The 70,327-nt window shown below is 50.5% G+C and overlaps 2 protein-coding genes across 2 annotated transcripts; both read right to left on the bottom strand.

Moving 5' to 3' along the window:
- Positions 1-54,075: 54,075 nt before the first annotated feature.
- Positions 54,076-63,420, bottom strand: TSPAN17 (tetraspanin 17). The gene is made up of 8 exons (XM_065873889.1): positions 63,229-63,420; positions 59,004-59,054; positions 58,767-58,913; positions 57,803-57,973; positions 55,965-56,090; positions 55,366-55,413; positions 54,772-54,888; positions 54,076-54,683 (listed from the first exon to the last, which is right to left on the bottom strand). Exons 1-8 carry the CDS (start codon positions 63,313-63,315, stop codon positions 54,618-54,620), a joined length of 813 nt encoding a protein of 270 aa, XP_065729961.1. The 5' UTR covers positions 63,316-63,420; the 3' UTR covers positions 54,076-54,617.
- Positions 63,421-65,601: 2,181 nt separating this feature from the next.
- Positions 65,602-69,583, bottom strand: EIF4E1B (eukaryotic translation initiation factor 4E family member 1B). Its single transcript, XM_065873751.1, has 7 exons — positions 69,521-69,583; positions 68,515-68,684; positions 68,122-68,217; positions 67,441-67,504; positions 66,355-66,468; positions 66,081-66,220; positions 65,602-65,716 (listed from the first exon to the last, which is right to left on the bottom strand). The coding sequence occupies exons 1-7, from the start codon at positions 69,581-69,583 to the stop codon at positions 65,602-65,604; spliced, it is 762 nt and encodes a 253-aa protein (XP_065729823.1).
- Between the last annotated feature and the right edge of the window lie 744 nt (positions 69,584-70,327).

Here is a 70,327-nt window from a genome sequence, read left to right as displayed (position 1 = left end):
AAAGGAGCACATGACCCATGTCAACATGATCAGGGCCAATGAGATTCAGTTCTGGGACTCTTTCCCACCAGACATGAATAAGGAAGCAGGTGGCCTTGGAAGCTTCTGTTAACCATCTTGCAATCATGAGGAGAGAGCCTGCTGAGAATGGAGCCTGTTCCAAGGCAGATCCAAAACATGGAAGGACTGGTGATGCTGTTGGAGTCCTGGATCAAGACACACCTGAAGAAGGAGCTACCCCTGGACTACTCAGTTACATGAGCCAATGAAGTCCTTTGGACTTAAGCCAATTTGGTTCAGTTTTCCGTCATGAGTAAAAAGAATCCTTTCTGCCTTCAATGGGACTCAAGGTGGGGCTCCCATTTCTTGTCATTCTACCTCCCAGAGACCTATGCTAGCATCAAGTGCTCCATCCTCCCCATCTGCACCTTGTAGCCCCCAGGAAAGTATCTTGTTTCTCTCAATTTCTCAGAAGCAGGGGTCTCTCTGGGACCTTGAAACTGAGATTCCTGAAGGGGGCAGGGGGCAGTGGAAGCCTGACTTCCATGTGGGCCGGAGTGAGCCTGAGACCCAGACTCTCTGGGAAAGGTAATAACTCATGCTGGGCCCTCTTCTGCCCTTCCCCCAGCCCAGTGTGGGCAAGGACAGCTATCCATCCCACTTATCAGGCCCCTTGTTTCATCCTTTATCCAGCTGTCTCAAGTGTCACTTCACATCCTTAACACAGAGTTATGAGAGATTGAGCGCTCAGGCCTGGACTGGCTGAAGGATTCTTGGGTCTGAGGCTGCCCATTCATCAGGGATAAGTCTCAATGGCTTTGGGAGTGGGGTGGAATATGATTGACTGGACTTGGGGGTGAAGGCTTTGCTATCAGCAACCAGAGATATCAAAGGCATGGAGAAGAGGGTGGTGGCAACAGTGGTGATACCGGGTGAGGAGAAGACCCCCAGGTACCTGGGAAGACAGTCTGAGGCCTACAGGGGTAAGAGAAAGACCAGCTCTGGGAAGCTGTAATTATATTTCTCAGCCAAACTCACAGTTTACTTAGTAACTGTGGTGCTTACCAGGCAGGGGAACTCTGGACGGTAAGGAGCCCAAAGCAATCCAAAATATCTTTATAAACTCGAATCAGGGGACTCCTCTGGTGGCGCAGTGATTAAGAATCCACCTGCCAATGCAGGGGGTACGGGTTCGAGCCCTGGTCTGGGAAGATTCCACATGCTGCGGAGCAACTAAGCCCGTTTGCCACAACTACTGAGCCTGCACTCTAGAGCCCGCAAGCCACAACTACTGAGCCCGTGTGCCACAGCTACTGAAGCCTGCATGCCTAGAGCCCGTGATCCACAACAAGAGAAGCCACCGCAATGAGAAGCCCACGCACCACAACGAAGAGTAGCCCCTGCTTGTCGCAAGTAGAGAAAAGACTGTGCACAGAAACGAAGACTCAATGCAGCCATAAATAAATAAATAAATAAACTCATATCAGATCCTGTCTCTATCCTGCTTAAAACCCCCCCAAATGGCTGCCCATTACAGTTAAAATAAAATCCCAACTCCTGACCCCAGCTCACAAAGCCATCCTTGAGAGAGCCCCCTGCCCACCTTGCCCACTGCACTCCAGCCCCTTCAGTCTCTACCTGTTCTTCAAACACTCGAGCTCACTCCTGCCTCAGGACCTTTGCACTCACTGCCTCCTCTGCCTGGACGCACTCCCCCCAGTGTCTTGTGGTTGCTGGGTTCCCCTCTGCATTCAGGGCTCAGCGAAGACAACATCTCCTGAGGGGGCTTCCCCGATCCCCTCCTCAGTCTCCTCTGCCATATGGCCCTGTTTCATTCCCTTCATAGCACTTAGCACTGGCTGAAGTTGTCTTGTTCCTTTTCCTTTTTCTTGAATAGATGACAACCAGAATTCTAGCCTCTGAGGCCAGGACTCTGTCTATCTTCCCCATTGCTGGGTCCCCAGCCAGCACTTGGTGCATTACTGGACATCATAGGCGCTCAATATATATACAGTTGGCTCTCTGTATCCACAGGTTCCGCATCTGCGGATTCAACCAACTACAGATTCGATAGGATGTGGAAGCCGGGATAGAGAGGGCCGACTGTACTGTGCCACTTTACATAAGGAACTTGAGCTCTGCAGATTTTGGTATCCATGGGCAACCCCCACGGCTCCTGAGGGATGACTGTATGTCAAAACTGTTGTCCAGCTGCATCCTCCGGAGGCAGCCCTAGGACTAGGTGAATTAGGAAAGGGGCTGCTGGCAGGACTGTGGTCTTCTGTCCAGGGTGCTGAGGGCTCAGTGGGGCATAACTGCTGTGGCTTCTCCAGGAGACAGGGAAGAAGGCTGCCCATTCTGGGAGGAATAGCCGTTCTGTGTCGCCAGGAGGTTGCCATGGGAACACCTAGCTGTGCAGCAAAGGCTCCCCTTAAAGTTAGAGATGTGGAGATACGAAGTGATTGAGGAGTTGATGAAGTATTGACCAGCCGCTACGGAGCCCTTGCCGTGGGCAAGGAAGGACTTTGGGTCACCCCCAACTGCCCTCAGCTATCTTGTGACTCCTTTTCTGTCCCTCCACTGCCGACTTCGTCCCTCCCCAGCATGCTTCCATCTGGGTGGCTAGAGCACTCACCCAGGAGGCATGAGAGGGAAGCGAAGAGCAGAAGGCGGCCAAGGGTCATGCCGAGGTCATCCCAGGCATCTGTGCCGACAGGGTGATGGCCGCAGAAGTCATAGATGACGTATGACAATACGCATGCATGCAGCACTTACTGTATGCACGTTGGACACAGGACTTAGATGGAGACAAGACATGAGACCCGTGAATTAACAGACCGAATCCTTACACAACCCAACAGGGAATGGTTTTTCTGATCTCTATTTCACAGACGAAAAAATTAAGGCTCAGAAAGGTTACATGAAATTTTTGGAAATTCCCCCCTAGTAAGAGGAAGCTCCAGGATTTTAACCCAGGGAGTCCGAATCCAGAATTCAAGGTTTTAAGCACACTGTCATCTTGGCAACTCTGAACACAAACAAATGTAGTAACTCCTACTTGTTGAATGGTTACTGTGGGCCAGGCGTTTTGTTCAGTGCATACTTCTGTTATTTCAGACTGGGAAACTAAGGATTGTAGGGGTAAGTGATTCATCCTAGTGGGAGAGTTTGGATTTGCACTCTTGTTCAGAGCCCAGGTTCACTTTCCAACTTCAGTGAAGGCCTGGACCTGACCCACAGGGCCAGAGAAGATCCTCCAGTCTGGCCACACTGGACTCCAGGAGGGGCTACTGCTACCTGTACCATCTTGGTCAATCCCAAGACTCAAGGGAAGGCAATGACCCCTTTCTTCAAAGCTCACCATGACTCGGGCCTGGGGAGGACACCAAAGATGCCGGACAACCTGACCATAATAGATGTCCCTGGTGGGCTGCAAGGTGCCAGGGGACCAGAGCCTGGAGGAGGACGGCACCCATCACTGCTTACTTACTTTCTCTTACCTTCTCTGAGCCTGGCTTTCCTTGTCAGATCTATGGAGTAACTATCCTCCCCCGACTCAAACTCATTGAGGCTGGATGTGACACTGCTTCCTAACCTGTCACGGTGAACGTGACTGCTATGGCGTAGGTGAGCCCACTGTTAGGAAATCAGATACACTAGAGTCAGTACTTACGTTGTGAAGCTTCCTCACCCTCCAACTGGATTCTCTTAAAGGCATTTCCAACAGAGATTAAACTATAAAACTTTAATCTAAATGCTGTTTTCTAGGGATGTGCCAACTGTACCCGGAGGCTTAGAGCCAGGCAGCTATGTTAGGGCCAAAACCAGCCCAGACAAGTGGTTGTTCCACACTTGCTGTGAGGACATGCTCCCAGGGAGTCTCCCTGGCTCTTTCACCCTCTGTCTCCTGGTTCTGCCTTCACCCATCACCAGGGAACAGTCAGCAGAGCTCAGGGCTGGGGTGGGGTCTCATTGTTCTTTTAGGTCATATTCTGGCATCTTTTCCGCAAAAAAGAAACCTCTTTCTCCCAGGCCCCCTGGCAAGCAAGGGCATGAGACATCCTGACAGAGGGGAGGTCAGACATCCTTCTAGATTCCAGAGAGCAAAAGTGGCTTTTGGGGGGAAATCATCCTATTTCCTCTCTGAAATTGCAACCCTCACCCTGCACATCCGGAATGTCAAAGCTCTAACTAATCTAGCATCCTCTTTGTATTGGCATTAGTCAGCTATTGCTGTGATAATGCTGTGTAACAAACAACCCTAAAATCTCAGTCACTTAAATCCACAAACATCAGTTTTTCTTGTCCGTAGTCTGAGGGTTAGCTGGTTGGCTCTGTTTTAGGCCACAGTTTGGGTTCAGCTCAGTTCCACATGTCTTAAATTCTGAGACCAGTGGCTACCCAGGGCACGTTCTTCTCATGGTGGCTGGAAGAAGTGCGAGAGGCCAATCTAAACCACACAAACAGATTTAAAGCCTCTGCTCACATCATATCCCCTAACATTCCACCGGCCAAAGTGAGTCACATGGCCAAGCCCAACATCAATGGCATTGGGGAGTGTCTTCAGCCCACCGAGTAGGAGCCACTGCTAAGTCACATAGCACCTGAAAGTCTCATCCCTTATGTCAAATAAACAGCAAACTCATAATAATAATAAGCCACATGGCAGACGGTGTGGCTGTACAATTGCATTCCAGGGAGGGGGTGGTTACAAATAGGATGGAGTGGGCTTACATCCGTCACTGCCTTCAAGATCATTTTCCTTAGGGAGGATTCATCCCACCCCCTTTGGAGCAGACTTGCTTGTGGTTAAAGCAAGACTGACCCCACTACCAGCTCTAGAGGTGGGCCTGGACTGGCTTCAGACAATCTGACAGCCCATCACATAGCCACAGTCGTTGAGTCAAAGATAGTCATGTGACCTAATTCAGGCCAATGAGAGATGCTGAATTCCAGAAAAGAATCCAGAAAGTGCCTCTTTTTCTCACTGGAAAGAACAAAGAAACATGGAGTCAGACAAGTTTCTGGCAACCAACTTGTGATCCTGAGGGGACCCAGCCTTAGAATGAAGCTGTGGAGAAGAGCAGAGAGCCAGGAAGAAATCAGATTTTAGGGCGATATAATTCAGTTGGATCAAGCATTACCTGAAACCCGACCTACCACTTGACTTTTCACTTACAGGAGCAAATACATTCCCTTTTTTGTTTAAGACAGTTCAAGTTTTATCTTCTATCGTTTGCAACCTAAAGATTCCTAAGTGATAGAGATGATATCAGGGAAGAGACAGGAAGCTGAGGTTCCTAGCTGCTGTCAGCCCCCTATGGCACAAGCATGAAACACTGGGCCTAAGAGCATCATGGGATTTGGTCAGCTCTGCTTGGACCATTAAGAGCCCCTCAGTCCCCAGGTACCTCGCTGCACCCATCGTGGGCCTCCAGTGCCCCCCAAATTGACCTCCTCATCCAGACCTGCTCACTTTCTTGATGCAGCCTCAAGTCTCCGACTGGCCCCAAAGCCCTGGGAGTCAGGAGCTACTGTCTCATACATCAAAGATGCTTTTACATGGAGGGAAAAATGTAGGTCATTTTTCAATGTGTGGCTATCTTCGAGCAACCCTGAATGCCAGGGCTGTGAGGCAGGGCTAGATAAATGGGATTTGTCTCAGAGGGAGCCGCCTGTACGGCCTGCTCTCCCACCAAGGTGGGTGGGTGTAGGGGCATCGGGGAAAGGAGCTGTGAGGTGTGTTTCAACCCCTTACACACTCACAGCTTGAGCTCGTGTCTTTCTGGACCCCAACACATTGTCCCCAGCCCTTAGCCACTGAGGGAAGAGAGAACTTTCTTTGTTATTGTTGTCATTTTAAAATCTTGTTTTGTGAACTAGAGGAAGAAAAACGGCAAGTCCATCAAGGCATTTGGTCCTAAAACTCCAGCCAACACAGGCTGCTGGAGCTTGAAGAATAATCAAGAAAAATGAGTGCTTGTGGAAAGGAAAGAGTGACAGCCCTGGCCTGGGACAGGCACAGCTGGGGATCCACACGGCCTCCCTCCCCACTCAACCACTCCCTGAAGCCCTCTCTCTGCCAAACGTTCAATGCTCTTCCTCTCCCGGTCCTTTCCCCATTCCCCACCCAACTCCTCCTTGCCAGCCGCTGCACAGCCCACCCGCTACCAGAGTCAGGCCTGTCCTCTCCTGTCTTCGCCCATCCTCCCTTCCTCTTGTCTCCCCTCCCCTCCCCTCCCTTCCCTCCCTCCCTTCCTCTCGTCTCCCCTCCCCTCCCCTCCCTTCCCTCCCTCCCTTCCTCTCGTCTCCCCTCCCCTCCCTTCCCTCCCTCCTTTCCTCTCCTCTCCCCTCCCCTTCCCTCCCCACTCCAAATCGGTGCTCTGCCCGCTGAGCTGCTCTGCAGCCTGGACAGACAGTGCCCCCCTCAGGCCACACTCAGCCCTGGGCTATGGCGACCCACATGACAAAGACAAACAACCCGTGGGGGCTTAGTAGGAGGACACACGCAAACCTCACTTGGTGACCCCAATTCCAGATCCAAACCCGGGTCTCCAGAGGTGAGTGTGAAGTAAATGCCTAAATTAAAATGCTAATTACCGTCTTCAGCAATTCGTTACCAGACAGTCACTTGTATCTATTATTAACAGCTTCCCGCCACAGCCCCGGCTCGCCAAGAGACATAGATGATTTAAAGATTCAGGTGCAAGAGGAGATAACAGAAAGCCGTGTCTGTGCTGTGAAGCTCAACCTGCAGAGGTGTCACCCCCGCTCTGTCCACCCCGCAGAAAGAAGCCCCGTTGAGGGCAGGCAGATGGCGCTGCCCCTGGAAGCCCCTGAGGGCTCCCCCAGGTGGGAACTTGGGAAGTGGTTAGATCAGCCAACACACAGGATAACCTAAACCCTCGTGCTTAAAGAGATTACAGAGCCCTTTATGGCTCACAAAGCTACTTTTTCTTAATTAAACACCAGGGTTTGGTGAGGGCTGGAGTTTGAGCTCCGATACCTCCCTTGGCATTAAGGCCGACCCTGCGTGCTGCTGGAAACTGGGAGGGTTTGCTGCTGGGGAAGAGCTGGCGCAGGGGCCGTCAGTGCCCAGGAGAAGCACACGACGGCTCTTTGAGAGCCACAGTACCCATGCCTCAACCCCTTTGTCACACTGACCGCTAGGAATAAGACAGAGCAGGGCTCAGGGGAATGCCTTGGGGCCTTGGCAATGGCCATGAAGGGTCTGCCCAAGCTGAGGGCTTAGGTGGCAGGGAGAGAGGAGGCAAGAGATAAAAGAGCAGTGTGTGATACAGAGTAGAGAATTGCAGAATGACGGAACCAGAAAAGCCGAGCATTCACCCTCCTTTGTTCTCTCCAGGCAGAGAGGGACTGAGCCACCCAAGGTCACGAGGAGATGCCCAGGCAGGGCAGAGGCGGATTCAAATCGCCTTCCTAGACTCACAGTCTAGACATCAGAGGGACAACATACAGAGGCCTCAAGGCCACGTTCCCCCCACAGCACCCTGTTATGTTGCAATCACAGCAACTCCATCCCACTCTGAGATGGTCCTGTTCTGTACCTGCGTGCTCTCAGAAGCAGGCACTGGGTCTGCCTTGTGTTCCAGGAACATGGCTCCGGACACAGAGAGGGTGCCATGTGATTTCTAATGAACAATGAATAAATAAATTCCATCCTGTACATGAACAGCTTCATACACAGGGCATTCTGGGGCTGGCTTCTAGGATCCAATTGTTAAATATTCAAGATTTGTGAGCTGGTTACTAAAAAATTGGTAGCTTGAAGTCAGCCTTGGTGAGAGTATTTACACCACAGCAATCAGCTAATGTGACAAATCAGGGTTGTTTTCTATACCCCACCCCTACCCCCAGCAAAACACCTATAGCCATAATCTGGGTTAATCTTCTTAATCTCCAAATCTTCCAAATACAGGAAAAGTTGAAATGCCTCCTGCCTTTTTTTCCCTCATTCTGTTTCCTTTGGTGCACGAGTGCCCTACATTTTGAGCCACCCCCTGTCAAACCCCAGCACCTCTTCTCTCTGTCACAAGGCCAGGCTCCCTTCTGGAGACAGTGCGAGAAGGGTTAATTCCATATCACCTCCCACCCCCTCTCAGTGCATCACCTGTTCGGCCCAGTTCAGTCCCAGGTGGGGTATAAACATGCCCAGTGATGAATGGCCCTGCAAGCCGCAGGCTGGAGCCCTCTGCTCCCTCTACCACCTGTTCTGTCCCAGCTGGAGGGAGGGGAGAGGAGGAGGGGGCCTCCATTTGAGTTAGAATCATCCATCCTAAGTAATTCACTGCCAAAGAAAACACAAACCCGCCAAAGGGGAGCAGAGGTCCCCTCACCAGCTTCTCCAAATTCCTCCTGCCCCAGGTTTTCGTCCGAGGCTGCTGGGAGAACCAGAAACCTGAGGAGTCCAGGAAACCATCTGCCAGGGCACAGGGTCTCTCCCCAGATCAAAAGCTAAGACATTCTTTTCAAGACCTCGCTGTCAGGTCCTGCCAAAGCCCAGCCCCCAAGGCTGGTGCTCTGGCTTCTCAATCACCGTCTCCTAATCCGGACCTCTAATCTGGACTGGACCTCTGATTCCCATGCCCCGAGGCACTCCTCCTCTAGACCTCCTGCAATGTGAGATAAGAAAGGGCCTAATCCATTCCAAGTTGGATTGGTTACCTGAAGTCAAAAGCATCCCAACTCAGGGAAAACAAACCTGGGGCCATCTCAGTCGCCAAGGTAGGAGATGCTGGCTCCTGGAGCTCCCCGTGTTCTCTACAGGTGAATCATCCATTTGCAAACCTGCCTCTCTCCTCTCTCTGCCTAGGAGCAGACCCTGGCCTGTGTATGCCATTCCCCCATTCCTTCACCAGGCTGGAGGTGACCTCTAGCCTAAGGCCAGTGCCTGAATCCTTGTTGCCCCTGGACACTTCATTGTGCCAATCGTTACTGCCCGCCCACCTGCAGGTGGACATTCTGGATCTCTGTGCTTGGGCATCTTCAGGGGCCTCCCAGCCCTACCCCCACATCCTCCTGCTCCCTAAGTGAGTAGATATCACTCCAGACCACAGCACCACCCCCACTCCCACCCCAGACTGAATGGGCAATGTGAACGGCTCCCTTGCTGGGACTGGAGGCCCCCTCTCAGGGCCCAAGGCAATTATCATTTAGTGGCAATGAGGGCTCAGGCAGCGGCTTTCCCTGAATTTCTCAGAACACATTACCCACATTATTTTTCACTTGATACCCGTCAAGAAACCCTTGAGAGAGCTGAAGGATGTAGCATAGTCCTAGTTTACGAACGGGCCGTGCAAAAGGAAAGGGATGCACATTTTTCAGGAGCCCAGAGTGACAAGAGCTCATGTTTGTTGGAGCCTAAACCAGCATCAATAACAAATGGGTACAGTTAGGGGAAGACTTGTAAGCCTTGTACAGTGACAAGTCTGCAGGTTTGGGCTGCACTGCTTGCCTCTGCTGGAAAGAGGTACCACAGACCCACAGGTGGCCCAGATTGCCAGTGACCAAACCCACGGATCAGTCTGAAAAGACCCTGCTCCTTGAAAAGTAGCTCTCAAGAGGAACTGAGAGCTATGTTCGGATCCAGGGCAAGAGCAAGGAGCAAGGAAGTTAGCAAAGGAAGGAAAGAAAGAGAACAGAAAACATGTTGGGCAAATCTTTCAGTCTCTCTCTGACTCAACTTCCTCATCTGTAACAAAGGAAATACAACTTCCCTCTCCCAGGGTGGTGGTAAAATCATGAACACATTTAATGAGTCCGAGCTACAGGCTGCCAGTTATCCTCCAATGTCCATTGTCCCCTCACTCTGATCTTTAGCTGGGCCCATGGCTACCTGGTATCAAGACTCTCTTCTCAACCTCCCTTGTTGCCATCTTTGCCCATCTGACTAAATTCTGACCCTAACACTGTACACACAGGTATGGTGTGCAGTCCTGGGGAGTGTTCATAAGGGAGGACGTGCACTTCTTTGTCCCTTTCTCCTCCTGGGGGCTGGAACCAAGCAGCCATCTTGGATCATGAAGTGGAAGTCATGGAAGGAGACGGCTGAGCAGCAAGAAAGAATGATTGATGCCGACTTTGAGAAACCTCTTCCAGACTCTAGGCTCTTGAATGTTTGAGAGAGAAATAAATTTCTGTCATTTTGGCACTGCTTTTCTCTTTGGGGTGGTGTCTGTCACTCACAGCTGAATCTAATCCTGGTCCCTACAGACTAGAACCTAGACCTGTCTGTCCCCAAGCCCAGCGAACCACCCGCTGCAGAGCCCACCACTCCATCATAAGTCCTATGGAAGCCTCTAGTGCTCAGACTGGGTGGGTACCGCTCAGTATGTGCCAACGGGCGACCCGATAGAGTGGGTGGGCCCTGGCTGGGGCTGACCCTCCGACGCTAAATTCCAGCTCGAAGGTGCCGGTGGCCAGCCCCGCAGGTTTTCCAGAATGGCTGGAGAGTTGGTTTTTGAGAAGGGCAGGAAAAGAGCTTGAAGAATGGGGAGGCTAAGAACAGAAGGGCAAATTACTTGCTGGCTGGCTCAAATCAAGCATCCGGGAAAGCAGACAGTTCCTTTTCAGCCAGCCTGCAAATGGTTAGAAGAACATGGTAGCAAGAAGGGTTCAGGTGCCCGACCCCCTCCCCCTCCCCCCAGAGTGGCTGGTGAGCGAGTCCCTGTACCCACTGTGCAGATAGGACCCATGTGGCTCCCCTTTCCACCACCTGGGAGGACAGAGAGCCACACCACATTGTGGCCACAGGGTGGCCATCTGTGACTCAGCAGCCAGGCACCTGTTCACTGTTTTCAGTGCTAACAGCACCCAGGTTTCCCTTAGGAGTCCCTACTCCCCTCTTTCAACCCACTGGCTTCAAACAGAGCTGACTCCAGGCCAGGGTCTGGAAACCATGTGATTCAGGCCTGGCCAGTCAGAGTGTCTATATTCCCCCAACCACCCTGATTGGTCAGGGATGAGCATATGACCCAGTAAGACTCTTGAGATTTACTGTGTCTGTTAAGAGAAGAGTAGTCTTTTTCCCGTGGATTTGACCTTGGGAGGCTGTAACCCTTGGGCTGCTGGCAGCCACCTTGTTATCACATGGAGCTTCCAGATGAAGCAGAAATGGGCAGAGCCAAGAGATAGGGAGGCATCCAGGTCCTAGTTGGATCCCGGCCTGACGCTCATTACCCCTCACACTTGTAGATATCAATAAGTTTCTTCTCCCATCACCACCCAAAACTACTTGCCTGTGCAAATTCTGGTCTAACTGGAACACCATTTCTTCTCCAGCTGGCAAAATCCCCCTCCAGCATCTCAAAGACCAGCTGAAGCTGCTCCTTCCCTGAGGAGACCAGCTCTCCAGCTTTCAGTCCCCTGCATAGGTGAGCATGGATACTGAATGAACCATTTCCACGTCTGCTCCACCACCAGCATAGGGGTCTCTCAAGGACAGGACCTCTATCTCCTTTAACTCTGCATCCAGTGCCCAGCATTCAGTAGGTGCTTACTAAATGCTGGTTGAATAAGTAAATGAATGACTGCAGAGAAGCAAGCTAATCGTTCAACAAGTTTATGGATAACATGAAATTGGGAGCAGTGTCTAGCCAGAGGTTAGAATTGTATAGCAGACTGGCTTTCACAAATGAGAGTATGGCAAGGCTGAATCGTAATCAGATGATGTCCATTAAGTAACTAGTTTGAAGAAGTCGTTGCTGGGAGTCTGTGAGAGCTGGGAATGTAATGGTTTCTGTGCACATTCCAAGACAAGCTGTGGGTGGCAGGCTGGATTTGGAGTGAAAGAAGCCAGCCACAGAGGGCCACTCTCCCCATTGAGGTCAATTCATGGGTTTGCGACAAAAAAGACCCAGGCAAGTCCTTCTGCCTCCAGGAAAGCACTCCTAGCTTTGTATTTTGGGAAACGTAGAAGATTCAGGGAAGCAAGAAAAAAGCATTTAAAATAGTGAAAGGTAAGCCAAATTGGATTTCTCAAGTCAGGTTAAAGAGGCTTGGGTTGCTGCATCTGGAAGGAAAAGAGAGAGAAAACCATTTCTCCAATGGGCTTTTTTTTTTTTTTTTTTGCGGTATGCGGGCCTCTCACTGTTGTGGCCTCTCCCGTTGCGGAGCACAGGCTCCGGACATGCAGGCTCAGCGGCCATGGCTCACGGGCCCAGCCGCTCCGCGGCATGTGGGATCTTCCCGGACCGGGGCACGAAGCCGTGTCCCCTGCATCAGCAGGCGGACTCTCAACCACTGCACCACCAGGGAAGCCCTCCAATAGGCTTTAATGAGGGGACTCATCCCCCAGAGTGGAGAATGTGTCCCAGAATGGGAGTGATGGGTAGGGAGGTGGTGGCAGCCTGCCCTGCCCCCACTGGATCCTCCTGAGCTGCTGCCACCCCTGCTGTTTACGCTTTTATCATTTGAAATGAAAGACGATGATGTGGGTGCATGTTGTATTGATTGTGACTCTTAGATTTTTATGTCATTGTGGAAAGCGGTAATTATGCTTGCCTACTCTGGAGGAAGCAAATGGCCCTGGGGGAGGATGACGCAGGGCCTGGAAACCTCAGAAGGCAGCCAGAGGGAGTCCAGCTCAGGAGCTGGGGTAATGAGACAGGCAGTAAGGGGAAGGGGCTGGTTGAGCCTGAGAAGGGACAGGAATCCCACCAAGTGGATGCACTGTCTACCCTAGGCTATAGACATTTATTAAGCACCTATGGTGTTCAAGGTACTCAAGTCATTGTCCCACACTCCTCTGAAAGCCCTCCAGTGGCTTCCTTTCTGTGTTTAGAATAAATCCATTCTACCTACTGGGACATATGTCATCTGACCCCACCTACCTCTCTGGTCTCACCTCCATTCTCTGCCTTCCTCACTCACTAGCCACTTGGCCTTCTTCCTGGTCTGCCCACTCGCTAAGCTTGGCCCTGCCTCAAGGTTTTTGCCCTTTGCCCTTGCTGTTCCCTCTGCCTGGAATGCTGTTTCCCATGCTCTGTCCTGCCATTATCTTCACATTCAGGTCTCAGCTCAAGTATCACCTCCTCATATAGTCCCATGTCATGTCCACACCAGTCTCTCTCTGACACATTACCTTATTTTCTTTTCCTCATAGCACTTCTCACTCTCACATATATTCTTGCCTATTTATGGGTTCATTATCTGTCTTGCCCACCAAAATGTAAATGCAGAAAGAATAGGAACCTTATCTCTTGTTCAGTGCTTTGCCACCAGCACCTGGAGGAATTCCTAGTACATGACACAAGTGTAATGAATATTGACAAATATTATTCCCTCTAGTTAATAGTAGAGGAAATGGAGGCTTAGAGAGTGTATGAATTAGGACTATGTTTGACTAAAAGTAACAGAACATCCAACTAATACGCAGAAGTGGGTGACTGCTGACACTGGTCCAATTGCTCAGTGATGGCCTCATAAGCTGAGGAACTCTCCATCATTCTGCCCAGTTTTTCTTAGGCCATTACTCTTAGCTTGCTCCTCATGGTCATAGAGTGGCTGCTGACATAATTTGACATTCAAAGCAGGAAGGAGAGGAGAAGGCAAAATTCTGATCTAGTCGAGTATGTTTTCTTTTTTCTTTTTTAATTAATTAATTTATTTATTTATTTTTGGCTGTGTTGGGTCTTCGTTTCTGTGAGAGGGCTTTCTCAAGTTGCAGCGAGCGGGGGCCACTCTTCATTGTGGTGCGCAGGCCTCTCACTATCGCGGCCTCTCTTGTTGCGGAGCACAGGTTCCAGATGCGCAGGCTCAGTAGTTGTGGCTCACGGGTACAGTTGCTCCACGGCATGTGGGATCTTCCCAGACCAGGCCTCGAACCCGTGTCCCTTGCATTGGCAGGCAGATTCTCAACCACTGCGCCACCAGGGAAGCCCTGTTTTCCTTTTTATTGGGCCTTTTCCATTTCCAGAACACCCCTCACCAGGATTCTACTTCCAGCTCATTGGCTGGATCCATGTCATTTGCTGCAAGAGATACTGGGAGGCTTTCTGGGCTCCAAACAGAGGAAGGCAGAGGAGAGGTGGGTTATCCAGGAATGCTGAGGGAGCCAACTTCAGTGACGACCATGGAGAGGTGGCCTATGAACAGCAGAACTGAGATCTGAGCCTACATATGTCTGACCCCAGGGTCCATGCCCTATTTACCACACCCGGCTTCCCTCCTGGCCTCTGGGTGAGAGAGCAAAGGCACTAGAGCAGATACCAGGGTGCCATCAGGTCTGTAGCCTAGCATGTGCCATTCTGTGATACCTGGCCTTTCTCCATCCCAACACCTCCCCTCCCTCCACAACACACCCCAGTGCCCAAGCCAAGACAATCCACTCAGGGCTCCTAAACCCACCGAACCTTCCCTCCTCTGTCCCTTTGCAAAGATGCTCAGAGTCCCTGCTACCCCTACACCACTCTACTTATCCTTCAAAGACCAAGCTCGAGTGTCACCTGCTCTAATTCTTCCCCTTTCTTGCTTAGTCATGTGCTAGGGACCTTCCCTCACTGGAGAGGGAAAAACAGACAATAAACAAACAAACAAAATAAATAAGACCATTTTATAGAGAGTTAGGTGTAATGATGAAAACAAAAGAGGGTGACATGTTAGAAAGCAACTGAGAGGCTGTGATAGATGGAATAGTGCCCTCAGAGATGTTCACGTCCTAGTCCCTGGAACCCGTGAATATGGTAGGTTATGTAGCAAAGGGGAATTAAGGTTGCAGATGGAATTAAGGTTGTGTATAATAAAGACTTGGCTGGCCTCTGTCCCTGGTTCCTGGGAGGCAACCTCTATATCCTTGGAATTTCTGGAGTGATAGGACTGTATTTGTTATTCATGGTGGCCCCTTGGACCACACCTGATAGTTTATACTAATGAGGTGGCAGGATGGAGGCCAATCGTGCCAGAAAGACAAGCCATGTGATTAGAAGAATTGGAACTTTGAGCCACGTGATATCAGCCTGATGAGGAGAAGGGAGCTGGACATCGAGTTCAGCCCCTTGACCAATGATTCAGTCACGTTGGTCAGTCATGCCTACGCAATGAAACCTCAACAAAAACTCTGCACACTGAAGGTTCAGTGAGCTTCGTGGTTGGCAATACTCTGTGCTGTTGCACGCTGATGTGTTAGGAGGGTAAGGCATTCCTGACAACATGGGGAGAGGACACAGAAATTTCATGTTTGGGGCCCCTAGACCTCATCCTCTGTATCTCTCTCCTTGACTGGTTCTGAATTGTATCCTTTTATAATCATAAATATCATGCTTTTGTGAGTTCTCTGAGCCACTCCAGCAAATTACAGAAACTAAAGGGTAGTGAGAACCCCTGAATTTGTAGCCAGCTGGTCAGAATTGAGGGCAGCCTGGGGACCCCTGAACTTGTGGCTGGTGTCTGTGGAGGACTGTGGCCTTAACTTGTGAAGTTTGGTCTAATTCCAGGTAGTTGATGTCATCGTAGGTCGCTAGTCAGCTGACCTTGAGTTGGGAGATTATAGGTGTAACCTTAGAGATAGTTCAGGTTCAGTTCCAAACCACCACAATAGAGCCAACACTGCAATAAAGTGAGTCCCATGAATTTTTTGGTTTCCCAGTGCATATAAAAGTTATGTTTACACTATACTGTAGTTCATTAAGTGTGCAATGGCATTATGTCTAACAAAATGTACATACCTTAATTTAAAAACACTATATTGCTAAAAAATACTAAACATCATCTGACCCTTCAGTGAGTCATGATCTCTCTGTTGGTGGGGGCTCTTGCCTTGATGTTGATGGCTACTGACTGATCAGGGTGGTGGCTACTGAAGGTTGGGATGGCTGTGGCAACTTCTTAAAATAAGACAACAATAAAGTTTGTGACATCGATTGACTTTTTTCATGAACAATTTCTCTATAGCATGCAATACTGTTTGATGGCATTTTACCCATGGTAGAACTTCCTTCAAAATTGGAGTCAATTTTCTCAAACCCTGCCACTGCTTTATCAATTAAGTTTATGTAGTATTCTAAATGCTTTTTTGTCATTTCAACAATGACGTACGCTGTCTTATATGGGGCATGGTTCATAGTGCCCCAAAATTATTACAATTATTACAATCAAAGATCACCATAACAAAAATAATAATAATGAAAAAGTTTGAAATATTTTGAGAATTACCAAAATGTGATGCAGAGATATGAAGTGAGCAAATGCTGTTGGAACAATGGTGCCGATAGACTAGCTCAGTCCTGGGTTGCCACAAATCTTTGATTTGTAAGATTACAATATCTGCGAAGCCAAAAAAAAAAAAAAAAAAAGGTATGCTTGTATCCCGGATTATCCAGTGGACCTGATAACAAGGGCCCTTGGAAATGGAAGAGGAAGGCAGAAGAGAGAGAACCAGAGAGACGGCAGTGTGAGAGTGACTCAACACAACTTTGCTGGCTTTGAAGATGGAGAAGGGGCTGAGAGGATGGTGGAAGGAGGGTAGCCTCTAGAAGGTGGAAAAGGCAAGGAAACAGATTCTCCCCTATAGCTTCCAGAAGGAATGCAGTCCTGCTGACACCTTGGTTTTAGCCCCGAAAGACCCAGTTTGGACTTCTGACCTCTGGAACAGTAGAATAACAAAAGTATGTTGTTTTAAACCTCTAAATTCGTGGTCATTTGTTACAGCAGCAGTGGTGAACTAATACAGGGGTATTACTTTGTTTGTATTAGTGGGGGAGGGTCAGGGAAGGCCTCTCCGAGAAGGTGACAGTTAAGTTGAAATCTTCTGTCACATTGTTACTGGCTTTGCTTCTAAGAGCCTTAAAAATGTAAACCTTACCTGATTCAGCTTTGTACACCCACTACTTACTGGAGACCCAGCAGGGTCAAACTCCTCAGGAATTTTTTCCCTCACAGCACTTTCATTTTGTTCTGTTTTTAACAATTCAGTAAAATTGTCTTTGTGTGTGTGTGTGTGTGTGTGTGTGTGTGTGTGTGGTCTATGAATTTTAACACATTTATAGATTCATGTAACCACCACAATCAGGATACAGAAGAGTTCCATCACCCCCATGAAGCACATTCTCCCTTTATCATCACACACGTTCCACACCCCTACCCCCCAGCAATCACTGACGTATTCTCCATCACTATAGCTTTGCTTTTTTGAGAAGGTCACATAAATGGAATCACACAGTATGTAGCCTTTGAGACTGGCTTCTTTCACTCGTCATAATGCCTCTGAAATTCATTCAAGTCGTTGCATGAATCAATAATTAATTCTTTCTTATTGCAGAGTATTATTCCATTGAATGGATGTACTACAGTTTCTCCATTCACCTATTGGAGGACGCTTGGATTGCTTACCATTTAGGCAATCACCAATAGAGCTGCTATGAACATTTTTGTTCCAGTTTTCACATGAACATAAGTTTTCATTTCTCTAGGGTAAATAAATACCCAGGAGTGGGATTGCTGGGTCATATGTTTAAGTATATGTTTAACTTGATAAGAAACTGCCAAACTGGTTTCCAGAGGGACTGACCATTTTGCATTCCCGCCGGCAGTCTATGAGGGTTCCAGTTGCTCTGCATCCTCACCAGCACTTGGTTTTCTCAGTATGTTTTTTGCTTTGTCCATTCATAAAAGTGTGTAATTGTAACTTTGCCCTAATGATGTTGAACATCTTTTTGCATGCTTCTTGGCCATCCTTACATCCTCTTGGATGACGTTTCTGTTGAAATCTTTTGCCCAGCTTTTATTTGGGTTGTTTGTTTGCTTTTTGTTGAGTTTTGAGAGTTCTTCATATACTTGGGATACAAATCTTTTGCTGGACATGTGGTTTGTAAATATTCTCTCCAAGTTTGTAGCTTGTCTTTTCTTTCTCTTAAAGGTGCCCTTCTCATAGCAGAAGGTTTGATTTTGATGGTGCTCAATTTATCCTTTTATGGATTGTGCTTTTAATGTTATAACTATACCTACTCCCAGGTCATGAAGATTTGTCCCTTTTGTTATCTTCCAAAAGTTGTATCTATAATCTATTTAGAATTAAATTTTGGTTAAAGAGAAAGATTTAAGTTTAAAAAAATTTAAGTGGTTGCTTTAGGAATAGCCATGCTTAACTTTTCCAGTCCACTTAGAATTAATATTTTACCACTTCATGTGGAATGAAGAAACCTTACCACTATATAGGTCACTTTGCCTTCCTCCTTTTATGTTATATTTCTCTTCTATATGACATCTACATTCATTGAAATCCCATCAGGTAATGTTATATTTTTGTTTTCAATCATCAGACATATTTTAAAGAGCTCAACAGGAGAATCAACAGGAGAAATATAGTCTATAATATATTTTCAAATATTTACCATTTCTGCTACTCTTCCTTACTCCTATTTCAAGTTTCTTTCTGATGTTATCTTCCTTCTGTTGAAGAAATTCCTTTAGCAATCTCTTAGTCCAGGTCTTCTGGCAACAAATTTTCTTAGCCTTCCACCATCTGAAAATGTCTTTATTTTACCTTATTTCCTGAAATGTATTTCCTGTGAAGAATTCTGAGCTGAGAGTTCTTTTCTTTGAGAATTTTTAAAAATGTTGTTCCACTTCCTGCTGGCCTTTGTGGTTTCCAATGAGAAATCTACAGTCATTTGAATCACTGTTCCCCTGTAGGTAATATGTCATTTTCTCTGGTTGCTTTCAAGATTTTTTCTTTTGTCTTTAGTTTTCAAAAGTTTAATTATGATGTGTCTGGGCATAGATTTCTTCATATTTATTCCATTTTGGATTCACTGAACTTCTTAAATCTGTGTGTTTATATTTTTCACCAAATTTGGAAAATTTCCATCATTATTTCTTCAATTTTTTTTCTGGACCTCCCTCTTTCTCTTCTCCTTCCAAGACTCCAGTGATATCAATGTTAGATCTCTGAGGCTCTGTTCATTTTAATCCAATCTATTTTTCTCTGTGTTATTAAGATTAGATAACTTCTATTATTCTATCTTCAAGTTCACTGTTTCCTCTATCATCTCCATTATACTATTGAGCCCATGCAGCGAGTTTTTAAAATCTCAGTTATTGTATTTTTCACTTCTAAATTTCCATTTGGTTCTTCTTGACATCTTCTATTCCTAGGCTGAGACTTTTTGTCTTTCCATTCACTTCAAGAGTGTTTGCCCTTATATATTGGGCTATTTTTATAATAGCTGCTGTAAAATCTTTGATATCTCAGGAGAGTCATCTCAGCATTGGCATCTGTTGATTGTCTTTTCCCAAATAAGTTGAGATTTTCCTGGCTCTTCCCATGCAGAGTAGTTTTTTGTTTTGGGCTGCCCTGGGTCTTCGTTGCTGCGTGTGGGCTTTCTCTAGTTGCGGTGAGCAGGGGCTATTCTTCGGTGCAGCGTGTGGTCTTCTCATTGCGGTGGTTTCTCTTGTTGCGGAGCACAGGTTCGAGGCGCATGGGCTTCAGTAGTCGTGGCATGCAGGCTCAGTAGTCGCGGCACACAGGCTTAGTTGCTCCCTGGCATGTGGGATCCTCCTGGACCAGGGATTGAACCTGTGTCTCCTGCATTGGCAGGCAGATTCTTAACCACTGCGCCACCAGGGAAGTCCCAGAGAGTGTTTTATATTTTTCCTTTAGCAGGCAATTGACCTATTTGGGTTTAGATCACAGGTTCCCACAAGCCTCCTGTGGGTCATGGTTCCAGTGTCAGTGCAATTTTCAAAGCTTTTGCAGTGCTATTTGGATCTGTCCCGTATGTGCACCTCCCCATGGCCAATCTGGGATTTGGGCAGTAGTCTATCCTCAGATGTTCAGTTCTCTGGTCTCTGCAGGCTGTTTAGGGTCAGGCCATGCACAGTTTGGGGACGAGCCCAGGATTTCATAAACAACTTCAAGGGGCTGGTTTTCCCAACTCCTCCCTTTCTGTGATCTCCCCTGGACTTTCCAGTTCACTGAGGTTGCCCTTTGCTGGTCCCCAGACCAGAGGCTGAGTCTCTATTTACTTCCCCTACCATGTACTTCCTTAACTGCTATTGTGGAGCCCAAGGGGCTTGCCCACCATCATGGACCATGGCTCCTCCCACTGGAGTTCTAGGTTGCCACCAGCCCACACTGCTACTGCTGCAGCTGCCATCACATGATTTATTGGAGGCTGGGGTGCAAGACAATGGAAAAAAAGGGGGCAAAGAAAAAAGAAAAGAAAAACAGAAGGCTTCTGCATTCTCTCACCTTTCTTGGTCCTCAAGCCAGAATCAGAGGGCTTTTCCTGGAGCTCTCTTTGTAGGTTCCAATACCCACTTCAAGGTTTCGGGCTGCATTGAATTCAGCCCAGGAGATACTGGGTGGGGCAGGGGGGTGGGGAAATAGTAAACTTACCACTGATTTGGTGTTCCTTTGATATCTGAGACACCATAATATCTGTAAAGCCCTTTATCTTGGGACCCAGCACATAGTAAGTGCTCAAGAAGTGATAGCTACTCTTGATGTTATTATTACCACTTATTTGCTTGTAGGCAGAAGAGACTTCAAATCCATGCATTCCATCCAGGTTTTAAGCTACACTCAGTGGGAGAGACAGGACGAGTGTGTTTACCCCATCTTACCTGGAATTGGAAACTCCCAGTCATATTTTATTTTATTTTATTTTATTATTTTTTTTTCCCAGTCATATTTTAAAGGACATACTGCATGCAAGCATACAGAGGTGGTACGGTGCTAAAGTCATCATTTAGTGAGCACACGACAGAGCTTTAGGCTCGCAGCTTTATGCCCTTATGCTCAGGCAGCTCAGGGTTTGAACATAGCCATCCCTCTTTCTAGCTGTGTGATGCTGGGCAAGAATCCAAATGTATATGATCCTCAGGTTCCTTGCCTGTAAAACAGGGACAATTATAGGATTGTGCTGAGGACGATGCAATAATGTCTGTAAAGCCCTTTATCTTGGGACCCAGCACACAGTAAGTGCTCAAGGCATTGATGGCAACTCTTGGTGTTATCGTTACCACCTGGGGTTGCAAGTTACAGAGACGAACTCTGCCTATATTAAGCAAAAGGGAAGGTATATCTGGGGCTCCCAGAATCCACAGGAGCTGAGGGGACGAAGTCTAGGAGCACCAGCGACTGCAGGCTGGCTTGAGGTTCACAGCTGAGTTCATCCCTAGCCCCACAGCGTGGGACATACTGCCCAGGCTCCCACGGTGGGAGGCAGGTGCTATCACCGCCCTCCCATGAAGACCATGCTCACTGGGGACACTTCCAGAGAGGAATGGGGACTAACAAGCAAGGAGGGTGGCTTCTGGAAAGCTCTCCCCACCAAAAATCCTCTTCCCTTTTACTACTTATAAGACCATAGGCAAGTAACCTAACCTCTCTATACCTCAGTTTTCTCAGCTGTGAAATAAGCCTAATAATCATATGAACTGATGATTTCAACCAATAATGTCAGAAAAGGATTAGTCAGGCTTAGGCACTGAGCTAGTGCTCAGTTATAAAGTATTATTATTATTACTACATGTGGCTGCTCCTTCAGTCCTCACAACAATCTCTGTGTGTTACTGACCTCACTCTCCAGGTGGAGAAACTTATAGAGGTGCAGTGATTTGGCCCAGGACACAGGTGGACTTTAAAGCTGGTTTGAATCATACCTGTCGTCAGGGTGGAGGTGGTGTCACCAACGGTGGGGCAGGCCCCCAGTGAAAGGATGGCAGCCACAATGGGGGCGGCATTCGGGGAAGGGGGTCTTGAAATGAGGGGAGTGTGGGAGCCCCTCCATCTGAGGTCCTGCATATGTTCTCTGGAAGCAAGGTGCTGCCTGCAGCGTGGGTTCACTTGTGTGTGCAAAGTGTGTCTCCTCTCAGCACACATGTGTCCTGCTCTGTGCTTTTCTCATGAAAAACATCAGTGATGTGGATGGGGCATCAGGATGAGAAATCTGTTTGAGGACACACTCGTGGGCTGGGGGACAGGACAGGGTCCCCACAGGGCCTGGGGGTTGTAGGGATTGGCAGGAGAAGCCCTGAGCTGACCGGGCACGCTGGTCCCATCTGGAGGGTACAGCTGGGGCAGGGCAGGGGACCAGGTCCAGGCTGCCAGAAGGACAAGAAGGCTGGGGCGGGGAAACAGGGGGACCGATAGGGACTCATCGTGAGATGGGAGGTGATGGGGCTGCAGATGGTACCGCTTTTTCTTTGCATGTTATTTTTCCTCCACTTAAGAAAAAGCTGTAATGAGGCAGCCGATGGAATTGCAAGATTGATTGTGTCGTTCTGGGCTTTGAGGGAAAAAATATCAAATTATTGGACAGGGTCCTTTTAAGGAGCTGCTGTTTTAATTTTTTTTTATATTTTGTCAATAGTTGTTGTTTTTTCTTAAACAAGTGCTGCACTTTATAAATGGATTTTGCTTGGACAAAACAAACACAGTCATTTAATACTTCCTTCTAAAACTTGCTGAAAATGTGGTGAGTGACTATGATGGACACAGGGCCATACCACCAGTCAGAAGCGTGACAGGTGGCTTTAGAGAGACACCCAGCCCCAGGTAGGGTGGGAAGGGAATTGGACACAGCAGCAGACCTGTGGCACAGAAGACCACCTCCCGGCCACACGGCCAAGTTCCCACACCTGTTGAGGCTCCATGTCCCCCAGCTGGGGAGAACATTTTTAAAAACAGAGATTGCCTCCCACCTTGAAGAGTCTGATTCAGTGGGTCTGGAGTGGTCCCCAGATTGTGTTCTTTTTAAGCTCGGGGAATTGGACAGTAAATCTCAACTCCTCAGCTTGGCTTTGCAGCCACCCCTGGGAGACCTCCCTGCCCTCATCTCCACTCCATCCCAAGAGCCCTGGACTCCTCTGGATGCCCCCAGCCTCTGTCCCCCTGCTTCCTTCGCCTGCAGTTCAGACTCAGCTTTTCAAATGGCATTCAACCTCCTAACCCTGGGCAGGGGTCTCCCACTTGTTCACTCATTCATTCAGCTGCTCATTAAAAATGTGTTTATTCAGCTTCTCTATATGCCAGCCACTGGGCTGGGTATTACAGTGAGCAATATACAGAGATACAGGGAGAATAGAGAGTCCTTGCCCTCCAGAAACGCATAGTACAGAGGAGGGGGAGGGAGGGAGCTGGCCCTGAGCAGGGGTCTCTAAACCCAGACGTCCCCTGGGGTGGGGCAGGCCCCTAGGGGAGCAGAGGCAGGGCTGTGGTTAAGGCCCATGCAGGCCCTTTCCAAACTCCATTGCAGCCTGACTTGGCCTTGTGGAAAGCAGCTCAGTGTTGACCCGTTTTGCAGGAGAAGCTAAATCCAGGTATGTATATGAAATCTCCTGGTTTTTAAAAGCTGCTTGGTTTTCTTTAAATCCATCCTCCCTGGGAGCCACAGAAAACTGGCCTGCTTGCCCGGTGGCTGCTTGGCAGCTGGGTCTCTGCATCTCCAACCCTCTTGGAGCCTGACTTGGCAGGGCCTGGCGGGTGGAGTGAGGGCAGCGGAGGTAGAATGTCCTCCTTCAAAGGCCGCCCTGGGTGGGTGATGCTTGACCAGAGAGTCTGCCCTGGAACCAAGCTCACGCCCCTGGGCTCAGCCATCTCCCTGGGACATCCCCACCCTGGTCCCTGGCCCTGAGCTGGCCCCCTCCCACCAAGGCGGGTCTCTTTTCTCCAACGTAGCATCTCCCAGGAAGCAGCGCTTCACCCCAGTCACTCTGCGGACTTAAATAATAAATTGCAGAAGAGAGAGGGGAATTAAGCAATGCAGTGTGGGAGGTGGAGACTGGAGGCTGAGGCGGAGATGGAATATCTGAAGAGGAATCAGAAGTGAAAAGGGGCGGACGGGTGGGCTCCGGCCCTCCACCAGGGGCTGCAGGGGCACCGGGGATGCCCTGTCCTCGGAGCTTAGGCCTGGAGCAGAGCTGCATCACAGCCTCCATCTCATCGAAACCAGGAATCCAATTTGGTCCTGCGACTACTTAAAGCAAGATGAAGCCCACTGTCAGGCCTCTCACCCCTCAGCACCCCTGGCTCACTCAGGTTTGGCACCCAGGACCCCTCAGATGCCTCCCCGCTGGGAGTCCATCCTGACCAGTTGGAGTGAAGGTTCTGCCCAGCCCAGGCCTGGGGTAGGGGCAGGGGAGCCTTGTTCCTGGCACCCTTGCCCTCCCTTCCTCTCTGCATTTCCTTACTCTGAGGACCCCAGGGAGCCCTGGCAGGCTCAAGGCTAACACGCATGGCACAAGCAGCAGGCACAGAGACGTGTGTGGTGGTTAGAAAGACCCCAGGCTGAGGAGAGCCCTGGAGTGAGATGGGAGGGTTGGAGAAAGCTAGCCTGGGCCTGTGCGGAGTTGGGGGATCCCACGGCAGCGGGACCGTGCCTCACTTCTGAGGTGAGGCCTGGGGAGCATGGAGGCCCACAGAGACCTCCACCAACCCACTCGGCCCCCAGCCAGCAAGACAAGAAACTCCTTTTGGAGGGGTCGGTACAGACAGGCTTGGAGCAGAACAGAGGGTCCCCATGTGCTCCTGGAGGCAGAATGTTTCTCTTGGAATGAAAAGTTCACCAGGGTGGCCCTGAAACATGCTGGGGGGACCTCAGTGGCTGGGAAGGGACATGTGGCAGGGGATGGACCCAGGACCTGGCCGGACTGGGGACCACACGGGCAGCCAGTGTGGAGGAGCGGAGAGCTCTGGGAATGTGGACACAGCATGGATGTGGTGAGCTCGGCCACCATTCAAGGTCTCCACCCTTCATGGGCCCTGCTCCCACCTTAGGTTCGACTCCAACCCTAGTGAGAAGCGGGAACTTGCAAGTGACCTAGGAGACTGAGAATTGACCAAGAACACCTTGAAATGACTACATTTATCCTGAGTTTACTGTAGTGGGGGTTACGATAAGATTAAGTTTTACATGAACACACTACTATATTTAAAATAGATAAAACAACAAAAACCTACTGTACAGCACAGGGAACTCCACTCAATATTCTGTAATAACCTAAATGGGAAAAGAATCTGAAAAAGAATAGATACATGTATATGTATGACTGAATCACTTTGCTGTTCACCTGAAACTAACACAATATTGTTAATCAACTATGCTCCAATATAAAATAAAAATGGAAAAAAAAAGGTTAAGCTCAGTTTTTAAAAACCTGAGACTCTTTACACACCTGGGTTTCTAACCTGGAGACCCTGCCCAGTGCTCAGCTCAGAGCTCTCAAGAGGCACTTGGGGTCCGGGCAGGCCCTCGACTGAGTGTCTGAGCCGTGCCGGTTTCCATCCTGGGATGGGAGATGCAGCAGCGAGCACAGCTGAGGCGAGGTCCCAGCCCACGACACTGATGCTGGAGGAGGAGATGGGCGATACAAAAGTGGAAGTGATGTGGTGGTGGTCAGTGCTTGAGAGAACAATAGCACAGAACCCTGTGATGGAGCCTCAGGGCTGCTGTGGAGGACATCCAGGGGGACCTCTCTCAGGAGGGGACACTGGGCTGAGTCTCAAATGAGGAGAAGAACCTGAAGGCAAAGGTCGGTGGAGAAGGCTTTCCAGGGGAAGGGATGGCAGGTGCAAGGGGCCAGAGGTGGGATGGCTCACGGGAGCACAGCGGGCGGGGCCAGGGGGCTGCAGCATGGTATGCGCAGCGATGGGCCCAGGAAGGCACGGGGTAGAGGGTGTCTGCCCTTCATTCTATATGATGGGAAATCAGAGGCCAGAGGAGGTAAAGCAGGGAAGAGACCTGATCTGATTTATTACTTTTAAAGGATATCTCGGCGACAGGGGACAATCTGCCGTGCCCCCCACCACCCTGCCGTGACCCCCTTGGACGCCACCTGGCTCCACATCCACGCCAGCCTCGTGGCCTTGTGGACCCCCGCGACCCCTAGCCCACTCCACGGGCCTGCCTCCACAAAGACTCTTATCGCTCAACATCAAACAGCAAACAGGAACTCAATTTGCTGGGAACCAAACATTTCCAACAACAAGTCTTGGTTTGTTTTCTCTCTTCTCACTTTCCCTCCAAATAACATGTCCTGTGTCCTTTGCCATTCTGAATCCTTCCTTCCCTCCCATGATTTGCCTTTTCTTTGTCTTCTCCCCTTTCTCTCCTGACTGCTTCCCCCTCCCCACGTTAAACACTTGAGCCTTTTCCCCAGGGACCAAATGAATACTTCTTCCACACATGTCGTGTGCTGAGCACAGACACGTGTAACATCTATGACAATTGTCACAGGACTCTCACTTGCAAGTTGAGGAAACCCAGACCACATTGGTCTAGAATGGAACGGATTATGTAGCTGGAAAGTCTGTGGGAAGATCTCACTTCAGTCATAGCTGGACCTAGGGGTGCAAACCATGTTTTTAGGACTTTGTTATGGACTGAACGTTTGTGTCCCCTCCGACCCAAGATTCACATGTTGAAGCTGCAAACCCTAATGTGACTGTATTTGAAGATAGGGCCTTTATGGAGGTAATCAAGGTTAAGTGAGGTCATAAAGATGGGGTCCTGATCCCACAGGATTATTACCCTTATAAGAAGAAGCACAAGAGTGCTGGTTGTCCCTCTCTCTCTCTCTACTTGGTCAGCACCTTGATGGTGGATTCTCAGCCTCCAGCGCTATGAGAAATAAATGTCTGTTGTTCAAGCCGCAGTCTATGGCATTTTGTTATAGCAACTGAGCTGACTGAGACGGACTTCATTTGTTTCACCTTTCAGCTCTGCTTTCCTCTGCGTTGAAGTCATTCTCAGACAAACCTACCTCTTCATGGAGGCCCCGCAGCAGCTCCAAGCTGCATACTCACTGCTGACCACCCCAGGAGAGCTAGCTTCTCTTTGGCAATAGTTCCAACAAAGGTGCCAGGATATAGTCTTGTCGGCCAGGCCCAGATCACATACCCATGCCTGAAACTAGAGGCCAAGGTCAGCCCTGCCGGAACTACTGGGAGATGAGGTTTTCCCAGGTGAGAGTCACGCAGGGGAAAGATGTGGGTCAGGCGGGATTGGCAGGCCGCCCTATTTTGGGTGAGGACCTGGAGGCTCAGAGAGCTTGGGGACTTGCTCGGGACCCTGGAGCTGATTTGTGCTCCCAAGCCTGCTGACCCACCCCCCTTCCCCTGCCCCGACCCCTCCATAGCCCGCCCCGTGCCTACACAAGGATGCTTCCCTCTGTCCTGGCAGCCCCCTCCAGGCCTGTCCTCTCCTCTGACCAGCAGCTCGCCCAGCTCCCCTGTCTGCCTTCTTCCTTCCTCCTCAGCGCCAGCTCCTGTTGTGGCCCCAGTCCTGAGTTAAGCCATGGGTTGTGGGTATGACTATTCAGGCCACTAACCCAAGTGTGCCCAAACCGCAACCTTACATTCCTATTATCTGTATTCTTCTTTATTGCAAACCCCCATTTCCTGCCCAGCAGAAGAAAATAAGTGTTGGTCAGTTCAGCGACTGGTGTTTATACTCAGTTGATTCGGAGTTCCCCCTCCCTGTCTCCTGGTCCCCGGATTCCAGTGAATGTGGGTGGTATCACAACGTGGGTAGGGAGTTGGCAGATGGGTCATAGGTTGGTGTCTGCCCTGCTGACACCCCCAAGACATACACGGGCACATCTGGTTCTTGGCTGTCATCTCCCTTCAGTGCTGGCAGCCGATGAGGTGTCTGTGTCCTCATCTGGTCCCTGCTTGTAAGGGCCAAGACAGGGCACAGGGTACCTGGGGGCCTCGCTCAGCCAGGTGCCCCCTGCAATCAGATCTTCAGCTCCGCTGGGGGTATAATCCTCCCCAGCTGCCCTGCTTCAGGGATTCCCTCCCCTCCCTCCTCCAGACCTAGAACAGCCCCAGCAGGGCCCAGCTCACTCATTTCATTCCTTACACTCCCTCTCTTTCCCAGCCAGACAGAATTTTTAACCTCACGTATCTGTGGTGACCAAAAATGCGCTGGGCAGGCATTGTTCCAAATTTACTGTTTATGATGGGACCTGGGCCTTTGGGAGCTCAAAAGCTAAGATTTAGGTACTTTTGATTCTCTCTGCTCCTCCGCATAGCCTGCATCCCGCAGGTCGGGTCTGGCTGCTGTGCGTGGTGGGAGTGTGATACAGTAAAGAGGGCATTGCAGGCCTCGCTGGTCCTCGCTGGGGAAGATGTCACAGTGTCACCCACCTCAGGCTGGCTGGGGTGAAGCCACAACCCTGGGAGAGACAAGGCCATCTCTGGTGACACTGTGTGCTGAGAGCCACACATGGGGGTGGGGGCAGCTATAGAGGTGGGTCCCTCCCTGTGGGGCAGGCCTATCAAGGCAGCCAGACGCCCAGTGGGGAGCTCCTGGCAGAGGCCGGAAAAGCTGCCCTGCCTGCCACCTAGAGGCCAAGCGGACCAGGAACTTGAGAGCACCAGCCACAGTTGGTGACCAAGGCCCAGGGGCTGATATCGGAGCTGGAGGAGCCCATCTTGTTGGGCCGGGCCCAGGGCTTCTTGGCTTCTCTGTGTTTATACCTTTGTTAAGTCCCAGCAGTAACAAAACTGTGTGCAGGGGACCCAGCAAAAAGGTTATTCACACAGGAACCAGGACATAAAAAGGGGCAGCACTTGCCACTGATCCCTGAGGGGTGGGTGGCAGGAATCAGAGGGAGAGACCCCCAGGGAGAGAGGGAATCTGAAGAAGCAGTGGTCTAGGTTTAATTAATGGAAACAGGAGCCCCTCGTAGGGGCTCCCAACTCAGAGGAACAACTGCAGACTCCAGACAGCAGGCTCATCTGCTTACTCACATCAGGGAATATCACCTGGCCCCAGCAGTCTCCTGGACTCTGAACCTTTTGAAAGTACTGATGACCTCAGTCAGGTGTCTTTTGGTTCCAAGTGGCCAAAGCCCCACTGTGACTATCAGTCACAAGAGGAAATATGCTGACTCACAACTGAAAGTCAAGAGATGGCTGAGCTGGCCATTGAGAGCCTCTGTGAGAGTTAATTTTATGTCAACTTGGCTGGGCCATGGGACCAAGATATTCAGTCAAACATTATTCTGGGTGTTTCTGTGAGGGTGTCTCTGGATGAGATTCACTTTTTTTTTTTTTTTAACATCTTTATTGGGGTATAATTGCTTTACAATGGTGTGTTAGTTTCTGCTTTATAACAAAGTGAATCAGTTATACATATACATATGTTCCCATATCACTTCCCTCTTGCGTCTCCCTCCCTCCCACCCTCCCTATCCCACCCCTCCAGGCTGTCACTAAGCACCGAGCTAATATCCCTGTGCCTTGCGGCTGCTTCCCCCTAGCTATCTACCTTACTACGTTTGTTAGTGTGTATATGTCCATGACCCTCTCTTTCCCTGTCAAAGCTCACCCTTCCCCCTTCCCATATCCTCAAGTCCGTTCTCCAGTAGGTCTGCGTCTTTATTCCTGTCTTACCCCTAGGTTCTTCATGACATTTTTTTTCTTAAATTCCATATATATGTGTTAACATACGGTATTTGTCTCTCTCTTTCTGACTTACTTCACTCTGTATGACAGACTCTAGGTCTATCCACCTCATTATAAATAGCTCAATTTCGTTTCTTTTTATGGCTATTATTCCATTGTATATATGTGCCACATCTTCTTTATGCATTCATCCGATGATGGGCGCTTAGGTTGTTTCCATCTCCGGGCTACTGTAAATAGAGCTGCAATGAACATTTTGGTACATGACTCTTTTTGAATTATGGTTTTCTCAGGGTATATGCCCAGTAGTGGGATTGCTGGGTCATATGGTAGTTCTATTTGTAGTTTTTTAAGGAACCTCCATACTGTTCTCCATAGTGGCTGTACCAATTCACATTCCCACCAGCAGTGCAAGAGTGTTCCCTTTTCTCCGCACCATATCCAGCATTTATTGTTTCCAGATTTTTTGATGATGGCCATTCTGACTGGTGTGAGATGATATCTCGTTGTAGTTTTGATTTGCATTTCTCTAATGATTAATGATGTTGAGCATTCTTTCATGTGTTTGTTGGCAGTCTGTATATCTTCTTTGGAGAAATGTCTATTTAGGTCTTCTGCCCATTTTTGGATTGGGTTGTTTGTTTTTTTGTTATTGAGCTGCATGAGCTGCTTATAAATTTTGGAGATTAATCCTTTGTCAGTTGCTTCATTTGCAAATATTTTCTCCCATTCTGAGTGTTGTCTTTTGGTCTTGTTTACGGTTTCCTTTGATGTGCAAAAGCTTTGAAGTTTCATTTGGTCCCATTTGTTTATTTTTGTTTTTATTTCCATTTCTCTAGGAGGTGGGTCAAAAAGGATCTTGCTGTGATTTATGTCATAGAGTGTTCTGCCTAAGTCTTCCTCTAAGAGTTTGATAGTTTCTGGCCTTACATTTAGGTCTTTAATTCATTTTGAGCTTATTTTTGTGTACGGTGTTAGGGAGTGATCTAATCTCATACTTTTACATGTACCTGTCCAGTTTTCCCGGCACCACTTATTGAAGAGGCTGTCCTTTCTCCACTGTACATTCCTGCCTCCTTTATCAAAGATAAGGTGACCATATGTGCGTGGGGTTATCTCTCGGCTTTCTATCCTGTTCCATTGATCTATCTTTCTGTTTTTGTGCCAGTACCATACTGTCTTGATTACTGTACCTTTGTAGTATAGTCTGAAGTCAGGGAGCCTGATTCCTCCAGCTCCGTTTTTCGTCCTCAAGATTGCTTTGGCTCTTCGGGGTCTTTTGTGTTTCCATACAAATTGTGAAATTTTTTGTTCTAGTTCTGTGAAAAATGCCAGCGGTAGTTTGATAGGGATTGCATTGAATCTGTAGATTGCTTTGGGTAGTAGAGTCATTTTCACACTGTTGATTCTTCCAATCCAAGAACATAGTATATCTCTCCATCTATTTGTATCATCTTTAATTTCTTTCATCAGTGTCTTATAATTTTCTGCATACAGGTCTTTTGTCTCCTTAGGTAGGTTTATTCCTAGATATTTTATTCTTTTTGTTGCAATGGTAAATGGGAGTGTTTTCTTGATTTCACTTTCAGATTTTTCATCATTAGTGTATAGGAATGTGAGAGATTTCTGTGCATTAATTTTGTATCCTGCTACTTTACCAAATTCATCGATTAGCTCTAGTAGTTTTCTGGTAGCATCTTTAGGATTCTCTTTGTATAGTATCATGTCATCTGCAAACAGGGACAGCTTTACTTCTTCTTTTCCAATTTGGATTCCTTTTATTTGCTTTTCTTCTCTTATTGCTGTGGCTAAAACTTCGAAAACTATGTTGAATAAGAGTGGTGAGAGTGGGCAACCTTGTCTTGTTCTTGATCTTAGTGGAAATGCTTTCAGTTTTTCACCATTGAGGATGACGTTGGCTGTGGGTTTGTCATATATGGTCTTTATTATGTTGAGGAAAGTTCCCTCTATGCCTACTTTCTGCAGGGTTTTTTTATCACAAATGGGTGTTGAATTTTGTCGAAAGCTTTCTCTGCATCTGTTGAGATGATCATATGGTTTTTCTCCTTCAATTCGTTAATATGGTTTATCACGTTGATTGACTTGCGTATATTGGAGAATCCTTGCATTCCTGGAATAAACCTCACTTGATCATGGTGTATGATCCTTTTAATGTGCTGTTGGATTCTGTTTGCTAGTATTTTGTTGAGGATTTTTGCATCTATGTTCATCAGTGATATTGGCCTGTAGTTTTCTTTCTTTGTGACATCCTTGTCTGGTTTTGGTATCAAGGTGATGGTGGCCTCGTAGAATGAGTTTGGGAGTGTTCCTCCCTCTGCTATATTTTGGAAGAGTTTGAGAAGGATAGGTGTTAGCTCTTTTCTAAATGTTTGATAGAATTCGCCTGTGAAGCCATCTGGTCCTGGGCTTTTGTTTGTTGGAAGATTTTTAATCACAGTTTCAATTTCAGTGTTTGTGATTGGTCTGTTCATATTTTCTATTTCTTCCTGGTTAAGTCTTGACAGGTTGTGCATTTCTAAGAATTTGTCCATTTCTTCCAGGTTGCCCATTTTATTGGCATAGAGTTGCTTGTCATAATCTCTCATGATCTTTTGTATTTCTGCAGTGTCAGTTGTTACTTCTCCTTTTTCATTTCTAATTCTATTGATTTGAGTCTTCTCCCTTTTTTTCTTGATGAGTCTGACTAATGGTTTATCAATTTTGTTGATCTTCACAAAGAACCAGCTTTTAGTTTTATTGATCTTTGCTATCGTTTCCTTCATGTCTTTTTCATTTATTTCTGATCTGATTTTTATGATTTCTTTCCTTCTGCTAACTTTAGGTTTTTTTTTTTTTTGTTCTTTCTCTAATTGCTTTAGGTGCAGGGTTAGGTTGTTTATTCGAGATGTTTCCTGTTTCTTAAGGTAGGATTGTATTGCTATAAACTTCCCTCTTAGAACTGCTTTTGCTGCATCCCATAGGTTTTGGGTCATCGTGTCTCCATTGTCATTTGTTTATAGGTATTTTTAAAATTTCCTCTTTGATTTCCTCAGTGATCACTTCGTTATTAAGTAGTGTATTGTTTAGCCACCACGTGTTTGTATTTTTTACAGATCTTTTCCTGTAATTGATATCTAGTCTCGTAGCGTTGTGGTTGGAAGAGATACTTGATACAATTTCAATTTTCTTAAATTTACCAAGGCTTGATTTGTGACCCAAGATATGATCTATCCTGGAGAATGTTCCATGAGCACTTGAGAAAAATGTGTATTCTGTTGTTTTTGGATGGAATGTCCTATAAATATCAATTAAGTCCATCTTGTTTAATGTATCATTTAAAGCTTGTGTTTCCTTATTTATTTTCATTTTGGATGATCTGTCCATGGGTGAAAGTGGGGTGTTGAAGTTCCCTACTATGAATGTGTTACTGTTGATTTCCCCTTTTATGGCTGTTAGTATTTGCCTTATGTATTGAGGTGCTCCTATGTTGGGTGCATAAATATTTACAATTGTTATATCTTCTTCTTGGATCGATCCCTTGATCATTATGTAATGTCCTTCTTTGTCTCTTCTAATAGTCTTTATTTTAAAGTCTATTTTGTCTGATCTGAGAATTGCTACTCCAGCTTTCTTTTGTTTCCCATTTGCATGGAATATCTTTTTCCATCCCCTTACTTTCAGTCTGTATGTGTCTCTAGGTCTGAAGTGGGTCTCTTGTAGACAGCATATATATGGGTCTTGTTTTTGTATCCATTCAGCCAATCTGTGTCTTTTGGTGGGAGCATTTAGTCCATTTACATTTAAGGTAATTATCGATATGTACGTTCCTATTCCCATTTTCTTAATTGTTTTGAGTTCGTTATTGTAGGTCTTTTCCTTCTCTTGTGTTTCTTGCTTAGAGAAGTTCCTTTAGCATTTCTTGTAAAGCTGGTTTGGTGGCGCTGAACTCTCTCAGCTTTTGTTTGTCTGTAAAGGTTTTAATTTCTCCATCAAATCTGAATGAGATCCTTGCTGTGTAGAGTAATCTTGGTTGCAGGTTTTTCTCCTTCATCACTTTAAATATGTCCTGCCAGTCCCTTCTGGCTTGCAGAGTTTCTGCTGAAAGATCAGCTGTTAACCTTATGGGGATTCCCTTGTGTGTTATTTGTTGTTTTTCCCTTGCTGCTTTTAATATGTTTTCTTTGTATTTAATTTCTGACAGTTTGATTAATATGTGTCTTGGCGTATTTCTCCTTGTATTTATCCTGTATGGGACTCTCTGTGCTTCCTGGACTTGATTAACTATTTCCTTTCCCATATTAGGGAAGTTTTCAACTATAATCTCTTCAACTATTTTCTCAGTCCCTTTCTTTTTCTCTTCTTCTTCTGGAACCCCTACAATTCGAATGTCGGTGCGTTTAATGTTATCGCAGAGGTCCCTGAGACCGTCCTCAGTTCTTTTCATTCTTTTTTCTTTATTCTGCTCTGCAGTAGTTATTTCCATTATTTTATCTTCCAGGTCACTTATCCGTTCTTCTGTCTCAGTTATTCTGCTATTGATCCTATCTAGAGTATTTTTAATTTCATTTATTGTGTTGTTCATCATTACTTGTTTCATCTTTAGTTCTTCTACGTCCTTGTTAAATGTTTCTTGCACTTTGTCTATTTTATTTCCAAGATTTTGGATCATCTTTACTATGATTATTCTGAATTCTTTTTCAGGTAGACTGCCTATTTCCTCTTCATTTGTTAGGTCTGGTGGGTTTTTATCTTGCTCCTTCATCTTTTGTGTTTTTCTGTCTTTGCATTTTGCTTATCTTACTGTGTTTGGTGTCTCCTTTTTGCAGGCTGCAGGTTCGTAATTCCCGTTGTTTTTGGTGTCTGTCTCCAGTGGCTAAAGTTGGTTCAGTGGGTTGTGTAGGCTTCCTGGTGGAGGGGGACTAGTGCCTGTGTTCTGGTGGATGAGGCTGGATCTTGTCTTTCTGGTGGGCAGGTCCACATCTGGTAGTGTGTTTTGGGGTGTCTGTGGACTTACTATGATTTTAGGCAGCCTCTCTGCTAATGGGTGGGGTTGTGTTCCTGTCTTGCTAGTTGTTTGGCATAGGGTGTCCAGCACTGTAGCTTGCTGGTCATTGAGTGAAACTGGGTGCTGGTGTTGAGATGGAGATATCTGGGAGATTTTCGCCATTTGATATTATGTGGAGCTGGGAGGTCTTTTGTGGACCAGTGTCCTGAAGTTGGCTCTCCCACCTCAGAGGCACAGCCGTGACTCCTGGCTGCAGCACCAAGAGCCTTTCATCCACATGGCTCAGAATAAAATGGAGAAAAAGTAGTAAGAAATGAAAGAAAGAAAGAAAGAAATGAGGGAGGGAGGGAGGGAGGAAGGAGGGAATGAAGGAAAGAAAGAAGATAAAGTAAAATAAAATAAAGATAAAATAAAATAAGGTTATTAAAATAAAAAATAGGGCTTCCCTGGTGGCGCAGTGGTTGAGAGTCCGCCTGCCGATGCAGGGGACACGGCTTCGTGCCCCGGTCCGGGAAGATCCCATATGCCGTGGAGCGGCTGGGCCCGTGAGCCATGGCCGCTGAGCCTGCACGTCCGGAGCCTGTGCTCCGCAACGGGAGAGGCCACCAACAGTGAGAGGCCTGCGTACCGCATTAAAAAATAAAAATAAATAAAAACATAAAAAATAATTATTAAGAAAACAAAAATTTTTTAAAGAAAAACAAAACAAAAAAACGGACGGATAGAACCCTAGGACAAATGGTGGAAGCAAAGCTATACAGACAAAATATCACACAGAAGTATACACATACACACTCACAGAAAGAGGAAAAGGGGGAAAAATCATAAATCTTGCTCTCAAAGGCCACCTCCTCAATTTGGGATGATTCGTTGTCTATTCATGTATGCCACAGATGCAGGGTACATCAAGTTGATTGTGGAGCTTTAATCTGCTATTTCTGAGGCTGCTGGGAGAGATTTCCCTTTCTCTTCTTTGCTCGCACAGCTCCCAGGGGCTCAGCTTTGGATTTGGCCCTGCCTCTGCGTGTAGGTCGCAGGAGGGCGTCTGGTCTTCGCTCAGACAGGACGGGGTTAAAGGAGCAGCTGCTTCGGGGACTCTGGCTCACTCAGGCCGGGGGGAGGGAGCGGTACAGAGTGGGGATCGAGCCTGCGGCGGCAGAGGCCGGCATGACATTGCACCAGCCTGAGGCGCGCGCCGTGCGTTTTCCCGGGGAAGTTGTCCCTGGATCCCGGGAACCCGGCAGTGGCGGGCTGCACAGGCTCCCCGGAAGGGAGGTGTGGATAGTGACCTGTGCTCACACACAAGCTTCTTGGTGGCGGCAGCAGCAGCCTTAGCGTCCCATGCCCGTCTTTGGGGTCCATGCTTTTAGCCGCGGCTCGCGCCCATCTCTGGAGCTCCTTTAAGCAGCGCTCTTAATCCCCTCTCCTCGTGCACCAGGAAACAAAGAGGGAAGAAAAAGTCTCTTGCCTCTTCGGCAAGTCCAGACTTTTCCCCGGACTCGCTCCCGGCTAGCCGTGGTGCACTAACCCCGTGCAGGCTGTGCTCACGCCGCCAACCCCAGTCCTCTCCCTGCGATCCAACCGAGGCCCGAGCCTCAGCTCCCAGCCCTGCCCGCCCCGGCGGGTGAGCAGACAAGCCTCTCGGGCTGGTGAGTGCTGGTCTGCACTAATCCTCTGTGTGGGAATCTCTCCGCTTTGCCCTCCACACCCCTGTTGCTGTGCTCTCCTCAGCGGCTCCGAAGCGTTCCCCCTCCACCACCCGCAGTCTCCGCCCGCGAAGGGGCTTCCCAGTGTGTGGAAACCTTTCCTCCTTCACAGCTCCCTCCCACTGGTCCAGGTCCCGTCCCTATCTTTTTGTCTCTGTTTATTCTTTTTTCTTTTACCTTACCCAGGTACGTGGGGACTTTCTTGCCTTTTGGGAGGTCTGAGGTCTTCTTCCAGCATTCAGTAGGTGTCCTGTAGGAGTTGTTTCACGTGTAGATGTATTTCTGGTGTATCTGTGGGGAGGAAGGTGATCTCCGCGTCTTACTCTTCCGCCATCTTCCCTACGATTGAGATTCACTTTTGAATTAGTAGACTGAGTAAAGCAGATTGCCCTCCCCAGTGTGGGTGAGCCTTGTCCAATCAGCTGATGGCCTGAAAAAACAAAAATCCTGTCTCTCCTCCGAGGAAGAGAGAATTCTTCCTGTCTGACTGCTTTTGCATTGGGACACCAACCTTTTCCTGCCTGCAGACTTGACTTGAAACACCAGCCCCTCCTGGGTCTTGAGCTTGCCAGCCTTCAGACTAGTGGAACTCCACCTCGGTCTCCAGCTTGGCAACTCACCCTGCAGATCTTGGGACTTGTCAGCCTCCATAATCACATGAGCCATTTCCTTATAATAAATATGCAAATTATATCTATTTATATACATCCTATTTGTTCTGTTCTCTGGAGAACCTTGACTTATAGAGCCTTTCTGGAGCCTTTGAGGGAAGCAGGCTCCAAGGTCAGGTCAGGAAGTGGCTTGAACCTGTCTTATGCTGCCAGGGTCTGCTTGAGGTGAAGCCAACCCAGGAGAGAGCTGGGGAATCTCTGGAGGATCCTGGAGCCCAGAGGTGCACCAAGCTCGTGCCACCAGCTTCTGAAGTTGCCTCAAAAGGCAATTCCTCCCACTAGGATGGATAGAACCCCAAAATTAGACAATAACAAGTGTTGGCAAGAAATGTGGAGAAATCGGAACTTTCACCCACTGCGGGTGGGAATGTAAAGTGGTACAGTCTCTTTGGAGAACCGTCTAGCAGATCCCATACACAGAATAACCTCATGACCCAGCAATTCCACGCCTAGGCATGTACCCAAGAGAAATGAAAACATGTGTCCATGCTGAAACATGTACACAACTGTTTATAGCATTATTCATAATAATCCAAAAAAGGTGGGATGAAACGATTAAATGTCTATCAACTGACTAATGGATAAACCAAATGTGGTCATTCTATACGATGAAATATTATCCAGCCATAAAAAGAATGTTCTGACACGTGTCACAGCATGAATGAACCATTACGCTAAGTGAATTAAGCCAGACACAAAAGGCCACACAGTGTGTGATTCCATTCATACGAAATGTCCAGAACGGGAGGATCTACAGAGATGGAAAGTAGATTACTGGTTGCTTAGGGCTGGGGGGACATGGGGGTGATAGCTAAAAGGCTTCTTTTGGAGATGATGAAAATGTTCTCAGTTGATTGTGATGATAGTTGCAAGTATCTGTGAATATACGAAAAACCACAGAATGGTATACTTTAAATGGGTGAAGTATGAGGTATGTGAATTATACCTCAAAAAGCTGTGTCTTTTTTTTTTTTTTTTAAAGCAACTCTCCCTTGTAATCTTTGCAACTGGACTCCATAGAGTTCTGGAACCTGAGTCTTTCTCCCAGGATAGAGAGCCTAGTTCTCACCAGGCTGCTGCCCCCATTCCCCTAACTGCCCCTCCCACATCCCTGAGGGCGGGGCCCCAAATGCTGTCCTATGGACGGGACCCGAGCAGGGAGCCTCAGCCCGCATCCATGGGCCTGAGCTAAGGTCTCCTACATTTCCGTGGATCCTCGTGTCTCTGTGCTGCCCACAGGGAGCCAGGGCCCCTGGAGCACCCCTCTATGCCTGTGCTGCCCACCCCCTGCCTTGTGTTTTGGTACTGTCCACAGACTCTGGCTTCGCCTTAGCTGTTCTCCTTGGCCCTGCTGGCCAGCTACCCTGCCAGCCACCCAGTGCCCTCTGATTTCTGCCCTTACCCACCCTCCAGCCCTTGCCTGTGGCCCCACCATCATGTCCAGCATCAACCCTGATGGCCTTTTGCATACCTGCCTGGAATCCAGCCCCTACCTTGTGGGGTCACGCCTGGAGCTCTGGGGTCAGCTTCCTCCCTTCCACCCTGATGCCCAGTCCATCCAGGTCTTTGCTGCTCCCTGCTCTGCCACCCACCTCTAGCCAAGACATGACCCTCCGTGCACTTTCACTCGCCATCACCTAGGAGGTGGGGGCTGCCGGGGGCAGTTGGCTGGAGCCCCACAGTGGGGACACTTTGGGCAGTGATCCATCTAACGTCCTCCACCTGAAAAAGCATGTCCCTCCCCACCAGTGAGCTCACTGCTCACCTGCCCTTAAGAAACTGGCCCAGGTGCCAGGAGCCTTGCAGCGTGGTTAGTAATTGTGAAAAGCTGGGAGCCACCCAAGTGTTCGTCAAGGGGTCGCTGGGTGGCTAAAAGACAGGCTGGTCATGGAAGGGAGAACGACCTGGCAATTCCAGGAAGGATCGAGACCCACATGGGTCTACTCACACGGAGCTTGAAAACATATTGAGTGCAAAACACAAGAAGCTGCATGATGCAGTACGATACCACTTAAGAAAGGAAAACAAATCCACAAAAGAGTGCTACCTCTTTTAAGGTATCTTTGTATATTTGTAAACTCAAGAGGAAAAAAATCCTTAGTAGTTGCCTCTGGGGAAGGGGAGGAAGGGGTGGGGTTGGGACTAGTGGTCACAGTGGATTTTACCTGGAATGCTCTAATTTTTTCAAAAGGAGAATTGATCCTTGTATGACATGTGTAATTTATCATAGCTGAAGAGAGACGAAGAATTCCAAGAGCTGGGCCACATGCCCCCTGTGCCAGCCTCGCTCCTGGCTCCCCGCCTGCCCCCATCCCCAAGGCTTTCCTGCAATCCCACCCTCTAGCTGGACCCGGAGCTGGAGGCTGTTCCATCTTCCATTTAAAACTCCTCATCCACGCCCGCACTGGGGAGTTTCTTATTCCCTTTCCGATGTAACTGTCTGTCACCGGTAATAGTCTTTTTCGATTTCATTTCCTTGAGTTCCTGCCAGCCACTCTGAGAGCCGCCTCCCCTTCCCTGCTGCCCACCCCCCCAGACCCAAGTCAGGGGGAAAAGAATACATTTTTGCCTTTACTATGATGTATGCGATCCCATAAAATAGTGAAACAGATATGAAAGGTTGAGAGAAGGTAGATAAATGGCTCCTATTATTCTACCAATCAAATGAAATACCTATCCACGTCCTCATTTGAATGATAATAAAACTCAGAGAGGCTGCTGGTTCGCCGTTGTCACCGCTGGCAGTGGCTCGAGCCGTGGAGCCACAGGCCAAGGTAACCTTGGGGTGTCCTCTGCAGCCGGCAGGGAACTGCAGCCCCCGTCTCCTCGCGCCTCTCCCCCAATCCGAGGCTTCCCGTGCTCCCACCCCCAACCTCCTTCCCCTGCCCCGCCCACCCAGCTCACCCACTGGACAGTTTTGCACCTGTCTGCCCATACCCCCCACTCCCTCTAAGGCCCACAGGGCAGAGCCAGGCCCCAGAACAAAACACTAAGGTCCCCCAGGAATGCGCTCCCTCTCTGCCACAGTCTTCCAACCACCCTCTCAGCTTTCCCACGCAGACCTCCTCTGACAGCCCCTGACCTCCTGTCTAGGCTAAGCACCCATGGCGGACACTCCCTTGGCACTCGCCACACGCCTCGGTGACCATGTCTTGTTCTATCTCTAGTCCAGGGCACATCTGTCTCCACTGCTGGACTCAATCCTGGGAGGGAGGGGCCACGTGGGTCTGGCTTTGCAGCACCCTCTCGACCTAGGCACGTGCGCAGAGTTTCATTCATTCCACCTGCATTTACCAAACACGCATGGAGCCCTCCCAGGTTCAGACGGGAAGCCCTGCCTAAGGGCGGTCACTCCGTAGGTGGGGGCAGGTGAGGCCACCTCCCCTTCTGAGCCCTGGCATACCAAACCCTTATGTGCTTACAGTTCAGTTCCCCCGGCACTTTCAGTGCCTCTTATGAGTCCTCGCCTGACAATCAGGGGACACTGGTGAGTTTTGCCTTCCCTGTGCCTCCCCCACTTTGCAGGGAGCAGCTCCTGAGGACTCAGCCCTTCTCCACCACAGGGAGTCCTGGTGGCTGTCAATCAAGAGACCCTGGTGCGTACTGACACAGGCCCGTGAGGCTAGGCAGACCCCTCTCTGTGATTTTGACTCTTCAGCAGAATTTTTCATTCTGATGGCCACCCCCTGAAGAGACTTTACCTGAAGGTCTCACTACTTAGATCCACTGTGCTGCCCTGATTTCTGTCCTTTCCTTCCAAATCCCCTTGCTCAAGGTAGCCAAGGTCAGTTTCTGGTCCGAAGACTGACCAAGGTGTGGACAAAACCCCAAGCTGACTTCCAAGGCACTGGGACTTGCTCCATCATCTCTCCCAACTGTGACATCTCATTGTCTGTCCCCTCTTAGGGCAGGGGCCTGTCTGAGTCATCTCTTCACCCTGTCTCCCCAGCACCAGGGACAGCGCCTGCACGTAGGAAGTGCGTTGCTGACAATGAATGAAACAGGGGTAGGGGTGCCCTTTTTAGAGATAAGGATGATAAGCCCCAGAGGGAGAGTGAGAAGTCAGGACCCAAGTCTGGGAGTTCTCCCCAAGCCTGGGACCCCCTCCTCTGCCATTTGCTCCCAAATACGTGACGCCCTCTCCTGGGTTTCCTCAAGCCAAGGGAACTCCAGAGGAAGAGTCTCCTGAGAGCCAAGCCCGCACTAAGGCTGCAGGTTCACGAGGGAGGGGAATAGCAATCATGGTGTGCAGGGCTCACTGATTACAAGCAACAGAAAGTTCCCGGGTTGCCCTGGGAAGCTGTCAGGCAGCTTACTGAATCAACAGCAGCTCAGAGCCTGCTCAGACCACTTATCAGTCCCTGTGTCAGGCCTCCCTCTGCTCGGGACTCAAAGCCCTGGCACAGAGACAGGCAGGTAATCGTCCTTTGGCCAGGGTAAGGCCTTGATGGACAGTCCCCACTAGGCTGCATGTGACGGAGGAGGAGAATCCCCAAGAGAAAAAACTGGAACTGTTACTTCTAGCAAGAGGAGTGGACTCGGGCAGCTCAAGTACTGTAAGCGGATAAGCCAAGCCACCCAGACTCTGAATTTCTGTTTCCTGCCTGGCTTGGCCTCCCAAGGGCTGCTTTGGGCCTGGCCCAGTTGTTCAGGTTCCCCACAGGGTAAAGATCACAGACTTGGAGAGTGAGGGCTCCTTGGAGGGGACTGAAACTGCACATTTTGTAGCTGGGGAGCCCAAGGCCCATGGAGAGACAGTGACAGAGCCAAGATCCCAACCCCAGCATGGGGCCAACACTGACTAGGGACCCTCAGGTCTCCACCAGGGAAGAGGCAGACTGGCTGGGGGCAGGAGCTGTGAGCTGTGTGACCTGTGGCAGGCCACCAAGCTCTAAGCTCCTATCCTCCTGTGTATAAAATGAGGCTGCTTGTCAGGGTTATTGTAAGGATTAGGCACATATGACATTTATTTGCTCATGTGAAAATACTTGGAATAGAAATAAAAACATACGTCCATGCGAAGATTTGTACGTTCATACAGTTCCTAGCAGCTTTATTCATAATTGCCAAACTCTGGACACGATCCAGATGCTCCATCAACTGGTGAATGAACACAGAAACTGTGTGTCCACATGATGGAATACTACACAGCAGTAACAGGGACAAACTACGGATACGCACAACGAAGTGGATGCATCTCGAGAGCATTATGCTGGGTGGCAGAGCCAGACTCAAAAGGCTGCCTCTGTGTGATCTCAAACACAGAGGTTCATTCTTCTATAAAGTCACTGCAAACACTGAATTTGTGAGTCTGAACCATCGCTCCTGGGAGAATACGCACGGGGTTAGGTTCCTGCAAGCCTCTGGTCACATTTGCGTCAGCCAATCAATACATAACTTTGTTGTGTGTGTGTTTCTGTTTAAAGACACTTTAGTTAATACATATAGTTGAATCATTAACATTGAACTCACGGCCAGAGGCACTGTAACTCATGTCTCTACGAAGCTTATCTAACCCACGCATTTTTTCCATCAGGCACATCACAGCCTTCTCACACTGAGGAACGCTGGACAGCACTTCAGCACTACATTTGGGGCCATTTTAAACAGCAAAACCACCACCAAAAACAAACAAACAAAAACAAATGCAGAAATCGCAGCACTAAATAACCTGTAAAGAGAACGCTTGTTTACAGTGGGAACTGAAGCAAAAGGCAGAGCCTTGCTTTCTTCAGTCTCAGCTGGGAATGGCGTCATATGAATTAAATTTTTCACCCCTCTGCGTGTGTCTACAAATGACCACGAAAGCACCACGAGAGTTGATTTGGGGGTTACAAATAAATTTTAGCAAGTAGGTGAGTTCTCAAATATGGAATCTGCAAATACTGAGGACTGACTGTATATGAAAGAAATCTAACCTGCAGTGACAGAAAGTAGGTCAGTAGTTGTCTGGTTGGGGGAAGAGCAGAGACTGGCCAGGAAGGACCATGGGGCACCTTCTGGGTGATGACAATGTTCTGTATTTTAATTGTTATGGGGGTTACACAGGGCAATGCATTTGTAAAACTCATTGAAATATACGCTTAAAATGAGTGCATTTTATTGTTTGTAAGTTTTACTTCAACGAAGTTGAGTTTATAAAAACGACTTACCAAAAATGATATCTGATCATTCTTCCATTCTTCTTGGGATCTTGGGGCCAGCCCCCTTGGAAGGGTCAGCACAGAATAAAGGAAGAGGCAGGGATGCTGACTTGGGCTCCATTTGGAAGCTGTTTGCACTGCCCGCCCCCAAAACCTCACCCCTGTGAGACAGCATGTATGATGCAGACCTTCAGCTTCTCCCACCCAGACATTCTCATTCCCATTGTGTCAGTCAGAACTCTTTTGGTTGCTGGTGACAGAAACTCAACTCAAATCAGCTTAGACAAAAAGCAGAGCAGGGGGGCAGGGGAGGACATAGAAAACAAACTTATGGTTACCAAAGGGGAAAGGGAGGAGAGGGATTAACAGATACACACTAATACATATAAAATAGATAAAAAACAAGGACAGCACAGGGAACTATATTCAATATCTTGTAATAACCTATAGGAAAAGAATCTGGAAAAGAATATATGTATCTATATATACACATATATATGTATGTATATATATATATATATATATATATAAAACTGAATCACTTTGCTGTACACCTGAAACATTGTAAATCAACTATACTTCAATTTAAAAAAAAGACTTATACACAAATTTTCATAGCAGCTTTTTTTTTTTTTGCGGTACAAGGACCTCTCACTGTTGTGGCCTCTCCCGTTGCGGAGCACAGGCTCCAGACGCGCAGGGTCAGCCGCCATGGCCCACGGGCCCAGCTGCTCCGTGGCATGTGGGATCCTCCCGGACCGGGGCACGAACCCGTGTCCCCTGCATCGGCAGGCGGACTCTCAACCACTGCGCCACCAGGGAAGTCCCTCTTAGCAGCTTTATTTGAAGTAGCCAAAAACTGGAAACAACAGGTGAATAGTATATCCGCACTATGAAATATTACTTAGCAATAAAATGGAATCAACTATTGATACATGTAACAACATGAATAAATCTCAAAATAATTATGCTGCATGAAAGAAGCCAGACATACTGTATGATTCTATTTATATGAAGTTCTAGAAAATGTAAACTAATCTATAATGAGGAAAAGTAGATCAGTGATTGCTTGAGGGTGAAGAGAAGGACAGGAGAAAAGAATTCCAAATAATCCTGAGAAAACTTTGGGGATGATGATTTGGGGTGCTCATTTATTGATTATGATGATGATTTCGTGGGTGTACACATGTTAAAATTGGTCAGATTGCACACTTTAAATATGTACTTTATTGAATGTCAACATTACCTCAATAAAACTGTTTTAAAAATTGAAAAAAAAAGTCGGGGTGCTATTTGTTCATGTCATTGGAAAGAGCAGGAAAGCTCTGCCATCAGACATGGCTAGATCTAGGGATCAAGTATGGTCACCAGGCCAAGACTGATCCTCCTCTCTTGACTCTTTGTGTGTCAGCTTCACTCTGGGACCATGGGCAGGAAGGTGGTCACCAGTAGACCCAGAACACCAAGGAGAGGGAGTATCTCTGTTATCAGCAAACATTCAGGAACAGATGTCCTTTGCCAACCCTCCACAGCCAAAGGGATGGAACATGCTGACTGGTCAGGCCTGGGTTCTGTTCCTACTCCCCTTAAAGAACACGGACTGAGGGTGGGGGAGATTTCTCCCCAAAAGATAACTCAGGTGCTGTTTCCAGAAGATGGGGGAAGAGACAGGGACCAGGCAGAGACAGTAGGTACCCAACACCCAATTTGCCTTGAGCCAGAGCTACTTTTCCTGGACATAACTAAGTCTTTTCCTGGCATCCCAAGAGCTCTCTCACTCACTTCTGGTCTCAGGGAAACATCATACTTCTATCTTTCTGGCAGCACCATGATGATGGAACTTTGTGAGCACCAGTGAATCTTCTCTGACTCTTGCTATTAGAGGATCAGTTCTGCTCCTGCCTCCTTCAAGAAACTTCTTTGAGAATACACTGATTTTTTCTTCAATTTAACAAACACTTATTAAGTATCTGCTTAATTGGAAGCAAGATGAAAGAGATGGTCCCTGCCCTGTCTCTTCCTTTCTATTCTTTTTTTTTTTTTTTAAGATTTTTGATGTGGACCGTTTTTAAAGTCTTCATTGAATTTGTTACAGTATTGCTTCTGTTTTATGCTTTAGTTTTTTGGCCCCAAGGCATGTGGAATCTTAGCTTCCCGACTAGGGATTGAACCCATACCCCCTGCATTGGAAGGCGAAGTCTTAACCACTGGACCACCAGGGAAGTCCTTCTTGCGTTCTATTCTTTACACTCATTTATTTTCTTGTGTTATTGCATTGGCTAGGACTCCACTACAATGCCAATACTAGGCATCCTTGTCCAATTCCTGCTACTAATGTTTCATCATTAAGTATAACATTTGTCTTATATGTCTGATAGATGCCCTTTATCAGGTTAAAGAAACTCTCTTTTATTTCTAGTTGCTAAGAAATTGTGATTTTAAAAATAAGCATAAATTGATTTAAAATTTATCAAATGCTTTTTCTAGATCATATTTTCTGTAATCCAAAAGCTCTACTACACTAAGCTCTAGGAGAGGGGAGGCAGGGGCTAAAGGAGCATTTGAGTAGTTCCTTCAAGGATGTGAGAAACTGACCAGCCTCAATGAGGGGAATGGCATTGTAGGCTGCGGGGACAAGCTCAGCAAGGATATGGGGGTGTGAACATGCCTTTAGAGAATGAGTACTAGTCTGAGTGGTTCTTTCCTGTGAAACCCCTCTCCTGGTTTGCAAACACCTGCCCACTGTGGGTCCAGGACACTCCTCAACCCCACAGGAACGGTAACTTGGGCATTCTACAGTGAAGTCGGCACTCATGGCAAAAATCAAGAGAACAGTCAAGATTAACCCATGGAAACTGCTTACATTGCCCATAAAAAACATACATGGGTTTTATGTCTAAAACTCTGTAAGAATTCTAGAGTGCTCCTGCTTGCCTGCCAGGCTGACTCCAACCTGCTTCTGGGAGTTTATTAAGCTTTATCCTTTAACATTTACACTCATTAATGTATTTTGTTAGCTGCCGGAAGGATTACCTGAGTTGTAGCTCAAGCCAGCCAGAAGTTAGATGATGCAGAATGTCATTGTGCCGTACACGCAGCAGAGACGGTATACCTTGTCCCAGAATGGCCAGCGAGGCTTCTGTGCCTCCTCTAAGTCAGGCTGAGGCTGGTCCTGACACCACTGAAAGTCTACCCCTCCCCAGTCTGCAGGCACATGACCAGAGAGTGACAGGGGTCTTCCCAAGCCCGACTTCCTTGGCCATGCTGACCCCAGGGCAGACCTTTCTCTCCGCCTTTGCATATGGCCAACACCACCAGGAAAGGGGACCCATTCACCATGACCCCACACACCTGGCAACTGGGCTTCTGGCCTTGACCATGATCGTCCTTACTTTATTGCCACTGATTTCTCAGTTCATCTCCTCCTCACCGGACTTGCTCCAGTCTTCTTTCTCAAACACCCAAAGCTCATTTTTACCTCAGAACCTTTGCACTGCCTGTTCCCTTTGCCTAGAGTGCTTTTCTTTTTTCTTTTCTTTCGTTTTTTTTTGTTTGTTTAAATGCACCTCACTTTATTTTATTTTACTTATATTTTATAAATTTATTTTTATTTATTTTCTTTTTGGCTGCATTGGGTCTTCATTGCTGTGCTCGGGCTTTCTCTAGTTGCAGCAAGTGGGGGCTACTCTTGGTTGAGGTGCACGGGCTTCTCATTGTGGTGGCTTTTCTTGTCGCGGAGCACGGGCTCTAGGTTCTCGGGCTTCAGTAGTTGTGGTTCGCGGGCTCTAAAGCGCAGGCTCAGTAGTTGTGGCGCATGGGCTTAGTTGCTCTGTGGAATGTGGGATCTTCCCAGACCAGGGCTCGAACCCATGTCCCCTGCACTGGCAGGCGGATTCTTAACCACTGCACCACCAGGGAAGCCCTGGAGTGCTTTTCTTTGTCACCATTCAGGTTTCAGTTCACATGTTGCCTCCCCAGCCCTCTTCCTAAAGTAGCACTCCATCCTGCATCCCTGTCATGTAACCCTGTTTATTTTCTTCTGAGCAGTTATCACCATTTATTACCACATGAAGTATTTTCCTAGTTACTGTCCATCTCCCCGCCCATGAAGAAGATCCTGACTGTTCTGGTCGCTTTGCAGCTACCCAGTGCCTTGGCACGCCGTAACCACTTAATAAATATTTGTTGACTGACTGTACGATGGAATCTATGGCTGGCCAATTCGGTTTTGGAGTGTCTTGGTCCCTCTTCCACACATGACTAACTGGGGACCCTGCCTTACCTTGGGCCCCAGCACTCATAGCTTTCCTAGGATGCCCTCCCAGAAATCCAATCCCACCTCCAAGACTGGCCCCTGCCTCCACCCCAGCAGGCAGCTGAATTCCAGAGCCCCTCTACCCACCTGTGTGCTAATCCTGCCCCAGGGTCAGGTTGAGGGTCGGATGGCAGCCTGGAGGGGTGGGCAGAGGCAGCTGCAGACTTCCCAGCTGACTTGAAGGCCTTGCATCTCCATCTCCTGCCTGCCTCTCCGCCATGTGCGGGCCTCCGAGTAAGCATCCCTCAGCGGCAACTCCCTTCCCAATCATCCCCATTAGCTACTGTCCACACTGGGCTGGAGGGAGATCAATTACCAGTGCTGGCCACTGAACCGTGCTAATGAGGATGTACGCACACCCAGCTGGTGGTGGGCATGGGTGGGAGGGGCAGGGGAGGCAGAGGGGTGGAGAGGGGGCAAGGAGGCTACTTACTAAGTGCTTGGTGGGGCAGGTCCCCTCTAGGGTCCCTGGAAGATGCTCCCTTGGGGCAGAGACCCCAGGAACCATGGTTTAGCTCAAGCTGTGTGTGGGAGCAGAAGAAACAGCCTGGCTGGGGATTCGGGACTCAGGGAGTAGGGGTGACACTGATGAGAAGAGGTGCATTCTCAGGCTTGGCCTGTTCGGGTGTCCCTGCTGCCCAGCCCTCTGAGCCTCTGCTCGGACCCTCCCCTCTACCAAGAATGCCCTCCCTGTGTCTACCCCATATCCCAAGGGCCAGTTCAGATGTCATCACCAGCAACGCTCCTGGACCACCTCTACCTTTACCCCTGACAGAAAAACCACTCCAGCCTCTTGGCTCCTAGCCCCTTTGGACCTCGCTCTGTGTAATTCTGACTCTACCAGATTGTACTGATCTGTTCGAAAAGACACTCAACCTCTCTCATAAGAGCAATGAAAAGGAAAACCATGAGAAGAGATGATTTTCTTCTATCAGATTGGCAAAGATAGAAAAGGTGGATAAAGGCAGTGCTAGCCCTCGCTGCCAGAGCAGGAGGGGCAGATGCCACCTTAGTAACCGAGTGTGACCTCTTCAGAGGGTAATTTGGCAATAGCTATGTAAATTCAAAATGTACCTGCCCTTTGACCTAGCCATTCACTTCCAAGCATTCATCGTCTGAGATACAAGTGCCCAAAGATAAAAGTACCAGAGTGCTCACTGCCTGGAAATGTCCTCCACATTGTCCATCAGGAGGGTGGTGAGAGCCACTCAGGCCACATCGCACAATGGGCATCCCCAACCTCCTGCCCGTGGAGTGAGGTAAGCAGAGCACCCATCTCCAAGCTATTGCGGGGAGTCAATCAGTTAATATAAATAAAGTGCTTAGAGGAGCGTCCAGCACAGAGTAAGTATAAGTTCTTGCTATTATTATGGGTCTGCTGTTGTTGAAAAGCATTGGGTGGATCTGTACATATTGATATGTAATTATCTCCCAGAAATGCTGGTCAGTGAAAAATGCAGACAGAGGCCGTCAGTGGTGCAGGATGTGGATTGGGTTCTGGCTGGCTCTGTTTCTTGAGGAGATCTGCTTTTGAATGCATAGACCATCTCCAGGGAAGTGGACAGGGCTGACAGCAGTGGCTGCCTCCGGGGAGGGGCAGGAGACCGGGAGACAGGGGCGAGAGGAAGATTTGCACAGAGACTTCCACACAGTTTGCAGTTTTTAACCACATGCCTGCACCATCTATTCAAACAAATAAATCACTCATAAAGACTGGTGATTCACCTGTCTGCATCTCCCACCAGACCACGAGCCCCCTGAAGGCAGACACTGTGTTGGAGCCACTGCAGAATTCCCAGCCTGGCACACAAAGGTACCTGGCAAATGTTGGCTGATGGGTGAGCTGGCTGGAATTCCATGTGGTCCCTCTGCTGGGACTGCCCCCCAAGGCATGATTCCCAGGAGATGCCCACAGATTAGGGATGGGGCATGCTGGAGCAGCCTGGGGAGCATTTGGCCTTAGTGGGAGGCAGACCTGGAAAGCTACTTCCTAGAGGATCATTTCTGGAAGCAGGACCCAGGTGTCCAGGTGCATCGAGTCCTCCAGGAGCCTAAGATAACAGGCTCGATCAAGGGCAGGACCTTCTCTCAGGCCACAGCACAGGCCCCTCTGTACGCGGGAGGCTGATGTCCCCATCTATCTGCATGGCTGCACGAGGGACCAGGGAGGCATTACCGTGGCAACAGCCTTCACAGTGCCAAGGGACTAATTGTGTGGCTTTCACACTTCTGATGGGCTGAGTTCCAGGTCCCAGATCTGTGGTAATGCAGCCTACCAGGCCGGTGCCTGGGCTGAGGAGCAGACATGATGCCCCTAGGCACAGGAAGGGACCTGCTGGGCCCACCTCTGCCATCAGCCCCGACTTCGAGCCACCCTCCCTTGTAGCCCTCGTCCTGTGCAGTGAACAGTGGCTGCTCCAGCTGGAACCCCAGGAGAGGAGGCCCGGCTGTGTCTCTCACCAGAGCCTTGTGGCGGAAAGAGCCCCAAAGTGGGAAGAGCTTGACTGTCCACTATCCATGGACAGTCAAGGAAAGGGATGGAGAGGCAAAACATGGCTTATCCCCACAGGGGGCACCCCCGAAGTGGAGAAATGAAGCAGCTTTACATGCACAAATGTGACTCTGTCTTCAAAACACATCACTGGTGTGTGTGGGGGGAGCGGTGGGGGGAAAGCTAGCCCAGCAAGATGCGGACAGTATCCCGCCACTTAACACACATACACACGATGCTGAACACTGTCTCTGAGTGCATAATATGAGGAGGAAATTTTTAAAATGTAAGTGGTCCAGAGGGATCTATAGCTCACAGCTCCAACATCACAGGGAGAGGAGAGGGGAATAGAATAGGGCAGTAAGGGGACCTTAGAGTCATCCATTTTTTAAGTAGACTGGGTTCCTATTTTTGCCTGTGCTACCAAAATGATTTAAAGTTAATATAAAAAGTCATTGCTCTATCTTGCTGTCTCATCAAGGCTCCCTCCGACCACCCTCTTTAGTGCCGAGGCCTGACCTAGCCCCTACACTCCCAAGGCCCCTTGCTCACTCATATTTCCACAGCAGTGAGGCTCGCTGTGCCTGGTCTTCTCCCTTCCTGGGGGGAGGGGGCAGTGGGGGACGGCTATACCAGCTTGTGTGTGAGGCCAATCTGGCCCACTGCCTGTTTTTACACAGCTCCAGAGCTATATATAAAAGAATGGTTTTATGTTTTTTAATTGTTGAAAATCAAAAGAGGGATAGTATTTTGTGACACATGGAAATTATATGAAATTCAAATTTCAGTGTCCAGATAATGTTATTTGAACATGGCCAAGCCCATTCGTTCGTCTTGTCAAGAGATGCTTTCTGCTATAAAGGCAGAGTTGAGTGGTTGTATGACCTGAAAGCCTAAGATATTTATTATTTGGCCCTTTGCAGACAAAGGTTGCCAACCCTGATCTGGACTGTAAGCACAAGGATGGGGGTCTCGTTTTGTTCCCTTATGTATCCCGAGTGCCCACCACAGCGTCTGGCACGCAGTTAGGTGCTCAGTAAATCTGGCTGAATGAGCGAATGGAGGTGTATGTGTTGGAGCATGTCGCTTCAACCTCCTAGAGAAAGTGACCCCCTTCCCAGCTGTGTCTGGCAGACATCACCGCCTTCAGGGATGGGAAGGTGGGCTCCGGTCTCCCTGAGCACTGCACTGGGAGAGGCATCTGTGGGGCAGGCAGTGTCATTTGCTCTAAGTCCTCGGAGAATGAAGCAGAGGGTGGCAAGGTCTGGATTTGGTACCAACAGGGTGGGCCCCCAGGTCTCTGGAAGGTGGCACGTCTTTGCTTAGCCACGCGGACCTCCCTCCAACGACCCACAGCCCCTCTCTGCCCACAGCTGACTCTGCTGCCTGCGTGGGCTGCGCTTTGGTGCCCTCTGGTGGCCGCCGGGAGTGTCTCTTTCCAAGGCATGCGCCAGCCACCCTCTGGAAGTGAACCCAGGCCCCGGACTCCATAGCCCATCTGACCTCCTCGTCCAGAGATCCAAGGGCCCAATGGTCCGGCTCAATCTGTCCCTTCCAGTTCTTCCCCCGCCCTCCCCTCACGCACAAGGTAGCCTGATATCAGAAGATGCCCTCCTGCCAAGATGATAGAGGAGCTGCTGGCAGCCTCTCCTCTGGTTAGACTAGGTAGGCCCATGGCTCCTGAGGGTCTCCCAGGCTGCAAGACAATGCCCACCCGTCACCTCCAGTGTCCCTGATGGTGGGTGGGAGGGTGACCTTGGTCCCCATGTCCCAGGGATCCGAGTGTGATGGGCAGTAGGTAGCTTATAAGCTTCCTTGCATTTTCTACACATCCAGAGAGGTCCCATCTGGGTAAGGGCTCCTCGGTCCAAGGAAAAGAACTGCTCCAAGTTCTACTCTGGGGGCAGGAGATTTGTCTCTCACCAGCATGAAACGCCACGTGCAGTGATCACCATGTGCTCGTCACCACATACACATTGCACCACTACCTCTACCAGGAAACCGTGGGTTCCGGGAGCGAAAGGGCAAGTCTGAGCTGCCTCAGCAACCCCAGCCTCCAGCCAGGGCCTACCCGAGTGGATGGATGGATGTCCTGTAGCAGAACTGAGCTTTGGAGAACTCTGGGTCCACGGCCAAGCTCACGACCACTCCTTCCAGTCATTCCCATGCATCTCATCAGTCCTATTTCCAAATATATCCTGGTTCCACCACTTCCCTCTGTCCGTGCCCTCTGCCCCTCACTCACTTGCACCTCTCCAGCACCCCAGCCTCCCTTATGCCAAGCCTACCCAGCTTCAGGGCCTCTAGGGCAGCTGGTACCAAAACCTGAAACACTGTTCCCCTGGAGCTTCCCAGATATGGGACTCCTTCCACCACCCCAGCAAGGGGTCCCTTCTCACAGGCATTCCAGCCATCACTGTCTAGCTCATCACTCTTATTTTCTTCATAGCTTATATTACTAACAAAAATGCTTACTTGCCTACTTGTGTCTCCCCCACGAGAATGCAGCGCGAGGGCTGGGACTTTGCCCTTCTCTCTCCTCTACATCCCCGGCACCTGTGTGGAAGCTCAACTCATGCTTGGGGAACGATCCCTTGCTGTCCCTTACTGGTTCACACTTCAAGTGTGCAGGCGTCACCCAAATGCATCAGAAAGGCAGGACGGGTCTGGTGCAGAACTCCGGCGAGAAGGCTCAGATCTGGGTGCCTCCTCCAGCTGTGTGGTGGGCAACTCGCTCCCCTCTCTGAGCCCAGTTTCTTCATCAGGAAAAGAGTCTCCACCTCACAAGGGGGTAGTGAGGCTTGAGGGGGAAAATGAAAAGTAAAAGCTTGTGAAATTAAAAATTGCAAGACGTGCACAATATCGTGAGCTGCATTTATTGTACTCCACTGGTACCTGTCAGGGACCCCAGGACACTGTCCAGCCTGTGTCTGGGAGCTACAATGCTGGTTGCATACCCCACACCTTCCCCTCCTGGCAGCAGCTCCCAGCACCCCTGAATGGCACAGCAGCCTGGACCCCAATGGGTGATTATCCCAGAGGGAACCGTAGTGACACAGGGGACAAAGCTGGCTCCCTCCTCTTTTGTTGGGCTTGCATTTTTTTTTCATTAGTTGTCAACACCTTAAAAATAGGGATATTTCACATAAAAGCCTGGATCTCTGGCTTCTCCAGATTTCTGACATTAGACCTGCATTCCCACTTTATAGCAATTAGCCACAACTAAATGACAACCACCAACTTCAGATGGGGACCTGTGCTTTGCCAGTCCCCACCACTCTGTTGTACCTCAAGGTCAGCTGCCATTATCAACTTGATGGTCCAAATATTTTTCATCATAAAGCAATGTCTCTCTGTGTAGTCTTCAGGAACAGTAGGAAAGTCAGTTGCACTGCAAAGACCACACAAGTCAAAGGCCTACTTCATTCATTTATACAACCTTAAGAGCATCTGAGTAAGAGATCTGTGAACCAGCCCAAATCCCTCCTTTTATCCACAAAGGGCACCCTAGGGATGGGTGGGTGCGGCAGTCACTCTACACACAGCTAAGAGGCAGAGCTGAGAGCAGCAGACTTCACAAGTCTGAGCCAGTTGCTCCTTTCGAAGTTCTCAAATTCCCTGAACCCAAAGCACTGGTAAGCTGGGTGGACACACCAGGCACTTGGCTGTACCAGAGTGAGGTTGTGGACGAAGCAGCCAGACCCAGGCAAAGCTTGCTGGTGCGCCCTCTGGTGGCCATGAGGCAGCTCTGCAGGCCTCCATGAAGATTTTCGATTTGATTCCAAGTGAGCCCGTGTCAACCACCATGGGTCCCAAAGCAGGCTCCCCCCAACCCCATGTGTGCCAAGTTTTCAACTTCCAACTACTTCCTTCCCCAAACATTCCTGATCTCCATTCCACCCCTCAGCCACTCTCCTGGGCACCCATCTCAGTCTCCAGTGTGGTTGGACTCCTAGGCTGTGTGGCCTCTTCACGGCAGGGTCCAGCCTCCCCATTCTTCACATCCTGGTGCCTCGCCCCAGGCTTAGCCCACGGCAGCCTCGCAGTGTTTGCAGGGAAAAACCCTACAGCAGTGGGGAGGCCAACCCCAACCTAAAGGGTGAGCAGCACAGGCCGGGTGGGTCCCTCAGAGAACAGGAAGCACATGTCCCAGGAGACGACGTCCCAAGAGCTGCTGTGGCCAGATGGCCAATCTTCACAAGAAGCTGGGGATCTGGACTTTTATGTGAAATACACCAAGTTTTAAAGGTTGGCTCAAATGTATATACTACCCAGGCCAAGAAAACACATTGGCGGATGGCTCCAGGCTGGGGCCCAAGATGGAGAGCTCTGCTGAGAACCTGCAGCTGATAGAGCCTTCAAGACGCCGGGCGGAAGCCAGTGGTTTTCAAGGTTTTGTTTATTTGAGTAGTCTGTAGCCATCATCATGTTTGATCCTGAGAGGCAAGCAAGGGAGAGAAAATTCTTGGACCCATTTTAGAGTCTGAGACATTGAGGCTGAAGTGGGCTCCTGGCAGGGTCAAGGTCACAGCTAGTGGAGAGAGCTCTGAGATACGTGAGGCTGTGTCCCATGCAACAGCAGGCCCCAAGCCCACCCCACCTGGCCTGCCCCCTCTTAGCTGTGCCCTTCCTAGTCCCCTGGAGAGCCAACCACCCAACAACAGCTGAGATGGCGGCTCCCTGTGCACACCCACTGGCCACACCCACCCTCCGTGCACACAGCTACAGGACAGGCAGCCCGGGCAGAGCCATGCAGCTCTCTCCATGGGTGCACAGCCCAGAGGCACGCAAGCCCCACGTGGGGTTCAGATCCAAGCAGAAACACCTCCTGCAGCCTTGCCCATCATGGGGAGAGTTGTGGGGGGGGGGGGTCCCTGGGTCAGCCAGGCGAGTGGCCATGGCCAGCGAGGCAGCCTCACCAGTTGGCCTTCACTGCCTTGATGTCACTCACGAGGTTCTGGGCCAGGCAGATACCAAAGATCTGTAAGACGGAGAGCAGATGAGGGAGAGGCCACTGGCAGGGCAGGTTGTCTGGGGCAGAGTGAGGGCATGCAGGGCCACAGTGGTACCTGGAGGAGGGCGATGCCCACAAAGATCCCAGCCACGATGATCAGGTTGTCCTGCAGCCACTTTTCAAACTGGCCCACGCAGCCTTTGGTGTGGATGAAGCCCTGCTGCTCCAGCTCCTGGGGACAGATGGGCACCAGGCTCGGCTCAGCCCACCCACCACCACTGCAGGCCCCATCTCAGTCCAGCTTGCTAAGCTCAGCCCCGCCCAGGACCTTACACCTTAGTGCCTGCAGCCTGGAGCTCCACCACAGGGCCTTCTCCTCATCGAGGTCTCAGCACAGATGCCTTCTCCTCCGAGAGACCTTCCCTGACTGCTCTGCCCCAATCCCATCACTTCTCTGATTTTATTTTCTTCCAAGTGCTTAGCTGAAATTGTCACATTATTGTTCGTATTTCTTTATCCATGTCTTACTGTTTTCTCCCTCTAGTGGCGTCCACTGCCTTGTGTTTGGCAGTACCAAGCCTCGTGTGCCTCCTAGGACTCAGCATCCCCTCCCCCGAATCCCTGAGGCCTTTTAGAGCCTATAGGGGACCCCCCCCCTTCCGATTCCAGTGCCCCCAGCTGCCCTCAGCCCTGTCCCCTCCCCTCTCACCAGTTTGAGCCGAACATCATAGCCACACTGAGTGTTGAGGACATCTTCCTGAGAAGAAACAGGCCAGTGAGCAACTCAGTGGGGGGGGGCATCCATGGGGTCTCAGGGGAAGCAGATGGAACCGTGGATTCCGCTGTGTCCACCGCTCCTTAAGCTAGGCTGGCTGGGACCCGTGCACCTCTTTCCCTGATGCCAGGGCGCATGGCCACAACACCAGCTTGAACTGCTTCAGTTTTAGGAACCCTGACTGCTCGAGTTTTATAAGAACGGGAAGAAACCTGGCCCTCGTTGTCCCTGTGCACTGTGACTGGAGGGGTGCCACCGAGAGAAGCTTCTGCTCTAAAGAAAGCCATAAAAGGGTCAGGACCCCCAACCCTGCCACCCCAGCATGGTGGCCCAAGAGGAGCAGTCCCTATCCAACAGGCCTCAGCACTGCCCACGGACACAAACTCCCCAGCCCACAGGGCTACTCCCATGTAAGCTGACCTCCCCCGACATCCCCCAGAGCAGGGTGGAGTCGAGCCAGCCCGGGGATGGGCTCTTCCCAGACTGGGCCTGCGAACTGCGAGGCTCACCCCTCCTCACCAGGCCCCACTCACCACAGGGTCCCTGACGCAGCAGGAGAAGGGCACCCCGCAGCGCTCCCGGCTCGGGTTCACGTCAGTGCAGTTGAAGTAGATATTGAGGTTCCAGTCGTTGGGCCCTCGGGCTCCACAGCAAGACCACTAGCGGGTGGGAGAAGAACCCCAGGTGAGCCAGGCCCAGCCCAGGAGCCCCATCCTGTTTGGGGACAGGCCCAGGCTGCAGGAAGACAGGGCTGGGCTGGCCGGGAGGGGGCCTAGAGGCAGCCAGGCAGGCGGGTAGCTCCGCCACAGACAGGCCAGGCCTGGGCCCAGGGCCACCAGAGCAGCTTGAGGCTCCTGCCCGGGTTGGTGGGGGCTGGGTGGAGTAGGAAGGGGCTCCTGAGCTTGTCCCCTAGTCCAAGAGAGGCTGAGAAAAGGAAGGGAGGGGGCAGGGATGGTGGCCCAAGGACTGTGGCTTCCTCCAGGCCACCTTGAGGGGTTCGAGTTTCAACAAACCCTGTAGGGAAAGGCACCACTGAACCCCACATCTGTGACCCGTCTCCCCACACTTGCCCCAGCGGTTTTTACATAAGACCTTCTCTCTTCCTCTCTGCCGGGACAGGAGGGCAATCCTGCCACCCTCACAATGATCCCATTCCACTTCACAGATGCTGCTGTCAGCACCTGTATCACCATTACCCCTACCCAGCACATCGTGGGGCTGCAATGAAGCAGGGAGCTCATGATCTAGTGGGGAGACAGGAGCACACAGCCTTAACTCACTGACATGGCACAGGCTGCTAAAAAGCTGGCCCTCAAGGGACCAGCTCAAGGCTGGTCTTGAGAGGCCTTCTCCTCTCCCAAGGCTGCCCCGGAGAGGCCTTCGCCTTCTCGGAGCTTCCCCATTTCAGCCCTTACCACAATTTATAATTCTACACGCACACGCACACACACACACACACACACACATTTGTTTGTTTTGCTCTTTTATCATCTGTCTCCTCCCCCAGACTACCATCCCCACAAACACAGGTCCCAGCTTTTTTCACCTCTGAATCCCCAGCCCGTAGCCCAGAGCCTGGCACAGAATAGGTCCATAACAATTCTGTGTTGAATGAACAAATAAATCACATCCTAACCACCTGCCTCTCTGTTTACTTCTGCCCTGGGTTGAGAGCTCCTCAAAGCAGGCACCGGCTCTGGTTCACCTCTGGATCCCAGAGCAGTTCTTGGGGTGGATGGCACCAAAGGAGTATGACTCTGAGTGTGTGTGACTACGCGTGAGTGGGTGAGAACGTGCAGGCGGGAGGTGTCTAGGATTTTGTGAACTGTTCACTGACTGCTTCTTCATAGGAGTTAGGTTTGCAAGCTTGAGGGCAGAGCTTCTGGGGGGCGGGCCTCAAACTCGAATATGTTCAGAGGCCAAACGAATAATATAAATGAGGGAAGAGGGCTGACAGGTATAATAAAACAGAGTGGCGGGGACACGGCAAACAGTCCCTCTACCAGCAAAGGGGGCAGTGGCAATGTAGCGCCAGCCCATACTGTGGGCCCAGTTTAGTAGAAGAAGAAATCTATATTTTCATGCCACGTTTCCTCCTTTAAGTGTTCTGTAAGCCTGGCCTAGGAGCTGCCAGTTTGAATCCTCTGGCCTCAGCCTCTGCTCCCCAATGCTGTGACCCTGCAGGGCTAGGCACATGGAGATCACGAGGGCCTGGCCTCCTCTCAGACAGGGGCCCTCCTGGCTCGCTTCCTTGGGGCCTGCCTGGCCTGGTGGGCGAGGGAACAGACCCAGCACACAGGGAGCTTGCTCCCTCATTCATCTGCCCAGCACGTGCCTCCCGCATGTGGTCAGAGCTGGATGCTGGACTTACGTATTCCTGAGCAAAGTCAATGAGGTTCTGGAGGTCAATGTCGTCCCGATAGGCCTTGACATTGTTGTTGATGAAGAGGTTGAGCTGGTCTCGAATCCAGTCCTTGAAGACGAAGGCCAGGATCCCTGTTGCCAACTCCAGGAAGAAGATGAGGCCAAGGAACACGGAGAACTGGGGTTGGGGGCACACAGACAGTGGGGGTCAGAGATACAGGGTCTGGGGTTGCCACTGGGTGGGGCTCCAACCTCCTGCACCCCGACCCAAGACAGCCCAGAGTCCCCACCTTCTATCATGTTAGTATTGTTTTATGATGAAAAAAGACAGTGCTGTTCTTACCCACCCTGTTGTCTTTGAGAAACCACTCTCCACACACACATTCAGTTTCTGCTGCTACGCAGGAGCCACCTCCACCTCTTTCCCCATTCCCACTGCCACACAGAGGACTGGGCAGGCGTCAAGATCCCACCAATCAGAGCATTACCTCCCCTGGGACCACAGGGATTGGTCCAGAGGCGGCCAACCAGGACTAAGGAGATGCAATTGAAGCACTTGGGCAGAATGGTTGGGAAGGGAGAGCCTCACTCAGCCTCCAGCAGGAGTTCCTGGGAGGGCAGCTTGAAGCCAGCACCCACCCATTCCTGGACATCTTTCCACCCCAAGAGGACTGGAGCCAACCCAGAGGGACAGAGCTGAGAAACAGAGCGACTAGGACAAGTGACACTGTGGTGGCTGCTGGATCCAAATGCGCTGGCAGCTAACACGCCCTTGGGCTTTCTTAGTGGCCCTTTTAGCTTAGGCCACTAGGTTTCGGTCCCGTACAACAGAAAGGATACTATAAACGTGGAGAATACAAATCTAGTGATTATTGTTACAATAACATAATAATAAAACTACCATTATTAAGCATGAACTATGCAAGAAGTGGGTGGGAGGAGGTTGGGGTCCCCAGCGGGAGGGCACTCACAAACTTGAGCAGGAAGGTGTTCTCCCGGAGGGCCCCAATGCAGCCGGCAAAGCCCAGCACCGACATGATGCCTCCTACCACTACAAACAGCCACACAGGGTCAAGGCCTCCCAGATCTGTCAGCGCCGAGATGTTGGAGAGAACACCCTGTGAAGGGCGAGCAGAGGCAAATGGGGGGGGCTGGCCCTCCCACCATCTTGACCCAGAGCAGCCCCACACCCTACCCCACCGCCTTACCTTCTCACCCCAGGCCCAGAGACCAATGGCCAGGAACAGGGCTCCCAGCACCTGCAGGAGCAGCAGCAAAGAGCTGAGGGCTGGGGCACCAGCATCCTTTCCCACCCCCAGCAGAGCCCCCTCCCCACTACTGCTCAGGGTCTTCAGGAAGCCAGGGGGAAAGAGAGAAAGAGGGGAAAGGGCTGTAAATGGGATCCAGGGTCCTTTCTTTTCTTTTTTTTTTTTTTAACATCTTTATTGGAGTATAATTGCTTTACAATGGTGTGTTATTTTCTGCTTTATAACAAAGTGAATCAGCTATACATATACACATGTCCCCATATCTCTTCCCTCTTGCGTCTCCCTCCCACCCTCCGTATCCCACCCCTCTAGGTGGTCATAAAGTACCGAGCTGATCTCCCTCTGCTATGTGGCTGCTTCCCACTAGCTATCTATTTTACGTTTGGTAGTGTATATATGTCCATGCCACTCTCTCACTTTGTCCCAGCTTACCCTTCCCCGTCCCCGTATCCTCAAGTCCATTCTCTAGTAGGTCTGCATCTTTATTCCCGTCTTGCCCCTAGGTTCTTCTGACCATTTCTTTTCTTTTTTTTAGATTCCATATATATGTGTTAGCATACGGTATTTGTTTTTCTCTTTCTGACTTACTTCACTCTGTATGACAGTCTCTAGGTCCATCCACCTCACTACAAATAACTCATTTTTGTTCCTTTTTATGGCTGAGTAATATTCCATTGTATATATGTGCCATATCTTCTTTATCCATTCATCTGTTGATGGACACTTAGGTTGCTTCCATGTCCTGGCTATTGTAAATAGAGCTGCAATGAACATTGTGGTACATGACTCTTTTTGAATTATGGTTTTCTCAGGGTATATGCCCAGTAGTGGAATTGCTGGGTCATATGGTAGTTCTATTTTTAATTTTTTAAGGAACCTCCATACTGTTCTCCATAGTGGCTATATCAATTTACATTCAGGGTCCTTTCAATCTTCCCAAGAATGCATCTCAGTGTTTCTTCCCACAGGACACAGCTTGGAAGACTGAACCGTCCCCAGCCCTAAGATGGACAAAGGCGGGCCCCTTCTCGGAACTCAGAATTGGAGCAGAGGATGGCCAAAACAGTCCCACCAAGTGGCAGCAGCTGTTTCCTGAGCCTCTGTTCTCACCCCAGGCCTATGTTAGGGTTCCAGGCTCCTGGCATCCTCTCTGCCCCCTCCCAAGTCTGGTCCTCCTGCTGCCCTGCAACTCTGTGACTGCCACCTCACTCCCGTCCCACCCTTTCAACCACGATCTGGCAGAGTACATGTTTGTAGTTCACAGCCAAAGACCCCTAAATGACAGGGAATCCCAATTCAGCCCCATATCAGCAGAGTGGCACCAGCCTAGGCCTTCTAAACACCACCCACTATCCCACCTCATTTCCGTACTGGGAAGAGCCCTGGATATCAAGGGCAGCTGCCTGAACCCGGGCAGGACATCTAGTCTCAGAGGGAGAGTGCCCCTCTGGCCCAAGCCCAAGGCCATGACCCCACCTCTTCAGACCTCCCTCTCCCACCTGCTTTCTCTACAGGCTCCTTCCCCTCAGCACAGAGCCTCAGTCAGCTCCACCCCTGACCTGCCACCTTTAGCACCTTCCCCTCTCCAACCCCAGGCTCCTCCCACTGCTCTACTCTTTTTCTAGAAATATTTTTCCTTCCCTCCCCCACACTGGATCTGGGACGTGAAACCAAACATCACTTCTCCTGCCTCATCCCACTTGACCCGCCTGTGGCCTTTAGGTGAATGATCGCTACTTCCTCTTTCCCAAACCTCTCCATGGTTAACGCAAGGCCGTTCCTCCTCCTGCCCTTTCTCAGCCTCCCTCCTACAATGCTCTGCTTCACCTGCGCCGTGCACATGGCTACCCCCCTCCCCCACCAGGTTCCAACCTCAGCCTTCTACCCTTCTTCTTCTCACACTCATCTTTCACCCCATTGTGACACTGGCATCTCCTGATCTCCACCCAAACCTCTCCCCGGCTCTAGAGCCCTTAGTCCACCTGCCTGCTGCAAACGCCTCCATGTCCCAGGATCCATTCCATGCACCAGAAATACATCAGGGAATAGGACACATGAGCTCTCAGCCCTCATGGAGTTTACACTCCAGTGGGGGAAATCCACAGTGAGCAAACAAGGTAATTTCAGATACCAACAGAGCCTTTAAAGAAAATCAAACAGGGTGATGAAATGGGGAGTTAATAGGGTAGTGGGGGCATGTTTCAGTTAGGGAGCATGGTGACATTTTAGCTGAGGTTTGAATGATGAAAAGGTGCATTGAAGAGAAGAGAATTCTAGGCGGAAGTACTGGCAAAGGCCCAGAGGTAAGATCGTGTTTGGCGGTGCAAGGGACAAACTGAAGGGCAGCAAGGCCAGACACCACAGGGTGCTGTGGGCCACGGGGAGGAGTCTGGACTGTATTCTAGTGAGAAAAAACTGGAAGGCTCTGAGCAGGGTAACATAAGGGTCTGCTTTCCATTAAAATAAAAAAATCTCTGGGCCTGTTTCACAGGTACCTTCTTCAGGCCACCTTGACCCAAAACCAAACCCCCAAGTGGCCCAGTCCTGTCAGTTCAGCCTCATAACTTCCCCTGGAGCCTTCCTCACCTTTCCCACCTGCCACCACCCCAACTTTGCCCCAGCCCTCCTCCCTGGTCTCCCTACCTCCAAACCCTGCCCCTCACTCACCCTCCCCATGTCAGCCAGGCAGATCTGCCTCCAAAACAGAAGCTAGAACATACCCATCACCCAGCACTGAAGCCTTCAGTGCTACCCTCTGCCCTCAACATAAAACTCAAACTCTCTGCCCCAGACCTGGGGCCTTTCACACTCGGGCTCCCCATTCTGGGGGACCCTGGAACAAGCCTGGGTCTCTCATGCCTCTCGCCCCTTGACATCTGGGGGTTCCCTCTGCTTAATGCTCTGCTTCACCTCCGTCTACTGCCCACTGAGCTGTCACCTTGGCTCTGCACTTACTGGCTGTGTGACTCTGGGTTAAAAGATTTAACCTCTCTGTGCCTGTTCCTTCACCTGTAAAATGTAGATAATAAAGTAGCTGCAAGAATACAGTAAGTTATAATTCATTTAATCTGCGTAACAGTCCTGAGGGGCAGGCTTCATTATCACCCACTCGCTGCCAGGGAAGCTAAGGCCCAGAGAGAAGTGACTTGCCCACTGTCTCACAGCTAGGCCTGCTTCACCCAGAGCCTCAGACTTCCCTGACTAGTGCTCTCTGCACATGGCTCACACCCTCGAGGCTGGGCACTGCTGGGGCCAAAGGACACCCACATTGCATAAGCAGCATGTGGGTAGAGGGCAGTGCCACTGAGTCCTGATAAACAAAACTGAATGGGTCTGGCATTCTGACCCAAGACGTCAGAAGCAGAGACTGCAGAGGCAGCAAGTAGCCTTGGAGATATGGGATGAAGAGGGAGAAGGGAAAGATGACTTGGCAGGGCCCAGGGCTACAGATGCCACCCTGGGAGGGGCACCAGCAGCTCCCTTCTCCAGGCAGGGGCAGCCCTGCCCTGGAGCCTCGGTTTGGTCAGCTGTGGATGTTGAATTCTGTTCCCCAGGGCCAGCTCTCCTGGCCTCTCATCAGGAAATATCCCCTGTCCCCGGCCGAGAACTAGGGCGATTGGCCCTCCCTGCCCGCAAGCCTCTTTGGGGTGGGGGGGTGGGGCTTCGACCTTTGACCTACCCTCCTCCTTTGTAGGAGCTTAAGGCGAGGCAGCAGGCCCGGGTACTGGAGAGGTAAAGGGGCAGGAGACGGGATCCCGTCCTTCGAGGAGGCTACGGGTAAAACCAGCGGTGGGGCTCCGCGTATCCCCGACGCCCCCGGGTAGCAAAGGGGCTGGAAGGGAGAGGGGGCGCCCGCACTAAGCGTGCCCGTGGGGTCTTCAGGGAAACACCTCCCATTTCTCCGCCGGGCCTCGGGAAGACCCCGGAAGACTGTCCCCCCCGCCCCTCCCACTACCGCAGTGGCTGGGACCCGTCCCCTGCAATCCGGGCCTCTTCGTAGTTCCCCTGGGTGGTCCTGGGGGTGGGCGTGGAGGTGCGAATGGGAGGAAGGAGTGGGGGGACGGTCCCAAGCCCTTGTGGCAGAGAGTGTCTCCCCCTAGTAGGGGACTAAGCCTCCTTCTCCCGCCATCCCCAGCACAGGGCCCAGAACCCACCCCGCTCTCACCCAGAAGACGATGTTGAAGCCAAACAGGAAGTATTTCCCGCAGCAGCCGACCTCGGGTTCCTGGAAGTGCTGGTGCTTGCCGGGCATGGTGAGCGGCCGCCCGCCGGCCCGGAAACCGGAGCCGGGGGCTGGGCCCAGCCCTCCGCGGGCCGCCCGGGGCTGGAGCCGCCCGGGTCCTAGCCCGGCGGCTGCGGCTTCATGGCTGCGGCCACCCAGAGCGCCCGTCGGGCCCCGCCCGCCCCCCAGGGTCCGCCCCGCAGGGACCGCCCTCGGCTCCCGGACCGCCCCCTGCTTGGTCCCCCTCAGAGCCCCACCTCTAGGCCTGACTCCGCCCCCTCCATAGGCTCCGCCCCCAGCCTTACTCCCCTTTGGAGCCCAGTCTCTGGGCTTGGCTCCGCCCCCTCCCGACTGTCCCCTCCGGACCCCACCCCCATACAGGCCCCTTCCCAACAGCCCGACTCAGCCCTCTCGGAGGCTAGCCTCTAGGCCTGACTCCTCCCTATGCGCTGGCCGCTGCAGCGTCCTTCAGACCAACCTGAGATGCTGAGGACGCCGCAAGTCGCAGACACGAAAGACCCCTAGTTCCCCCCACACCGCAAAGCTCAGGACCAGCGCCACCCCAATCCCCGGCCTTGCCGTCTGTTCCCATCCCTAGAGAGGAGTAACTACTGAGCTGGTGAGCGAGAGGAGGATGGTTATATGGATGGTGTTTAGCACACGTGCAGGACGTTTTATTACAGTGGAGTCCAATCAGAAGCGCTTTTTGGGTGCTGGGATGAATTGGGAGATTGGGATTGACATATATACACTTGATACTATGTATAAAATAGATAACTAATGAGAACCTACTGTATAGCTCAGGGAACTCTACTCAGTGCTCTGTGGTGACCTAAATGGGAAGGAAATACAAAAAAGAGGGATATTTGTATACATATAGCTGATTCACTTTGCTGTACAGTAGAAACTAACACAACATTGTAAAGCAACTATACTCCAATAAAAATAAATTTTTTAAAAAAGCACTCCTCACTGGACGGAAATTCTTTTTTTTAAAATTTTTTAATGGCTGCGTTGGGTCTTCGTTGCTGCGCACGGGCTTTCTCTAGTTGCCGTGCGTGGGCTTCTCATCGGGCTGGCTTTTCTTGTTGCGGAGCGGGCTTCAGTAGTTGTGGCTCACCAGCTCTAGAGTGCAGGCTCAGTAGTTGTAGCTCGCAGGCTTAGCTGCTCTGCGTGCATGTGGGATCTTCCCAGACCAGGGCTCGAACCCATGTCCCCTGCATTGGCAGGCAGATTCTTAACCACTGCGCCACCAGGGAAGCCCCAGAAATTCAGTTCTACCTCTACTGGTTCAAACTCAGAGTGGATGACACCTGGGTCTTGTGAGGGCCACTCCTGCTGCTCCCTGCCCCTTCAGTTTTGCCAGGGGCATATACTGCATCCCCTAGCTCAAGCCCCTTTGGCGGTTAAAGCCCCCCGCCCACCGTCTAAGCCCTCTCCCCCCTACCAGCTTCCACCCTGATCAGGCTCCTTGGTACCTGGGGCGTCTCACATGAGCCCTCTCAAGGCAGGACTAGAGCAGATCAAGGTTTGGGGGGCCTGAATTTTACTCAATTTTAGAGTCCTCTTTAAAAATAATTCTGGTTTTGTTTAAAAGTATTTATTTAGGAAACAGAAAGGGGCTTAAGCTTCATCACCTTCCAGTTAATCATCGTCTAGCAGAACCATAGTAAGGCCTGACCACCTCTCCTGGGCCAGGGCCTTATCAGTCGCCCCCGCCCCCACTCCCGCCCCTCTAGGGACCCACGCACAGCTGGCTGAGGGGAGGTGTGGGATACAGGGTAGGCTCCAAGGCTACAAATCTGATGAGAGGCAATCCATAAAAGTTTTTAAAGCAGAGTGATCAATCGAGAGAGCCCCCCACTCCTGTCCCTGAGCTCCAGCTCTGGGTCAGCAGCCTTGAGCCCCCTTCCCCCAGATGGAAGAGTCTGACCCTCGGGCCACCTAGCCTCTTTCCCCGAGGTGGGGAGCACGGAGTAAGTCCTGGATCCTAGGATTCTCTCCTGTTATCTTTCCACCTGCAGTTGAGCCCTCCTCCCACCAATAACTCACCTCACCCCACTCTACCCAACCCAACCCCCAGGGTGAAACAAGCCCAGGCTTTCCTCCACCTTTCCGTTGCCCTGGTCCCTCACATTGGGTCCCCCACCAGAACTGCCCCTTGTCCTGGGCCCCAATTCACATTAAAGAGTGCTCGTATTCACTCCAGAATAGGTGAGAACCATGCCATCTGCCCCCAGCCCAGCCCCTTTTACACACACACACAGCAGTGGGAGACTCAGGGGCAGCCAACTGGGCAGTGGTGCCAGGGTCCCCTCACATCACAAATTTGTTCTTGGCTAGGGAGTTGCTCTTGGCGGCCGTGTCTGCGTGGGCCTGGTACCCAATGATGGTCTTTGTGGAGAGTCCCAGGCGCTGTTTGTAGACACGCCTGGGAGGTAAGTAGGAGAGGAAAGGAGACAGGCAGTCAGCAGCGGGTCCTGGAGATAACGTGGGACCCTGGGTCCTTTGCTCAGAGCTCCTACCCTGGTTCCAACCACAGTAACTCCTGTTGTATTTGTCTTACCCATGTGGAAACCCAAAATGTGCCTAGTGCAAAGGAAAAGAGATCTGTTAAGAAACAGTTTGAAATTGAGATGCCACACCCTTTACACAAGTGGTGAAGAAAGAAGGGAGAGACAGCATGCAGAGTTCCAGAGGTCTCCCTTGCAGGCCAAACCACGCCCCTTCCACCACTTTCCCCTTCTCTCCTAGAAGAGACCCAGCCCCCACCCTGTGCCAGAGATACCCCTCACCCAATGCGCAGCACGCCCTCCTGGTTCTCTGTCTCCCTCGTCCATACGGCAATCTTGTCCCCCTTGGTTCGGATGTTGATGACGGCCCCACACACCTCCCGACTGTGCTCCTCAAAGCTCTCCCCGATCAGACACAGCAGCTGGAGCCAAAAAAAAGGAGGAGGATGAGCCTTCCTGGTGGGCACAGAGTCTGCCCCCACCACCCTGAGACCACCGCTACACACCAGCCCAGCCCCTTCCCTTGGGAAGCCTCCCCGCCCAGTCCCTCACTCACCGTCTCCAGCCATAGGTGGTCCAGCTCACTGTGGCGCTGCTGCTTGGCGAGGCTGACCAGCCAGCGGCCACCCCGCCTATTCCTGCTGTCTTCCCACATGGGCTCAATGCCATCCTGGGAGGCAGGCTTGCAGATCAACCACCTCCCTTTGTTCAGAGGAAAGTGAGGGCCTGGCCACCTCCCCAGGTCCTGCTCTAGCCCCTCAGTAGGCCTCCACAGGCCAGGACCTTTCTGCCTTCATCCCTCCTGAAAAAGCAGGTTCTACCAGCCATTCAGCCCCCCAGACCCTCCTGTGAGTTCCCAAGGGCCCCTAAGCCTCAACATCTGTCACCTCACATAGCCTTGCGTGGGTGTGTGTTTATCTCTTTTACTGAACCAAGTTCCTTGATATGAGAGTTCAAATGGAGGTCATTAAGAAAGCATCTGGGGAGGGGCTTCCCTGGTGGCGCAGTGGTTGAGAGTCCGCCTGCCGATGCAGGGGACACGGGTTCGTGCCCCGGTCCGGGAAGATCCCACATGCTGCGGAGCGGCTGGGCCCGTGAGCCATGGCTGCTGAGCCTGCGCGTCTGGAGCCTGTGCTCCGCAACGGGAGAGGCCACAACGGTGAGAGGCCCGTGTACCACAAAAAAAAAAAAAAAAAAAAGAAAAAGAAAGCATCTGGGGCAACCCCGGTGTGGCCAGAGGCAGACATTCCAGGCTCAGCTGCTGGAAACAAGTCACCTAAGGAAAATCTTTAAATGCTGATGTCAGGGCCCCACTGCACAGCACCTCCAGGGACAGGCCTGGATATTGATGAGTGTCCTGGGGCAATTCTGATGCACGTCCCTAGTTAAGGAGCCAGGCCAGAAACCTAGACTCCTTCCTTGTTCCCCCTTCTTCCCCCTCCCCTGTCCTTCAAGGTACAGCTCAGGTCTGACACTCTGTCCATGCTTCTGCAGAGCGGTCCTCTGATCTGAAATTATACTTGACTCTGAGGGAGGCTGTCCTCGGCACCCCACCCCCAAACCCCCTGTGAGGGAGGAAGCTGGGAAGAATCAGCCCCCCTGTGCCCTGGGGACAGGGTGGGGGTGGGGAAGCAGGGCTTACCTTGAACAGGGCGTAGTCACAGCCGGAAGAGAGCTTACTGGCCAGCTGGATGTTATTGTACATCCTGGAGAGAGGCCCCATCCCAGGCTGAAAGTCCAGGCTTTTTAGAGCCTGGCTCCAACTGGCCTCAGACCCCCTCAATCTCTTACCAGACCCCACTGCTTTCCACCCACCTTCCAGCCTCCAAGCCTTTGCTCATACCGGTGCCCCCTGCCAGGAATTCCATCCCCACTTGCCCAGACCTTCAACTCCCACCTTCTCACCCACCTCTAGGGTTTGTGAAGCACCTTTCAGATCTCCTCACTGGATCACCACAGACACTGAGACAGCCTTAAAACTCACTTTGTGGCTGAGACAAGCTCAGAGAGGGGCAGGAACTTGCCCAGGGTCACAAAGCATGGAGCAGCAGAGTCAGGGTCAACTCCTTGTTTCTCCCACTTCCCAGGCTCTCTCCCTGGGTCCCAAGGAGGATTCGGGGGGGGGGAATGTGCCCCAGCCCAATCCCCCCGCCACCTCCTTGCAGAACCCACCAAGCCCCAGTCCTCAGCAGATGCTGCAAGGCCCCAGGGAAGACTGGGAAAGCTGTGTAGAAAGCAGCTCCCTGGAGGGGTGGGGTCTGCGAAGGACCCCCAGCTCAGAACCCCATGGCCCCAGCCTCCTCCATGAGGGGCAGACACTCACGCCCAGAAGTCCTCCACGGTGTCAAACTTGATGACCAGATGCAGGTTGTCCTGCCAGGCCCTGCTGCGGTCATTCTTGAAGAACCACAGAGCCCACCTGGAGGAGGGGGTGCCAGGAGGAAGCAGAGTGCACCCACCTGGCCCGCCCCCAGCAGCAGCTAGGTTGGCAGGGAAGCCCTGTCCCTCCAGGGCAAACGGGGAGATAGGATTTGGGGCACAGGCTGCCCAAGGTGACTGGAGCCAGTTATCCTGAAGGGCCAGGGGATGAGTGAGGGCCTTTAACCCAGAATCTCAGCTGGGTCAAGGCTGGAAGGGCCACCAGAGCCCAAGTCTTAGGCCAGCTCTGGCCGTTCCCAGATGAGGAAGTGATTCCAATGCCAAGAGTAGGGCCTACCTGTTCAGCAGTGGGTGCAACTCCAGCTTGCTCTCCACGGGGCCCTCGGCCCGGGCCTTCCTCAGAGCCTCCTCACCCACCCACACCTCCGCTGCTGCCTCCTCTTCCTCTTTCTCTTTCTCCTCCTTCTCTTTCTTCCACTTTTGGATTCCACCCTCAGCCTCTTTGGCCTGACCAAAGAAAGAAGTCAAGGTGGGCGGTGAGCCCCAGCCTTCGCTGCCCAAGGGGGCGGGCGAGTGGACTTACAGAGTGCGCCGTAGCCATTCTACAGCCTGGACTCCACGGGCACCCAGCATCCGAGGGGGTCCCCAGCTGCCGGCCTTTAACCCACCATCGCCCCGCCCCGCTCACCCAGGACAGGGGACTGGGAGGAGCCAGCGTAGGGGTGGGGGAGTGGGGTGTTCAGAGGGGGAAGGGCTTACACTATTACTTCCATTAGCAAGCATTTAGTGAGCACCTGCATGCAGCCCAGGGGGCTGGGAACACAGCTGGGACCAGGCAGACCTAGCCTCCGCCCACATGGTGCTGGCCATGTGGGGGCTGAGACACGATGGTAAGGGCCAGTATTAGGGGTCTGCCCTTAGTGAAACCGCATCCCGCCAAGGGTGGACGCTGAATTTAAAGCGGACCGTCCCAGACATGGCAGAAGCTGCGACTCTGACATGGGGGAGGGGGGCAGGGCGGGGCCAGGTCCGAGACATACACACATTGTGGTGTCTCCTTTTTGGCTCTGCTGTCATTCACCCCCTCGATTTCACCATCAATGTCACCTGACACGGGCATTTATCTGGTCTCTGGAAGCACCTAAGGGTTTTCTTTCTAATGTGATTATTTAGAAACAAGGAGGATATAAAACATCCACATTTTTGGTTGCTCTTGAAATTTTAGAGAGGTCTGGCAACACTGGGGCCTCCTTCTCCCAATCTGCTACAGCTGACGCTGCCCTAGGGAAGAGCAAATGAGGTTCCACACAGGCCTGCTGGCCCACTGCACTCCTGCTTCCTACCTCCTGGGCCATCTGAGTGTTCTCCACTTGGGCATGGATGGCGAGGGCCAGTGCACCTGTCATACAGCCTGGGTTCAAGTCCTCCCTGCCCTGACCTCAGCCAAGTACCTGAACCTCACTGAGTCTCAGTTTCCCTCTCTATAAAATGGGAATGTTAATGATGCACAACGCAGAAGCTTAGGTATTAAATGATATAAAACACATAAAGCCCACAAAACAAGGCCTGGCTCGGTGGTCAATAGCAGTCAGCTGAGGGCTACCCCAGGGTGGAGGAGGGACTGGGGAGGTGAGGGAGGGAGGGAAAGCTCTGGCTGGGGAGACCCTTTCCCTGCCTTCTGAACAGCAGCCTTTTCTGCAGGGGCTGAACGCTCCCCAAACTTCTTTAGGTTTCTCACCCTCCCCTTGTCCACTTTGAGGGTCCCAGCTCTGTAAGGGACCAGTCCCTTCCCCTCCCCCACAGCCAGAGAAGCCCATGACCACCTGGAGGCCGACAGTTAATATCTGTTCAACCCACATCCCTAAGCTCCAGGGTGTGCCAGGCCTAGGCCTAGGAGGCAGTGAGGAGCAGAAGATGAGTGTCCCCTGTGCTCTGGTCTATCAGGGGAGCCAGGCATCAGGTAATCTCACAAAGACCTGTGTCATCATAAATGCAGACCTCTGAAGGAGAGGAATTCACAGATGGGAGAAGACAAAATCCATGACCTGCACTGAGGGCTTTAGAGCAGCACTTCTCAAGAGCACGGATCAGAATCACCTGCAGGGCTTGTTAAACACGGACCACTGGGCCCTGCCTCCCAATTTCTGATG

This window comes from Phocoena phocoena, chromosome 3, assembly GCF_963924675.1.
Source record: "Phocoena phocoena chromosome 3, mPhoPho1.1, whole genome shotgun sequence".
In the NCBI taxonomy this organism is placed as follows: Eukaryota; Metazoa; Chordata; class Mammalia; order Artiodactyla; family Phocoenidae; genus Phocoena; species Phocoena phocoena.
Note: the sequence above shows the minus strand (reverse complement) of the source record. Positions and strands in the feature narration are given on the sequence as shown.

Excerpts from the sequence above, each read along its gene's own strand:
- EIF4E1B (XM_065873751.1), bottom strand. The coding sequence starts at position 69,583 with ATGACAGGTGCACTGGCCCTCGCCATCCATGCCCAAGTGGAGAACACT. Across the intron at positions 67,505-68,121 it reads ACCGTGGAGGACTTCTGGGC|GATGTACAATAACATCCAGC; the intron begins GTGAGTGTCTGC and ends GCCTCTCTCCAG. Across the intron at positions 66,469-67,440 it reads GTGACTACGCCCTGTTCAAG|GATGGCATTGAGCCCATGTG; the intron begins GTAAGCCCTGCT and ends CCTGCCTCCCAG.
- TSPAN17 (XM_065873889.1), bottom strand. The coding sequence starts at position 63,315 with ATGCCCGGCAAGCACCAGCACTTCCAGGAACCCGAGGTCGGCTGCTGC. Across the intron at positions 59,055-63,228 it reads GCTTCAACATCGTCTTCTGG|GTGCTGGGAGCCCTGTTCCT; the intron begins GTGAGAGCGGGG and ends CTGCTCCTGCAG. Across the intron at positions 54,889-55,365 it reads ATGATGTTCGGCTCAAACTG|GAGCTGGAGCAGCAGGGCTT; the intron begins GTGAGAGGGGAG and ends ATCTGTCCCCAG.